Consider the following 60,948-nt stretch of genomic DNA (forward strand, 5'->3'; position numbering starts at 1 on the left):
GCGGAGCAGCTGGGCCCGTGAGCCATGGCTGCTGAGCCTGCGCGTCCGGAGCCTGTGCTCCGCAACGGGAGAGGCCACAACAGTGAGAGGCCCGCATACCTCAAAAAAAGAAAAAAAAAAGAAGAAGAAGAAGATGGTCTCCCTGACTTTCTGTTTGGCCAAGAATTCCTCCTAATGAGGTGTTATCAGACTGCAGTCATTAAGCTGTAAGTTAACTCAGGATTCTAACCATCACATCAGGTTTTGAAGCTTGACCTCGTGGGGGTAGAGGGTTGTCACAAGGAAACATGGAAGGTAAATGATTTAGTACTTCTTTCCTTTCCTTGTTTTATTGGACAACTATAGGAAACGAAAATTGTGGATGGGAGAGGGAAGGACTGGGAGTCTGGGATGGGCAGATGTAAACTATTATCTATAGGACGGATAAACAACAAGGTCCTACTGTAGAGCACCGGGAACTATATTCAATATTTTGGATAAACCATAATGGAAAAGAATATGAAAAAGAATATATATATGTATAGCTGAATCACTTTGCTGTACAGCAGAGATTAACACAACATTGTAAATCAACTATACTTCAATTAAAAATAATAAAATTAGGGTCTTCCCTGGCTGTCCAGTGGTTAAGATTCTGTGGTCCCAATGCAGGGGGCACATGTTTGATCCCTGGTCAGAGAACTAAGATCCCACATGCCGTGCGATGTGGCCAAAATAATAATAATAATAATAGTAAATACATAAATAAATAAATAAAAAGTAAAAAAAAAATAAAATTTTTAAAATAAATAAATAAACATAAAACTTTAAAAGAAATAAATAAAACTGTGGGCTAATTTTTATGAGAAATAGTCTAAGATTTTTGAGGGAAAAGTCAGATTATCCATTGCCAAGAATCTGAATTTTACATGTTCTGTAAAGCTAGAGAATGTTCAATAGGCTCCCATCTCCACCTAGTGGCCAACAGTGCGATTTAGCCTTGGAACAAGAAATCATGGGATTTGTGAACAATTTGTTGGAATACTCCAACATTTTTTAAAATATATATACAGTTTTAAATTTTTTATTTATTTGACTGCGATGGGTCTTCGTTGCTGCGCGCAGGCTTTCTCTAGTTGCGGTGAGCAGGGGCTACTCTTCGTTGTGGTGGCTTCTCTTGTTGCAGAGCACCGGCTCTAGGCGCGCGGCTTCAGTAGTTGTGGCTTGCAGGCTCTAGAGCGCAGGCTCCGCAGTTGTGGCGCACGGGGTTAGTTGCTCCGCGGTATGTGGGATCTTCCCAGACCAGGGCTCGAACCGCGTCCGCTGCATTGGCAGGCGGATTCTTAACCACTGCGCCACCAGGGAAGTCCCACTCCAACATTCTTTACAAAAAAGTTAGAGAAAAGGTTACACATATAAAAGTCAGGGTAGAGACTTCCCTGGTGGCGCAGTGGTTAAGAATCCGCCTGCCAATGCAGCGGACGCGGTTCGAGCCCTGGTCTGGGAAGATCCCACATACCGCGGAGCAACTAACCCCGTGCGCCACAACTACTGAAGCCCACCTGCCCTAGAGCCCGTGCTCTGCAACAAGAGAAGCCACCTCAATGAGAAGCCCGCGCACCGCAACAAAGAGTAGACCCTGCTCGCCGCAACAAAGACCCAACACAGCCAAAAGTTAAAAAAAAAAAAAAAAAAAGTCGGGATAAATATGGCCAAATGTAGAGGCTTTGGCAGCACCAGCACTTCTGCAATTTGGCTGTACCTCAGACAGCAGCCATGAAAATATACTAATCATTGCTCTGTTGCAATATTTATATTTTTGTTAAATAACTGAATATAAAGAAGTATACCAACAGAAGACAACTCTTCAAAATTAACTTTAGAAAGGAGAAGGTCTACAGAGGTAGAGAGTCATAGTATCTATAAAGTGAGTGTGCTCATCAGAGAACATCTAGAGCAGCCCTGCCCATTAGAACTTTCTGCTTTGATGGAAATGTTTATATCTGAGCTGCCCAATAGAGCAGCCACTAGCCACATGTACTCTTGAGCACTGAAAATGCCACTGGCTGGTGCAACCAATGGGCTGAAATTTTCATTTAATTCTAAACTAGTTAAATTTAAATTATAGCCATATGTGACTAGTGGCTACCATATTGGACAGGCAAAGTAGAGTTTACAATCTTTCTCTTAAAAAAAATGTAGGCCCTCTCTTAGTAGCCTTTACTGGAGGCTGTAGGATAAGCTGCTAGAAAACTGAAAAATGAAAAAGAATTTGAGGTACTTCCCTGGTGGTCCAGTGGCTAAGACTCCACACTCCCAATGTAGCGGGTCCCGGTTTGATCCCTGGTCAGGGAACTAGACCCCACATGCATGCCGCAACTAAAAGTTTGCATGCTGCAACTAAAGATTCCGCATGCTGCAACTAAAGATCCCACATGTGTCAACGAAGATCCCGCGTGACGCAGCTAAGACCTGGTGCAGCCAAAATAAATAATAAGTAAATAAATATTTTTTAAAAAATAGAATTTGAGAAGCCAGGGAAGGTAGAGATAAAGAGTCTTCTCTGGTCATGGATCATTAGATTTGGGGATAGCAAAATCTCAAAAACATAAGAGGCCCACTAGCAACTTAATACATTTACAAAAGAGATTAAAGAAGCATCAAAACCCGTCCAATTCTAGCAGATACAGAAGCTACAGCCATAGAAAGAATCTTGGCAAACCCTCAACTCATGCAGTTGAAAAGTGCTGGGAACGAAGCCAAAGGGAATCTCCAAGACAAAGAGCTTACAAATTTTAAGAACATGTTTGCTCAGAACATACAGGAAAGGAAGCACTTCAACACACCTCCTCTGATTCACCCTCTGAGTTTAAAAAGCTTTTCCCTGAAGATCAAGCCAGATCCTCTCCTAGGACAGCACAAATAACTTCAATTTCCTTCCCTCCAGATCTGTTACAGTAGTAGATCTGTCTGGAAACACTACACTCTATTAAAACTTTGGACAAAGGACAACATTGCAGAATTCTAGGAACTTTGGGATACAGGATCAACAGGAACTTTTAATTAGGAAACCTAATCTAATAAGAGGGCTATTTTGACTGTTGGGGCATGTGGAGGAGAAAGTATCTAAAGGAATAAGTTGTGATAACATTAAATGAGGTTACAGAGAAACAAAAGAGTTCCTAGGGTGATTTCACCTGCCCTTGGGTATGTTGAATTTACTACTGTAATTCCGGGAAATAGAAAAGCTCCCACTTTGAACCTCTGGAATTTCACATCTCCACCAAAAAATGTAAATATGAAACAGTGCCAAGTCTCTAACAGAGTATGTAAAAAAACAATTATGATAAAATAGCTGGAGAAACTTGAGATAATCCATCCCACCAACAGAACTCTTTAACATCTCATTTTGGTCAGTCCAAAGGTAGGTGAATCTCAGAAGTTAATTGTGAATTATAGCAATATTAAGAATAATAGTTAGGGACTTCCCTGGTGGCACAGTGGTTAAGGATCCACCTGCCAATGCAGGGGACATGGGTTTGATCCCTGGTCCGGGAAGATCCCACATGCCGCGGAGCAACTAAGCTGGTGCGCCACAACTACTGAGCATGCGCTCTAGAGCCCGTGAACTGCAACTACTGAAGCCACGCGCCTAGAGCCCGTGACCCACAACAAGAGAAGCCACCGCAATGAGAAGCCTGCGCACCACAATGAAGAGTAGCCCCCGCTCGCCACAACTAGGGAAAGCCCGTGCAGCAACAAAGACAATGCAGCCAAATAAATAAATAAATAAAAATTTAAAATACCGTATAAAAATAACAGCTAATTCTTTTTTTAAATTTTTATTGAAGTATAGCTGATTTACAATGTTGTGTTAGTTTCAGGTGTACAGCAAAGTGAATCAGTTATGCATATACATATATCCACTCTTTTTTTTTTAGATTCTTTTCCCATATAGGCCATTACAGAGTACTGAGTAGAGTTCCCTGTGCTGTTCAGCAGGTTCTTATTAGTTATCTATTTTATTTAGAGTAGTGTGTATATGTCAATCCCAATCTCCCAATTTATCCCTTGCCCCAAATAGCTAATTCTAAATATTACTCAGTGATTAAAAAAAAGAATGAAATATTGGACAGTAAGGTCCTACTTTATAGCACAGTGAAATATATTCAATGTCCTGGGACAAACCATAATGGAAAATAATATTAAGAAAATAATGTGTAGGGCTTCCTTGGTGGCACAGTTGTTAAGAATCCGTTTGCCAATTCAGGGGAAATGGGTTCAAGCCCTGGTCCGGGAAGATCCCACATGCCGCAGAGCAACTAAGCCCGTGCGTCACACCTACTGAGCCCGCGTGCCACAACTACTGAAGCCCGCACGCCTAGAGCCCGTGCCCTGAAACAAGAGAAGCCACCGCAAAGAGAAGCCCGCACGACGCAACGAAGAGTAGCCCCGCTCGCCGCAACTAGAGAAAGCCTGCACACAGCAACAAGGACCCACAGAGCCAAAAATAAAAAATAAAATAAAAAGTAAAGTGACTGTTAAAAATAATAATAATAATGTGTATATATATATATATATATGTATAACTGAGTCACTTTGCTGTACAGCAGAAATTAACACAACACTAAATCAACTATACTTCAATTTTTTTAAAGTTTAAAAAGTAAAACAGGGCCTCCCTGGTGGCGCAGTGGTTGAGAGTCCGCCTGCCGATGCAGGGGATACGGGTTCGTGCCCCGGTCTGGGAGGATCCCATATGCCGCGGAGCGGCTGGGCCCGTGAGCCATGGCTGCTGAGCCTGCGCATCCGGAGCCTGTGCTCCGCAACGGGAGAGGCCACAACAGTGAGAGGCCCGCATACCACAAAAAAAAAAAAAAAAAAAAAAAAAAAAAAAAGTAAAACAAAAAAATTTTTAATTAAAAAATAAAAAGGAATGCCATTTGCAGCAACCTGGATGGACCTAAAGAATATTATACCTAGTGAAGTCAGAGAAAGACAAATATTATATGATATCACTTATATACGGAATCTAAAAACTAATACAAATGAATCTGTATGCAAAACACACTCACAGACATAGAAAACAAATTTATGGTTACCAAAGGGAAGAGGGAGGGAGAGAAAAATTAGGGGTAGGGAATTAACAGATACAAACTACTATACCTAAAATAGATAAGCAACAAGGATTTACTGTATAGTACATGGAATTATACTCAATATCTTATAATAACCTAGAGTGGAATTTAATCTGAAAAAAATACACAACTCAATCACTTTTCTGTACACCTGAAACAAACACAATGTTGTAAATCAACTATCAATAAAGTTTCTTAAAAGAATAATAGCTAATTCTTTTTTTTTAATAGCTAATTCTTAAATCGTGCTTACTAGATGCCAGGGATTGTTCTAAGTACTCTATATATTTCACTCATCTAATTTTTTTAAAATAGGGCTTCCTTGGTGGTGCAGTGGTTAAGAATCCGCCTGCCAATGCAGGCGACACGGGTTCGAGCCCTGGTCCGCGAAGATCCCACATGCCACGGAGCAACTAAGCCCGTGCGCCACAACTACTGAGCCTGCGCTCTAGAGCCCGCGAGCCAAAACTGCTGAGCCCGCGTGCCACAACTACTGAAGCCCGCGCGCCTAGAGCCCGTGATCCGCAACAAGAGAAGCCCCCGCAGTAAGAAGCCCGCGCACTGCAACGAAGAGTAGCCCCGGCTCACCGCAACTAGAGAAAGCCCACGCACAGCAACGAAGACCCAATGCAGCCAAAAATAAAATAAAATAAATTTTTTTTAAAGTTAAAAAGAGTAAATAAATAAAAATAAACAAAATGTGTTTAGCACTGTACCTGATATTATTTCCTTACTAAAAGATCTTTCTAAGTCAATCCTTGATTAGCGTGTATGCATTCATCTAGCTGATATATTCTTCTCAATATCAATAAACTATGTCCATCACCAGTTTGCTTTCCCTTGGCTGCCCCAACAAGTCTCATTTATTATATGACCTCAGTAGATTTTTTCACCTTGAGGCACAATCCAATAAAGCAGAAGTTAAAGAGATGACCTAAACCCAATGAGAGTATTAAAATTTGTTCGTTACACTTATGACACATTAACCAGGAGTGAACTGAAAACAATTATGCCTGTGAGGAACGTTATGGGAGTGGTAGAAATAGCCTTTATCTTGATAGTGGTGGGGATTACACAATGAATATGCTTGTTAAAACTCATAGGACAGTACAGCTAAGGAGGATGAATTTCATTTTATGTAAAATATATCTCAGTAAACCTGATTTTTTAAAAAGCAACTGCACCCCAAAACTATGTCTTCCCTTATTGATTTTATGATTAAAAGGAATGAACCATAAAATTTTCAGTAAATTGGGGGAGAAAAATTTTGCCTAGGATCACGGAAAAGCCCTCGCCCTTGAAACACCCTACCCCAAAAAAAGAAGACCAGAAATTAATTGGCATGTGTGAATTCTGAAATCTGCATCTCCCACGTCTGTATTAAACTTGGATCTCTTCATCATATTACTAAAAATGGATCCAAATCATATGGATCTTTAAACAGCAAGATACCTTAGGGTTGTGCTCTCTGGTATGGTAGCCACTAGCTACATGTGGCTATTTAGATTAATTAAAATTTAATAAAATTAAAAATACAATTCTTGTGGGACTTCCCTGGCGGTCCAGTGGTTAAAACTCTGCTCTCCCAATGCAGGGGACACGGGTTCCGTCTCTGGTTGGGGAGCTAAGATCCTGCATGCCGTGTGGCCAAAAAACAAACAAAAAAATAAAATTCTTTAGGTGCACTAACCACTTTTCAAGTGCTTGATAGCCACATGCGGCTAATGGCTGCCACATTGGATTGCACAGATGCAGAATATTTCCTTCATCACAGAAAGTTCTAGTGGACAGCACTGTTCTAGAGGGCAAATAGATATATAGACCACTGGAGTTTAAGGATTGGAGTATTGAATACATATCTGTATGTCATGGGTCTCTGAAAATTCAACTGGCTGACATTTCTAATTAAAATCATCTTGAGATGATACACATAGTATATAGTATATACACATAGTATGTAGAATAGTATAACTATTCTACTTATACTCCAACAAGGCCAATTACCGTCTCACTCAGAGGCAAGCACACCAATAGAGATGGTGAAGTCAGGGAGGAAAATGTGACAACAAGAACAAGCTCTAGGTGCCTGTAACAGCCTGCAGAAACTTCAAGAAATCCCTAGAGGGAATTTTGCCAGCAAAACAGAATACATAGCCTATTTGTTTTTAAATTTCTGCTTAATACTTTGCCTAGTGCTCGGGGGTAGATAATATTGGAACCCCCTCCCCTCAGGGCAAATATGTTCTTAAACAGTTAATTTTTATGGAAACTGTGGGACTGCTTTATTGGTAAAAGCAGCCACTGGAGAATCCCCCCTTTCTGGATCTAAAGAAATGATTTAGAGACGTGGCAGGCAGAGAATTGTTCCCCGATATCCATAATTCCACAGTTCCTAATAGAACTTTCTGTTTCATTTGGGTACATGGACTTCCAGAATAAGTCCTAGTTCCCCATCCCTCCTTCCAGTTATGTGTGGCCACACGTAAGTTTTGTCCAATGCTCTGTAAGGAGAACTGCTGTGTGCAACTTCTAGAAGGTGGCCTTATAAAGAGGGTGATGGGTCCTTCTTTCCCCTTCCTCTTTCCTGCTGATTTGAATGCAAACCTGAAAGCTGGAACTCAAGCAGTCATATTGGACATGAGAAGGAAGAGCCATGTTGAGGCTGGTGGAACAAGAAGATGGAAAAAAGTCCGAATCTCTGACACTGTTAAACACCATACCAGCCCTGGAGCTCAATGTGAGAGAGAAATAAAAGTCTATCTTGGTTAAACCACGATTGTTCTCAGGGTATCTGTGTCTCACAGCTCAACCTAATCTGAACCAATACATACAGCATCTCTTGTTCGCAGCCAAGCTATAATAAGAGTAGATTCATGGAAATGTAAAATGGAGCTCTCAATGTACATATCACCCTCAAGCATCAGATACAGTAAAATGATGGAATGGTTTCCTTCAGTCCCGGTGCAGGACTGTCACTAACAGCTCTCTCACAGCTGCTTATCTTCTTGGTAATCACACCTTACATTGTGCCTTGTCCAACATGGCACCCTCCATGGTGCTTGTCAGTAAAGAGCCCCGAAACTGTGACTGACAGGATGGAGAAGGAATCCCAGACGCTGTTGTGTGGGCCCGTGGGCACCTGTTGAGTTTGGTGCCATATCAAAGGATTTCAGAAAGAAGCTGGTATAGATTTACTTGTGGTAATAAATCAATAAGACAATACAGTGGCTGATAGACTTTCCAATATCCATGTTGCATCCCGAGCTGCCAGGTAGGAGACTTAGTATCTTCAAAGCTTTTGCAATAGCCATAAAATCACTCTTTAAAGACACAGCAAAGTGGAACTGGGCTTTTCTACCGCTAAGTGGTGTCGGGTATGTCTGATGAATGAATGTCGGTGAATGTCATGTGTGATAGTGACATAAACAGAACCACAACAGCTATAACCAAAACATGTGCATGTACTTTAGGCAAAGAAAATGTGTAAGAATTCACACAGTGGTGCCAGATTTCACTGACTTGATGACCAAGGGAAGACAGAGATATGTAGGCCATGGCCCTCTGGGATATGCAGTGCTCCCAAGTACGGTTACCTAAGTTGTCCAAATTTTACAAGTTGTTTTTTGACCATAAGTCACAGACGCCACAAATATCAGCTCAAGGCTAAGAAGCAGCTCCAAGATGTGACAGGCTAGAGGACCCAACCCCCGAGCCTTCGCGCTATGACCTCATTGTCCTCCCCACTCCTAGTCCCTCCCCTCCTAAGCCTCCCAACCTGTTGTTGGCTGTGTATGTGTCTAGGACCTTCACACCCTCCTCCAGCCTGGGGGGGCCCAAAGTCACTCCCCCAAGTCTCTATTTCTCTCTCCTTTATCTCCTTTATCTCCTCCCCATCCCATCTAGAAGCCTCCACTGTCCACAAGCCACTGGAGCCCCTGCCAGCCCCCACATGTCCAGATTCCAGGACTCTTGCCCTACCCACGCCCAGTCACACCCCAAAACTTCCACCTCTGGGTGCTTCCCCTCATCTTTCCTTAGAGCGAGGCCCCAGCTTGCTGGACGATGGGGCAGGAGATGCCCCACTGCAAGGAGAGGGCTGTGGTCCTGGCGTCCTCGGCTGCAGCTTGGCACAGAATTGCTCATAAAACCGTTATACGGGGTTGCTTGGCATACTAGTTAAATAGGCTTTTGTGGATGGGCCTGGGGACCTAACCGCCGTGTATAAATGTTAGTTGAGTAAATGCATGGCTTTGTTTCCACGGAGAAAATCTCTCTGAGCTCAGAGCATCTGACCAAAAGTGACCTTTGGGAACACACCCCTCTGGTGCTCCAAGGGCGACCTCTGTGGGTTTGGCTCCAACTGCAAAGAGAGCTCCGGAGAAACCTCAGCTCTGGCCCGGCTTGTCTGGGTGGGTGCGGGCGAGCAGTGTGAGGAGCATCTATTTAGGGCTGATCTTCTCGTCAGCTGAGGCCTGGGATTTGGGGGAGAAGGGTGCCTGAAGCCATTGAGATGGAGGGCGTGGCTGATCCCAGAAACCACGTCCATCGCCTGATTCCATATAGACGAGGGCCAGGGGCTTCTGCTCCATTCGGCCTCCTCCTGGGTTGGGGGCGTGGGAATGAGGGTTCAGTTGGTGAAGCAGGAGGGGCGGCGGTTTAGGGATGACTTAGGGCGCGGAATCACTGCGCTTGCGCATTAGCCGGGCGAGGTCTCCGCGCCGCCACCAGGGGGCTGCAGAGGCAGAGAGATGCGCGGAGCCCGAAGAGGAGGCGCGCGGAAGGGGGTTTTCACCTGCGCTCGGTTTTCCTGCCCACCCGCCGACGATGCGAGGCCGGACTTCTAGATGCCCGTAGGGGAGCTCCCTGGGATCGATACTGACTTAGCTCCAACACTTCAGGGTTTCAAAGATCGGAGCTTTGTCCTTGCCGTCGGGAATCCGCCGGGAGGAAGAAGTACGGGGACGAGGGGCGGGGGCGCTGCCTACTGGGACTCCGGGTCTGGGGTGCAAAGCAGCCCCTCCCCGACCCGCACCGGGGGTTTGCAGAAGAGAAGCAGGGACACACATACGTGCACACGCTCGTACACCGTCCCCCTCCCGCACCAGCAGCCCGAGGAAAGGGGCGTCGTAATCAGGAGGCCCTGAAAGAAGTCTTCATCTCCTGCCAGGACGGGCGGGAGGCAGGATGTGCTGTGTGAGGATGGGAAGCCCAGGAGCTGCCAAGAATGCCCGGCTGTGCAGCCAGCCCTGAACAGAGGAGACACCTGACCCAGAGGGCTCGGAGCTGCTGAATAAACCCCGAGAGGGGCCGCCGGCGGGCGGCACGCAGTCGGAGGAGACACTGGGCGAGGATTATGCATCTTGACACGGCACAAAGCCTGGAGTAATGTAGACGCTAATACACACAAGCATGAGGGGCCCCAGCCGCAGCCCTGGCTTTTTATGGCAGGACATGCAAGCCTGTACCAAAGGGACTGGGGCGGTAAACGCTGTCGTGAAAGTGAGCCTCGGTCTCATTTGCAAACAGTTCAGACTAGACATCTAAGGCTCCTTCCAGCCCTGAGGTCCCTAAAGCTGGGGGGCAATGGGGTGTTTGAGGTGAAACCAGGGAGGGCAGGCACACCCTCACACAGAACCAATCCAGCGCCAGCGTCAGGCAGAACCCTGGACCCCCACCTGCTGTCACTGGGGGATCTGTTTGAGATTCTGAACTCGTGTGCCAGGCTTTATGAACTCTCTCTGCACCCTAACACCCCAGCTGGACAGGCCCTCCAGGAAATAGGGACTAAGCCATTCATTTCTGGTAACAGCTCAGTCAGAAGGGGGGCCTTTGGATGAGAGTGGGGTTGGGGATTGAAATAACAACACAAGCACCACACACATGCACCCCAGCAGGAGACAATCCCATTTTTTAACCAACAGTCAGAATGGGCGCAGGTCATAGTGCTAGACAAGGCCCTGGGAGTCCCATCCAGATGCCACACATTAACCCTTTAATTGCAGGATCAGAGAAGGTGAGGGGGCACCCAGGGGAGGGATGGGGGTGGCCAGGATGGCAATGGTGTACTGGGGCGGGGGGGGCTCAGGGCCACGGCGATTTCCCAGCTAACGCGGAAGGATTTCAATAGTTCAACAGTCTGCTGACCGCAGGCCCTGCACACACCCCTCACCATTCCATTTCTCCCCTGAGGGACTGGCCTGGTCCCCAAGTAGCAGGCATTCCTGCGAGCCCCAGACCAAGTGAAAGACAGCAGGCATGCGGGCCACGGAGCCAAACACCCGGTAGGTAGAGATGAGCAAGCCCCGCACTGGGCAGAGAGAGGCAGAGCCCTGAGACAAAGGAGACCATGTATTACAGCGTTCACAGTGGGTGCTGCAGGGGGGGTGTGAGGGAGGCGGGGTTCAGCCCCCAACCCCCCGCAGTCTCTGAGGAGAGCCCTGAGGCAAAGATGAGGGTGCCAGGCTCACCCCTGGAGAGCCCTGTCTCCAAAGTCCGCTGATTTTTGTTGGCATTTCTCTTTATCTTTTTTGTCATTTTGTTTTCCACTCTTTAAATAATTAATATAATTACTTTTAAATACAAAATACACAGTGTCCTTTCTCTTCCACATGTTTGGGGTGATTGGGAGGTAAATTTTAAATAAGGGTCTCAGCTGTCAAACAGGGCACAGGCTCCAAGTGGGAGGGCTGCGAGCCCCAGGTGCACCCCTCCCCTGCACTGCCCCTGACTGGGGGCACTCGGTGCCCTGGCCCAAGGCCCCCTAGATGGCGAGGAGCCCTTCTGCGAGGTGGCACAGAGCCGATGCTGTGGGATTCCAGGTGGGCCTGGTGTCGACGGACAGGGTCAGACAGAGGAGAAGGTCTTAGCCCATGAAGCAGACAGGCCCCAGCAGCACCCCTCCCCGCCTCGGGGGGGCCCCCAGGTCTGAGAAGGAGGCGTCCAGCACTGGCAGCTGCTCCAGTACAGGTGTTCGAACCTCCAGCACCGTCCGGCCTTGCTGGGTCTTGAGGGGGAGACAACAGAGTGAGAGGAGTGAGCATGGGAGAGGTACACAGGGCCCGCGGACACCCCAACCTCAGGCCCAGGCTCTCCGCGCCTTCAAGTGCCCTGAGTTGCTGTTCCTCTCATCCGTGTCCCATGTTCAGACTTTGCTAAATTTTCTTCCTAAAGTTTCTTCCAGAGAGTCAGGATTGGGAAAGCTGGGAAGGTTGTGCATGTGTGTGTGCATGCACAAGCATGCAGTCTTGGGCCAGTCTGAGCAGCTTTGGGTTTGCCTTTGAGATTATCTGTCTGTAGTGGTTGTGTGAGCCTGTGTGACTCCACGGGGACGTGTGTACATGTGTTTGTGGGTGTAAGTGTGTGATGACAGCCAACACGATTCCACGTGTGTGTACCTGTGTGACCCTCTCCAGGCGACTCTGGGGATGTATATACGGATTGGGGGTGTCCATGTGCCCCTCCATGGGGAGGGGGCATTGTTTATACCCCGTGTGTGCAGAGGGAAACCTGTGTAAATGTGCTTACAAGCCTGCATGACTCACTCTGGGTGACACTGCCATGTGCACACAGGTGACAACCACCTTCCATCCTTCCTGCCCTTCCTGACACCAGGAAGCTGGCCTCCTCATGCTCTCCCCAAGCACCCCTGGCCAAAGGGTCTTCCCACCACCTCCTCCAGCCTGAGTCTGGGACCCGCCCCCACCCAGCTCTCCCTGGTTCCCACCTGACAGCCGTCTCTGAATTCCTTGACATAGGGGCTGGTCTCCGGGCTCAGCTCATCCTCATTGGCCCCTCGGAGCTTCAGAGGGCCATCCCGGGCCTCCCCAGAGCAGGGGTACGAGATGTTCTGGTAGGCTGCGACGCTGAGCAACCGCAGGAAGGTGAGCTGGACCACACCAACCGGGGAGCCTTCGGAGTCCACGTAAGAGAACTGGCAGGAGAGAGGGCTGTAGTCAAGGATGGACACGGGCCTGCAGAGCTGCTACAGAAGCAGGGTGGCTGAGCCAGGGTCATGGGTGGGGAATGGGTGGGAGGAAAGGGCTGGGGGAGAAATAAGGGGCCGGTGTGGGAACCAGGGGATAAATAAAAGGCAGACTTTTGTCTTAGGTTTTCAAGGGAAGGAGATGAAGTGAGCATCAGAAGACTGGTGAGAAGGAACGGAATAAGAGTCAGCAGGCTCTGCAGGGTCAAGGGTCAGGGAACTTGTCAAACAAACCCAGAAACCACTAGGCCCAGAGGGGGGCTCCACTGTGGTGCAAGGGACAGGGCAGTCAGAGGCCAGATCTCACCTGCGTGACATCATCCCTGGGCGTCACACAGGTTTCCCCTCCTGCCGTAAAGTTGCAGAAAACCCGGAAGGCATCCCGAGCACAGCCCTGGTTGGGGTCGACCCAGTACTCTCCTGTCGAGTGCAGGGGAGGGTCAGGGCCCCCGAGGTCTTGGACCCAAGATGCTCTTTGCCCCACTTCCCTCCCACTGCTCCAACCAGCCGCCCCCACGTGCCCTCAGACACCCAGTCCTCCATTCCCCCGCCAGACCCCCAGAACACAGCTCTGGTTTTCCTCATCACCTTATGCCCCTGTCTGTCTCTGCCACCCCTGCCCCCAGCAGCACCCCCAGGCTCGCAAACGGAGGGGGTAGGAGCACTGACACCCTCACACTGGTCCAACGTGTGGCTGTAGGCTTGCACACGTGTCTGTGTGTGTACATGCCAGCATGTGTGTCCACGAGTCTATGTTTATCTATTCCTGTAGACCCCGAGCAGATAATGAGCTGATGAGCCTGGTAGGACCATATCAGTTGCTAAATACTGAAATACCTCTGACCCAGTTGGTAAAGAGCTGCTGCCCCAAGCCCCTCCACCCTCGGCCCCACCCCACAGCTTCCCCAAGCCCCCCCACCGACATCCATCCTGCTTGTTCGTGTCCACGCAGTTGTTCACATGTCGTGTCCCTGGCACTGACCGTCAGGCAGCTCTGGGTGGCAGAGCTTCAGGTCCTGGCAAGTGCGAGCGGGGCTGTCCTGGGTCCCCGTCGGCCGCCTCATCTGCTCAATCTCCTCCCGCAGGGAGTCCAGGGAGCCAAAGATCTCCTCCAGCCCGCCAGGACTGCCCGGGGCCCCCCCGGTTGGCACGGCCTCATCTTCCTGCATCAGCTGGCTCCCATCCACTGAGCGCCGAGTCTTCTTGGGCATCTGGATGGGCAGGGGCTGGATCACCTCGCCGGGGGGGCCCTGGTGGAGGGAAGGGCGGAGAGGGCAAGAGACAGGTCAGGGTGAGGGCGATGCGGAGAAACACCCAGACAGCGGGGGACCGTCAGAAGAGCAGGACCTGACACTGACTCACCGGGTGTCCCGGAGGGCCCTGGATGCCTTTCTCTCCCTTAGGTCCGGCTGGGCCCTGCCAAGGGAGTCAGTGAAGTCATGGAGGGGTCAAGAGGTCAAGAATGCAATCAAGGTCACAGAAGGGTCAAATCAGTCTCTGGGCTGGGAATGAGGGGCTCCACTGGCAGGGAGTGTGTTTGTCTTGAAGAGACAGTCCACCTATGGAGGGCTGGGGGGAGGGAAGGTCAGAGCTGGCTCGGGGTCACTCACTGTGGCTCCTTTGGCTCCTTTGGGGCCAGCAGGTCCCTGTGAAATGAGGAACAAGAAAGAGATGGTCACCACAGGGGAAGATCAGAACAAGGAGAATTGGAGAGGCAAGGTCATGAGTTCACAGGACCCTGGAGCCATCACAAGAGGGGCAGGCATGGGGGACATGGGGACATTCGGGAGGCCCTGGAAGGACAGGAGTGGAAACACTGAAGGTGTAGGAACATATGGGGGACGGGGGAGCCTATGAGTGTTAGGCTGGCGTTGTCATGGAAGCCAGTGGGGGATTGTGGAGGGGGGCAGGGGGGTTTAGAGGACTGAGTTGAGGAACAGATGGGGTACTCACAGGGAGGCCAGGGGGCCCTCCAGGACCAATAGGGCCAGATGCTCCTGGGATGCCCTAGGAAAGGAAGGGGCCTGGTTCAACTGGGTCCTCCTCCCCTCCCCTTCCCTCCCCCCACAGCTGAGTCTCCACCCCCCACGCTCCCACACTCCCATGGATCCCCGCCCTCACCCCACCCTCAGGCCTCCCAGGACCACGCCCTCTACTCACGGTCTCCCCCTTTGGCCCTGTGGATCCCTGAGGACCAGGAAGCCCTCGATCACCCTTCTCTCCCTGCTCCCCCGGGGGGCCAATCAGTCCAATGAGACCTGGGTGACCCTGGAAAAGGGGCCAGGTGGTCAGGGGGATGCAGAGAGGAGACACGTGGATGGGGAGAAGGAGAACCACAGGGGTCAGAGCCCAGAAGACAAGAGAGGGACTTGGGCCAGGTCTGAGGAAAGAGCGGGGGCTGCCACGGCGCTGACTGAGGAAGGGCTCCCCAAGAGCACGAGGCCCCCCGGAGGTTTCAGGGGTGAGGCTGAGACACCTGGCAATGTGCGGTCACTCACCTTCTCTCCCTTGGCCCCAGCATCGCCCCGGAGGCCAGGAAGCCCTGGGGGTCCCTGTGGGGAGACAGGAAGTCACTCTCTCCTGGGGGAGGTGGGACCACACTCTCCCCCCACCACTTCCCACTTCCTCCAAGGCTGGATGCCCACTGCCCCAGGGCCCTCCCACCCACCCACCCTATCCACAGTCACTCACCACAGGGCCTGGAGGCCCAGCCTGGCCTGTGGCCCCGGGACGGCCTTGCTGACCCTGCAGATTTGAGGGGACCACGGGGATGAGGAAGAGTGTCCCCACACCGTGCACCTCCCCCTCCCCAGCCAAGCCTCTCTGCTCCGTGACTCACCACTGAGCCCGGGAGCCCCCGCAGACCATCAGGACCAGGTTTTCCTGCTGGGCCTGCAGGACCCACAGGACCTGTCTTTCCCGGGGCGCCCACAGCACCAGCATCCCCCTGAAACACACCCAAAAAAGTGTCCTGAAGGGCAGAGGAGGGGGTGTGGCTGGGGGCAGGGGGTCCAATGTGGACAGGGGTGAGGCAGGGAGGAGGGGTCAAACCCCAGGGACCCCTGGGGCAGGGACAAGTATAGGGAACCCTGTCCCCACAGGGGGCTCGGTGTGGAGATGGTGGATGTTGGGGAGGCGTTTGGAGGCTGCAGTGTGGGGACCGAAGGGGTGGGAAGATGGAAGGGATGTTCCAGCATCCAGGGCGGCCTCTCCCTCACCTTGGCTCCCTTCTCTCCTTGTCGTCCCTCAGGACCAGGTGCACCAGCAGGTCCCTGCAGGTGGAGGCGGCAGTGAATAGCCAGGCTCACCTCCCTCCCCCTCGCTGTCCTCCTGGTGCACACACACATGTGTACACACACACGTGTACACACACACACACACCTGCGCATGCACAGGCACAATCGCAGAGGCCGACTCATGGATGGGAGAGCCGGTACAGCTGTATCAGCTGTTAAAATACTGAGTAGTTCTGTGCATTTGGTGAAGAGCCTCTTGCCCACACACCACCAGCAAAAAGAGGGTTAATCCCTGACCCAGCAGGGACCTCCCCAGGAAAGCCAGCCCCTTCCCTCCGTGTCCATTCTGATTGGTTGGTACACAACACCACCCCTGGCAAGAACAGACAGAATATACAGGAACAAATATACATAGCACGCTTACAAACACACATGGTCACACACATACACACCTCACCCAAGGACAACCAGCACACCAGGCATCTCCCTCCACATCCCACCTGCCATTGCCCCAACTGCCATCCAGCCTGCCCCGCAAGGTCGCAGGTGACGACCTCACTTACCCGCTTTCCAAGTGGTCCAGGAGGTCCATTCTCCCCAGTGGGACCAGGGGATCCCTATGGAGGGAAGAAGAGTGGTGGGTGAGGGACCCCTCAGGCATAGGGCATAGTAGACGGGAAACAGGGCTGAGGGCCTGGGCTCAGTGGTGGGGTAGGGGTCACCGGGCACTCACAGGCTGTCCTGCCTCTCCATCTTCTCCGCGGTCACCCTTAGCACCATCCTGGCCCTGCAGGGATGAAGCAAGATCAGAGGGGGGGCCCCTGACCTGGTTGGCATCACCCCCCAAACTGCCAATCCTCCCATCCCTCCACCTGCCCCTACCACAGCCCTGGTTCCCACGCCCATGCCCATCGGCCACACAGAGCCCCTCCAGAGCAGACCACCTCTTTGCCCCTCCCCTCCCCAGGTAAGACTCACCCGAGGGCCACCTTCTCCAGGAGGGCCAGGGTCACCAGGAAAGCCAACAGGACCCTGATCCAGAGGGAAACCAAGGGTCAGGGTCACAGCCCCCTAAGCCCACGCAGGGCCAACACAGACCCCCATGGCCACATGCCACACTCTCCCTCTCTACAGGCAGTGCCCACCTGCACCACTTAGGAAGGGGGTCTCCAGCACCCCCTTTTCCCCACCTCCTGCACTGCCTGCCCTCTAAGGCTTTCAGGTTATTAACTAGGGTTTCTCTCACTTTCTCTCTGGATCCCCGACCCCGTACATCCCTCCCAGGAGACCCCATTCGCAAAGCCTTCCTCCCAGGCATCCCCCACCCTCTTGGGCTCCCCAAACTCCAAGATCCTCACACCCATATCCCCGGATCTCCATTCACAGGGGCCTCCTCGCAGCCTCTACCCCCAAACTCACAGGGTTCCCTTTGGGGCCATCATCACCGGTGGGGCCCTTAGGCCCTGGTGGTCCCGCCTCTCCTGGCTGCCCCGACTCTCCTTTCTCCCCACGTTCCCCGCGTGGACCCTAGAGGATGAGCGGAGGTTACAGATGGTCCCAAAGGGGTCCCAGAGATCAAAGATCCAGGCCCTGCTTCTAAGAAACCTCCAGCCTCCCCCTCGTGCCTCGCTGACATCGGGGTGCACACAGAAAGTCAAGCCCAGGGTGGGAGTCCCTGGCCCCTCTTCCCTTGAAGGAAAGGGGGACAGAGCCCACCCGGATCCAGGAACCAGGCCTCACGGAGAATGACCGGGAGCACAGACTCATGGGCTGCGCAGGAGTTCCAGCTCCAGGAGGTCACAGAAAAGGTGGGGGTGGGATTGAGGGGGGGAAGGGGATTGCGGAGCAGGGCCTCAGAACGACCACTCACCTTGACCCCTGGCTCGCCCTGGAGTCCCGGAGATCCTGACTCTCCTGGCTCCCCCTGCAAGGAGAATGGGGTCAAAAACCTCCACCACCACCCCCCAAAAAATCCTGATATTCCCCCTCACTCTCTTTTGAGCCCCCCAAATTGGCAAAAGTCCAACCCTCATCCCCCCAGACCATCTATGTACCCCTTCCCAGTACCTTCTCTCCAGGGGGACCCAGGTTCCCAACACCTCCAGGGGGACCTTGTGGACCCTGGAAGAGGAATAGAAATAGGGGTCATTGCTTATGGGAGGGGGGGCCATGGGGGGGCGGAGCCTGGAGGAGGGCCTGAGGTCAGAGCAGTGAGACAGTGGGAGACCTTCCCAGGGTCCACCGGCTTCTCTTGGCATCTGAGATGAGACTAGAGTTTACAGTCTGGGGAAAGGGAGGCAGAGGACTGGCCACACTGATCTGGAGGGACAAGGGGCCAAGAGGACTCACATCAGCTCCATTGGGTCCAGCTGGGCCTCGAGGTCCTGGGGGTCCGGGGGGTCCCTGGAGGAAAGATACACATGATGGGAAGGGAAGTGAGAGAAAGCGAGCCGTGGATGCACGTGAGTGGTGGAGGGTGAGGGAGGCAGCCAGGCCAGGGAATGGCATGCAGGGAGCTGGGAGTCGGGGGCAGTGGGCTGCTGGGGTGGGGGCTGGATGAGCAGGGGTGTGCCTAGCGGGTGGGGCTGGAATCAGTCGGGATCACACCCTATCAATGGGGTCCCACTCACCATAGGGCCCACGTCTCCTGTTTCTCCCTTCTCCCCCGAGGGGCCTGGCAAACCCTGCGCAGGTGTACACAGCACAGACCCAGGTGACCAAACCACCTGGAGCACAGCCCTCGGCAGAGGGATCCCCCCACCCAGATTCCACACCCCCACCACCACCCAGTCCTCTGCCCCCACCTCCCCAGACCTCCTTTGTCATCAGGGGTCTGGGGGGTCTGGGGCAGACATCAGCTCCAGCATGACCCTGCCTCTCAGCCCCTGTCTCCACCCCCCAACTCACCTGTAGACCAATGGGTCCCGGGGGCCCATTGAACCCTCTTGTTCCTTCATCACCTTTGGCTCCAAAGTGTCCCTGGGGACCCCGAGCTCCAGGCTCCCCATCTGCCCCCTGAGGTGGGAGGAGGGCAGGACAAGGACACAAAGATGGTCGCGGGTCAGGTGTGTTCTAGCCACAAGCCCCACACAGAGCCAGGCACCAGGCCTGGAGCCCCCCACTCCCACCCCCAAGCCCAAGGGCAGAGGGAAACTGAGGGCAGAATCCAAGCTGCAGACAGGATATCGGTCACTCACCGCGGCTCCAGGCTGCCCCACGGGACCAATGGGTCCAGGGGGTCCAGGAGGGCCCTGGGGGAGAAAGAAGAGTCAGAGATGCCAAGACAAGGGGAGAGACCAGGTGGGAATGAGGTTAAAGGCCAGAGGTGAAAAGTCAAAGGAATGGACACTTACATGTTCCCCCTTGTTCCCTTTAGTGCCCTTCTGTCCGGGGTCTCCCACTTCACCCTGGGGGTAGAAAGCAGGTGGGACGTCAGAGGAAGGAGTGGGTGGGGCGGGGAGAATAAGCAGACAGGGACTGCGGGCCATGCCCAGACCGGCGATCTCATCGGGAAAGAGACTGGGTCCAGGGTCTGTGGGCTCCCTCACCTTGTCTCCATCCTCTCCTGCCACACCCGGGGGGCCAGCAGGGCCAGGAAGCCCCACGGGACCCTGCACCCCATCGCGGCCAGTCGGACCGATGGGGCCCTTCTCACCCTGTGAGAAATGAAGGAAGGAGTCATGACCCAGAGATGGCTGTGCCCCTCAGACACCCCTACAGGAAATCCCCCGTAACCCATCAGCTCACAGACCCCTCCCCAGCATCTCCCCAGGGACCCCACACTCACCGGAACACCTTTCTCTCCTGCTGCTCCAGGGGGACCTTGCGGCCCTGGGCGCCCTGGGGGGCCAATGGGTCCTCCAGATCCTGCTGCACCTCGCTCCCCAGGAGAGCCCTGAGACAGGAGATAGAGTCAGACACCCCCCAAGGAAGAGACCACAGCCCACCCACACCAGAGGGCCACTGACCATGGTTCCCAGGAGAAGAGCCCAACATCAGATGCCTTATGGCTGACCCTGCCCGGTCCCGCAGCCCCGCCAAAGTCCAGATGCCACACCGCATCCTTCCTTCCCTCTGCCCCCCAGGGACCCCAGACTTACCGCAGGGCCAGGGGGACCAGCTGGACCTTCATTTCCCTTCAAACCAAGTCCGCCCTATGAACCAGAGATCAGAGGCAACAGACATGAGACAGGAAGGGGGGACATGGGGTCCAGGAGACACGCAGGGAAGGATGGGTGTGGGGAGACGGGAGTAGGGTGACGCTGAGGGGTGCCGGGAAGCCTGGTGGCTTATTACAGGCAGCCAGGTTGGAATCACACTCACAGCAGTGCCAGGGAGGCCTCTCTCTCCCGGGAAGCCCCTCAGACCAGCAGGACCATCCTTCCCTGGGGCCCCAGGGGGCCCAGGGTCGCCCTAAAAGGAAACAGAGGTGATGAGCCATTTCCACGCTCCCAAATTGGGCAGAGAGATCTCTGTTCCCTCAAATCCCCATTTGCCTGTTCCCTTAGGCACCCCAACCCTAGACCCCCAAGTTCCCCCCTGCCGGACCCCTTACTGACCTTTGTCCCTTCTTTTCCAGCTGTTCCAGTGAGTCCCTGCTCTCCAGGGGGTCCCGGGGGGCCTGGGTGACCTCGCTCCCCCATGGGCCCGGTTTCTCCTGCAGCTCCCTGGGAAAGAGACAGAGAGACTCCAGTCTCAGAGCCTTCACTCTGTCCACCTTAAAGTTTCCCTTAGAACCCCTTCATGTCTGCCCCAAAGCTCCTGGGAAATTCCCGGAGCTCTCCTAGGCCCCCGCTCTGGTTTTCATTCCCCGGTGTGGAGTAACCATACCACCTGGTGTCCCTGAGGGGACCTTCCTCTTCTCCAAGATGCGAGAAGATGAGAACCGGTCCAGGAAACAGACTGAAATTTGGGATCCCTGCTCCAAATCCCAGTCCCAGGGGCCCAGCTCAGGCAAAGGAGGCGCAGGGGCCCGTGACCAGGAAAAGGGAGAAGAGAGGCAGATAGACTAACTCCAGGGTCTGGGGTCCTTTCTCTCCAGGGAGCAGGCATACCTGGGGTCCCACCACTCCTGGGGGGCCAGGGGGGCCGGTCTTCCCTTGGAAACCCTGAGAGAGGAAGAGAGGAGAGGGCAGTCAGAACACACAGTCAGGCGTGGACATTGTGGCACGGACCCCAGGCTCCCGGAGGGAGGGCAGGGTCACCACCAAGTCCTTGGCTGTGGTCTGAGCAGTGCCGAGATGCACTCCACTCAGCCAGGAGAACCTTCCCAGCGGGCCTTCGGGACAGGACAGCTCGGGAGTGAGGGTCTGAGGAGGCTGGGGCACCACTTACCACTTCTCCTCTCTGGCCTGGGTGTCCCGGCAGCCCATCCTTCCCAGGGGGGCCCTGGAAGAGGTTCAGATGTCAGGTGAGCTCTAGGCTGGGAAGGGGGATGGGGAAGGATTCACAGTACCAAGGCGGGTCAGAGGTCAGAGGTCAGCTTACTGGAGGTCCTTTGGGGCCAGGAAATCCGTTAGGGCCCTGAGGTCCAGGGAGACCCTAGAGACAAAGCTGGGTTGAGTCAGGAGAATGGGGAAGGGTGCTGGGCAAGGGGCCTCTCCCTGCGGTGAGAGGGAGCTGGCCCCACTCCGGCTCCCTGGGGAGCGCTGGGGAACAGGGGGCTCAAGCCACACTCACCCTCTCTCCGGGGGGCCCGTGGGGGCCATCACCACCCGATGTTCCCTGTGGGGGAAACAGTCAGAGAGTGAAAGGAGATGCTTTCTAGCCAACCCTGAGGCCAGAGGAGTTGAGGGCAGCTGGGCTACAGGGCAGAGGCGGGGGATGAGCCCTGCCAAGACCACCAACCTTAGCTCCAGACTTCCCAGTGGCGCCTCGGGGTCCCCGCTGACCCCGTGGACCCTAGAGAGAGGACAGGGGCGTCGTCAGAAAAGCCCCAAAGCACCTCTTTGGATCTTGAGCCGCATGTCTCTCCCCTGCACTCACCGTGGGGCCACGTTCTCCCCGAGGCCCTGATTTCCCCGACAGGCCCTGGTGGGAACGAAGCAGAGACAACACATCACCCGGGGCGTGAGGCCGCTGCTCCCAGAGCTGCCCCTCTCTCTGCCCCCCAACCCTTCCCCAGCTTACACGGGCTCCCTTCTCTCCACTGGCTCCAGGAAAACCAGGAAATCCCAGAGACCCCTGGTGAGGATGGAGAAGGGGAAAAATGGACACGTCACAAAAGGAGAGGACCAAGGAAGGGCCAAGGGAGGTCAGGAGAGGTGGAGGCAGCAGGGTGGGAGACGCGGGCTCTGCCAATAACTAGTGCTTCTGGCCTCTGTTCCCTCATCTGTAGAATGGGGGTGGGCTAAATTCTCTCTAGGGTCCCCCGCTGCTCTGTCAGTCTGTGCTTCCTGTAATTAGGGGTCAGGGAAGGGAAAAGGAGGAGGGGCACATGCGGGGCAACAAATCACCTTGGGACCCTGGCGTCCGGGGTAGCCAGGCAGACCAGGAACACCCAGCTTGCCCTGTGGATGGACAGGGAGCGATCAGGAGCGAGAGGAACCACGGATGCCGCTCCGTCCCTGGAGATCCCAACCCTCAGAGATGGGGGCAAGCCCCCACCCAGCAAAGCCCCAGCCCCTGGCCCCTCATTTCCCACCTCCCAGGATGCCTGGCTTTTGTAACCCCTCCTTGCCGAGAGTGGATTTTCCCCAAACTCTAGTGCTGGAATCTCACCTCCCCTGTGTCTTAAAATCTGCCGCTCAAGTCCCGCAGGCACTGTGATCCAGCCCCTGCCTACCTGTCAACCTCAGCTCCATCTTCCCAGCACACAGTCCTGCTCCACCAAGACCTTGCAGGCACCCACCCCCCGCCTCACTCCTTGGCCTCACTCTGCACCACCCCGGGTCCCCCCCGCACCATCCACCCCTGCCCCCTGAGGCTTCAGGACCTGTCTTGCCAAGGCAGCTATGGAGCGGAAGTGGGGAGCAGGGGCTCTGCAGCCTGACTTTTGGGGCTCAAACCCTGGCTCTGGCCCTCACTGGCTGTGTGATGAACAAGTTTCTAAACCTCCTGATGCTTCAGGACTGTAGTAGCGCCCACCCCACAGGACTGACAGGACAAGTTGTCACGGTGCTGGCACACGGTGAGGGCTTGGTGAGAGTTAGCTCTGAAGATGTCAGAGCTCACCTCCTCTCTGACTCTCTTCCTTCTCGGAATGCCTCCTGCTTGGAGTCTGGACACATTTTCACTCTGCCCGGTACCTTCAAGTATCCTATGACGGCCTCTCTGCCCTGTCCCCATCAATCTGTTGTAAAGTCTTCACAACAGAGACTTTTCCTTGACTCCTTATGTATCCCCCTCCCCCCCCCCCCCCGCTTCAACGCATCAGTGTCTAGGAGGCGCCATATACACAGAGAGGAGCATAATGCATGGTCATCTTTGATTGACTTGCAGACTTCAGCTGTTGGCACCCCACCCCAACCCTGATCCCACCGCCTCGGGCCTCATCCCCTCCATGCCCTAGAGAATGTAGACCAGACCCCTCACACCGTCCCCGTCACCTTCTCGCCCAGGAGCCCAGGGGGGCCAGGGTCTCCAGTGGGTCCAGTGCGTCCCTTCGGCCCCTCGGGACCATCCTCTCCCCTGGAACCAGGGACTCCAATCTCGCCCTAGGTGAGGGGGTTGGAGAAGTGAGTGATAGGGACTGGGGGAGGGGCTGAGCCCCGAGAGGAGAGGCAGGCCCCAGTGAGGCTGAGTGGGGTCGGTGGGGGTCCCCGAAGCTACTGCAGGACAGGGAGCCCCACAGGGGCAGGGAGAGTGCTGTGATTGGCGAGCTGGTGGGTCACAGAGCACGGAGTTGGGTTCCTGCTCAGATCAGGCTCTAGAGGGCGATCAGGTCCTCTAAAGGGAGCCTGGAGATGAGGAGTCTGGGGTATTGGGGGGGTGGGGGGAAGGCTGGTAACTGGAGGCTCCAAAGGGGAGGATCATCAGCACTTAGAGTTGGGGGGCCACTGTGGGGGTTTCTACTCACCCTGTCACCTTTCACACCCATGTCACCTTTGAACCCAGGAAAGCCATCCTCGCCCTGAGAAAGATTGGGGTGAAAGGACACCACAGATGATGGAGGGAGGGGGTGAGGCAGAGATGGACAGAAAGGCTGGTGTGGGGCAGGTGGAGGGGCTGGGAAGTTAGGGGCGCATTGCTCACCTTTTCACCCTTGTGACCCTTCAGACCCCGAATTCCATCCACACCCTGGAATTAGAGTGGGGGATAGAGACTGACAGATCAGGGGAGGAGGCTGGGCTGGCAGGACCAAGCTCCTGGGGCCCCAGCTGGCTCCCCTGACCCCAGCCTTTATCTCCCAGCCCGGTGGTTCGTTACCTTGACGCCTCGAGGTCCTGGGTATCCCAGAGGACCCTGAGGTCCAGATGGACCCTGGAAGAAGACAGAGAGGCATTAAAAAGGGGTCTCAGGGTGTCACCATGGGGACCCCCTAGGTGTAGGGGAAATGGAAGTTACAACATTGGAGTCTGGAGAGGGTTGACGGGCATAGGACAAAGGACTGTCAGAGCCGCGTGACGAGATGAGGAAATCCCAAGGACTTGGAGGCCCAGGGTCTGGGTGGAGACCCCTCCAGGGGACGGGAGGAGGCGTGGAAGATCTCACCTGGTTTCCTTTGGTTCCAGGGGGACCTTCTTTGCCCGGGTGACCCTGGGGGTAGGGGAAGGACAGCGTGACCACTGGCCCCTGTCACCTCCTGCACCCCTCCCTACACTTCTTCCACCCAAATGCCCCCCTGGGACCTAATGAAACTGACCGACCATTAGCAGCACCACCAGTGACCTCCCAGTGCAAGGGACACACAGTATGGACACTCACTGAAGGTGCTTGAAAGTCATTCCCGGGGGTGGAAGGTCAAGGGGGATTAAGAGGTGGGGTATTAAGAGGTGGGGGCCACTCACCGGGGGTCCATCTGAGCCAGGCATGCCAGGAAGCCCTGGTTTCCCTCGAGGACCCTGCAGGGAGATGAGGAGGCTCAGCCCCAGCCAGATATTTGGGGTCCACCCTACACCCCGCCTTGGCCCATCCACTATTCCCCCGATCACTTACCTTCTCCCCATGAGGGCCGATGGCACCCTGGGGCCCAGGGAGACCCTAGACACAGGAGAGAGAAGTCACTGGGGGCCCCCCAGGGGTGGGCCACTCTCTGGCAGCAGCCCCCATTCAGAGCATGAGCAGCGAAGGCTTGAGACCCTTCATTTCCTGTCCCCACCCGGGATCTGGCCCACTGTGGAAGCCCAGGGGAAATCGCTAAAGTTGGGGAGGGGATGGATAGGACCACTCACCTGGGTCCCAGGAGTGCCCTGTTGTCCAGGAGGTCCTGGCTCTCCCTGGGGTCCCTAGAAACAGGCAACCAGGCAGGGGTCAGAAGGAGATGGTGACAGAACAAACAGGGCAGAGAGCCGAGTCCCAGCAGGGACAACCGAGACGGCAGGCAGGGGGTCGAAATGGTGGCAAAGGGAACAGGACTTTGGCAGAGACCCCAGGGGCTAAGGGTCAGGTGGGGTCTCCATGCCCATCACTCACCAAGCTTCCTTTGGGACCATGGGGACCATCCATGCCTCGGACTCCCTGAAACACGAGAGGGGCATGAGCAGGCTGGAAGGCGGCCCTGGGCCCTGGAGGGACCTGTGGTTTCTGAGGCCAGGCCATCCCAGAGGGTGGGACGGGTCAGGCATACAGCAGTTCATCCCAAACCTAAGCAAACACAGCCGGTCCTGATCCACAGGGCGTGAGGCTCTGGGGCTCTGGGGCTGTGGGTTTGTGGGGGTTTGTTTTGCTTTTCTTGAGGATTTTTTTTTTTTTTTTTGGCTATGATGAGAGCCTTTGGTGCACTACAAGACATGGTCCTGCAAGGGCACCATGAGGTGGAGGCTGAAGCAGGGCTAGGTGGGGGCCAGGGAGGAGGAGCTGGAGGGGAGGGAGGAGAGAGGCAGTCAGGGAAGGTGGAGAGAGGGAGAGGGCAGGGTCAGAAGTCAGGGACAGTCACTTACTGGGGGCCCAGGAATCCCAGGTGGACCTTTGGGGCCAAGGAGACCTCGAGATCCCTGCATTCAGGTGAAGGGAAGATAGGACCCGCATGGGTAAGAGAAAACGTGCCCCTTTCATGCCCACATCCCTCCTCTGGCATCCCCAGAGCCACCCCCATCCCCAAACCCCTTGACACTCACCGACTCTCCAGGCAGCCCCCGAGGCCCAATCTCCCCGTCGTCTCCCTGGAGGAGGAGGACATGGTGAAGCAGGCTCAGCATCCAGACCTCTCCTGTACCCAGCCACCCCCCCTGCCCCCGCCGTCCACAACACTTACCCGATCTCCATCCTCGCCGGGGGGCCCAGGAAGGCCCTGGGCACCAGTATCACCCTAAAAAATGGATGAACAGGTAAGAGGGGGTGCACAGGCAGACACTGACTGTCTTCAATTAACCAACCAATCTTCTTCACTGAGCTCTTGCTGGGACCCTCAGCCTCCTACCTCGCCTCCCCTCCACAGAAGATCTACCCCCTCATCACAACACACCATGCCCCTATACTCACCCTGTGTCCTTTCTCCCCAGGTAGCCCTGGGAGGCCATCAAATCCTCGGTCACCCTGGGGAGAAGAGGGGCAGCGCAGGTGAGGTCCCAGTCCCGTTCCCACCCCACCCTCCCTACTGTGTCCTGAGTGGGGAGCGGTTATCCCTAAAAACAAATGAGCTCAGGTGGGGCTGGGAGTTATGGGTGTCAGAGAGGGGCCCAAGCCTGTTACCTTCACTCCAGGTTCCCCAGGCATCCCTCGGGCTCCATCAGCACCCGCTCGGCCCTGGGGGTGCAGGGGAGGTGTCAGAGCAAGCGGGGGCACAGTCCTCCACACCCCGTGCCCTGTCTCCCATCCCCCACCCTCACCCATCCTACCCCCAGGTCACTCACCCTTCGCCCAGCCTTGCCAGGGGGGCCCATGAGGCCCTGAGGTCCTCTGGGGCCCTGGGAGGGAGAGGCAGGGGCAGGGTTAGTGGGTATAGACAGTGGGGGGACACTGGTTTGGGGATCAGGTGGGTGGGGGCTGTCACCTGAGGTCCTAGGTCTCCAGATTCTCCTTTCAGTCCAGGGCTCCCAGGTTGTCCCTGTGAGAGAGAAGACAGGGTGGCTGTGCTGAAGGACACACCCATCGGTGGCCTCAGAGCCCTCCCCCAAAGAAGCAAAACACTTGCAACTTGGTCCTTTTCCAGAACTATCCATACCCCCACACACAAAGAATCTCCTATCCCAACACCCCACTCACTCACCAAGGGTCCAGGGCGGCCTGTGTATCCCATGGGACCCGGGGGTCCTCGGAGCGCCAGCTGGGGGAGCAGGGGAGACGGAAGAGCTAAGCAAGAGGCAGCTGGAGAATTCCGGACCCCAGGTCACTTCCCAAAGTCACCCCTGTACCCCGGATCTTCATTCCACTGCCCTATATCTTCCCCAACCTCCCTCTCAACCCCAAGCCAACCCAGATCTCCGCCTGCCCTACATTCACTCCAACCTACCCTTCCAACTCTTCCTAGAGTCTTCCCCTTCCCACCACACCCCTCCCCACACCAAGATCCCCCAGCCTTCCTCACCCGTGCCTGCTGAAGAATTGCCTGGGCCTGGGCCTCCTGGGCCGCCACCACGGGGCCCTTGTCACCCCCACCACTGCCAAACCGGAACTGCGGGCCAAGGAGAGAAGGTCTGGGGCCTTCCAGGAAATCCACATGACCCTCCCAGCCAGAGGCATCATCCAGCATGTCTGCCCCATCCCCCAGGTTCCAGGACACCACTTCCCGCCATGCCCCCCTCCAGTGTCTCCCATGGGTTCCAGGTAGTCACTTAAGAGGTTTTCAGAAACTCAGCTCCTGTCCTCCTCCTCCACTCTTGAGCCTCTTCCTCCCCAAAGACTCTCCTTTGGCTCTAGACCCCCGGAAATTTAGGATTTTCTGCCCAATTCTAGATGCTCCATGTTTGGCTCCAGGTCATCTAATGAGGCCCTAAACCCTCCTCCCCTAAGATCAATCTCTTTGGGTGGATGGTCTTTAGAGACTCCTCCTTGGCGTTCCTGCTCCTCTGGTTCTTGGTGACACAACACAATTCTCCCGCCCTCCCGCCTCAGCTCGTTCCAAAGCCCAGAAGACAACTCACTGGGAGCATGAGGGATGTGCCGGGAGGGCCAGGGGCCCCATCTGATCCAGGGAGCCCTGCTCGGCCAGGGGGGCCCTAGAGTGGGGAAAGAATGAGAAGGATATGGCCACAGGGGGTTGTTAGGGTCCTGGCATCATTTTGAAACCCTCCTCAACAGAATAAATATAGACCTCCCTACATCTTTCCCAGGCTCTCCCCACACCCCGTGGAGAAAAATGATGGTGAGACACCAGACTACTCGCCTCCCCAACCAGAGTCTACCTTCTTTTCTCATGATAAATTACTGAGCATGGTACCCCTACTGGGTACCAGTGGCTCCTCTGCAGCCCTCCCCCCACCCCCAGAGGATGTCTTCATACCCTCTCGCCTGGGTCTCCAACTGGGCCTGGATTGCCTTGGATGCCAGGGGGACCAGGAAATCCCTGAAGAACACAAGAAGAGGGTGTCAGGTGTGGGCGTTCAGATAGAAGAGGGGTATGTGGCTGAGGGGTGGTCTCTACAGAAGAGATCTGGGGATCTGGGAAGCTTTGATTGGAAGGATGCTCTGAGTTCTAAGAAGGAGGCCTGGGCCTATGTGGGGAAGGCACAGGTGAGCATGTAGGAGGCATCTCTGTGAAAAGAATGGAGGCTAGTGGGTCTCAGCTAGAACTCACCGCAGGGCCTTCTGGACCAGGGGGCCCCTCCACTAGCATACCCTGTGGAGTCAAAGGTTAAAAGTCAGAGCCTATAGGGCTAGCACCCCCACCTCCTTCCCTTCATCCCACTGCCCTCAGCTCGGTGACCACAGTGACTTACAGGTTCCAGCACCGCAGGCTCCCCCTTCTCTCCTTTCAGCCCCCGGGGACCACGGGCAGCCTGAGAGAGACACATATGTAACCCCCAGGGGGGCCCGTAAGCAGCCAAGACACCAGGACTGCCCCCATCCCAGTGGCAGTCTCAGGTCCTCTGGAGACCTCCTGACCCTACCCCCAAGTCCCCTCCTCCTCCTCTAAGACTCCCTCTTCACAGACCTCCCAGGTCTGCCAAGGGAGACCTCAGGGCTCCCCTCCCCACAATTCCCAGCTCCACCTCAGCAAACACAGTCTCCTCATCTCCCTGAGAACCTCTCTCAGGAAGGTCCCCAGACACTTCCTGGGATTCCAAACCCCCAACCTTCCCAAACCCTCTTCTAGAGGACTGCACCTTATTCCCCAAACTCCCTGAGAACCTTAAGAAACCATCAACTTCCTCACCTTTACCCCACCTCACCAAATAAGAATCTCTCTAAGGGCTTCCCTGGTGGCGCAGAGGTTGAGAGTCCGCCTGCCGATGCAGGGGACGCGGGTTCGTGCCCCGGTCTGGGAGGATCCCACGTGCCGCGGAGCGGCTGGGCCCGTGAGCTATGGCCGCTGAGCCTGCGCGTCCGGAGCCTGTGCTCCGCGGCGGGAGGGGCCACAACAGTGAGAGGCCCGCGTGCCACAAAAAAAAAAAAAAAAAAAAAAGAATCTCTCTAAGATTGTGGATAGATTTTTACTTGGGTTTAGGGGAAGATCATGCATCCATATGAGGATCTGATGTAATCTATGGAGTCTTTCTCCAGAAAAGAAAAAGTGTATGCCCTTATGCACAGAATTTTACTTAGAGTTTCAAGGGGTTCACAGGTTTAAAACTCCCTGGAGATTAGACATTCATACTGTAAGTAGATCTGGAGAGCAGTCCCCACCGATATCTCAAACTTAGACCTCATAACTGGATTTTGGAAAAATACAGCTCCTGGGCTCAGTTGCTCAAGCCCTGAGCCAAGCCCCTCAAGTCTTCCCAGTTCCTCTCCCAGCAAGGATGCTACACCCGTCCTCTGACCCTCATTTATACTTCAAGCCCACCCATCGCCTCTCTTCCACACTTCCACTCAGATGCCCACTCCCAACTCTGGGGCCAGAACCAAGATAAGGACAAGGAGAATGGAGGATATTCACCACCACCACCCAACTCTCCCAACAAAGATCTTCAAAATGCCCCCCTCTACTTCCATCCTGATCAAACAATAGTGATCAATTTCCAAACTCTCCCATATCCCAGATCAACCCTAAATTTCCAGAAAGCAGCATAAGGGAAAGGCAGCAGAGGGTCAAGGGTGGAATTATTAGAGCAGGGAGGGTGGGATGAGGCAGTGGGGTAGAGGCAAAAGATGAAGTGAGTAGACAAGAAATACCCCACTGACAGGGAGTGGTTGAAAACATGGGACACAATTAAGGGAGACAGAAAAAAGGGACAGGGCTTCCCTGGTGGCACAGTGGTTGAGAGTCCGCCTGCCGATGCAGGGGACACGGGTTCGTGCCCCGGTCTGGGAAGATCCCACATGCCGCGGAGCAGCTGGGCCCGTGAGCCATGGCCGCTGAGCCTGCGCGTCCGGAGCCTGTGCTCCGCAACGGGAGAGGCCACAACAGTGAGAGGCCCGCGTACCGCAAAAAAAAAAAAAAAAAAAAGAAAAGAAAAGAAAAAAGGGACAAACACTTGGAAGCAAGAATGATACCAGGGCCAAGAAAAATTAAACATGGCCAAGACGGCTAGAAAATGAACCAGATAAACAGGAAGTGGTGGGACAGACAGGAAGCAGCCAAGGAAAGAGGATCCAGGAAGTGGACCTTCAATAACAACATGGCTACCACAACCAAGAGAGAAAAGAAATTCACAAAACAGACAGAAAGTAACTCCGGGAAATGGATTATGACAATGAAAGGCAATTCTTCCAGCAAACACAAGCTAGTACACACAAGAAGTGGCTGTGATAAATATCTAGGCCCACAATGGAAACTTTATGATTTGGATGACCTGAGACACATAGGAAGCGGCTTATTATCAAAGGATAAGAGAGCATGAAAAACTAGAGCCAAAACACAAAAAATAAGTCTCTTCCAGTTCAATCTGACACAGTCACCAGAATGGATGCCATGACTGGAGAAGACAGGAGGGGAGCCATTGTAGAGAAGGGGAGAAGACAGGGGGGGACAGACAGGAAGTGGCCTGTAGGTTAGAAAATGTGATAGAGGAAGTTAGATCATTTGGCAGCAACACGGACAAGAAATTGTTTCGACCAAGAAGAAATGATCGAGACAGACTGAAAATGGACACAAGGTAGGGGCTTATTGACCAAAAGCTTTATAAAATCCAGCTTGATGGAGACAGGAAGTGACCAAGAAAGACAGAAAGTGGCCATAGGATTGAAAAAAAAAAAAAAAAGAAAGAAAGAAAACAACAACAACCAATTGCCCTGGACAGAAAGATCCATAGACTAAGACTTTTGGCAAGGGAAGGCAGGAAGTAATGTTTTCAAGCAACAGATACATCTTATGTGAACAGAAAATGGAAGACCACTCGTGGGAAGTAGCTCACAGACAAGAGACAACAATCAAGAACAACAGGAAGCGATTCTTGTAGCTCCCACTGGAAGTCAAGGATGGAAGAGGAGCTCCTTTCACTTACGGCTCCCAAGTGGGCTGTCTCCGCAGAGAGTGCAGGGCCAAGCTCCGTCTCCTCACGATAATCGTCCCCATAGCCATAGGTGTAATCGTAGGGCCCTGCTGTGGGGTCTGTGCCACCCTCCCCATATTCCTCTGTCAGGAACCTGTCGGCTGTGGAGGGGACCTGGAGATCTGTCTGCTCCTTCCCGGGGATGGGGAGGGAGAGGGGTAGACGGGGGCATTAGGGCCGAGAGGAGGTTTTCCCTGGACCCCAGGGTGTGACAACTTCCAGCCCAAAGGATTCTGAAGGGTAACAGGGACTGGAGTTTTCCTCCCAAGAAGAGCAAGGGGAGCCGTTGTAGAGAAGGGGGATGGCCATCAAAGGCCCCCAATGTGGAGGGAGGTCCAGAAAATGGGCCCGGTTGGAAAAAATGATGGGTAACAAGAAGGGTGGCCAGAGGGCTGGACACAGAGTGGACAGTCCATGGACATACTAATCGATGAAAGGATCCAAGGAATGACCAAAGAAATGGATGGAAAGAGGGGGAGAAGAGGAAAAGGGACAGCATTGGACAGAAAATGGCTCCTGGGAACAGAAATATGACAGAAAGTAAAACCATTTGACACCAACAGGGAGAGGAAGTTACTCCAGAATCAAAGAATAATGGCAGGAGACATGGACACTGGAGAAGAATGACTGTTCTGAGAGAGGAAAGCAGACCGATAGGTCCGGAGTGACCAGGAGACAGAAGGACACGAATGGAGATGACAAAGAGCCCTCCGGCCAGAGGAGGGGCTGGTTCATCAAGACGACGTGGGGCAGGGGGAGTGGGTCACAGACGCCCACCGACCCAGCTGGGGCGAGGGTGGGGGATGGAGTTACCTCCTCAGGGGGTGGCAAGGGGCGTGACTCCAGGCTTCCTTCCTCTTCACCTGGGGTGGGGTCCTAACCCCAGGGGGAAGGTGTGGGGAGAGGAGCACGGGGCGGGAGGAAAGGAGAGAGGTTAGCAGAAAGGGAGGCCAAGCAGCAGTTCATCCCCAGGGGGCAGTGTCTGTCTGTGCTGGGGGGTGGGGGCAATCTCAGATCTTGCAGCCCCTTAGGAGGGGGGACGCTTTGGGGAGAGTGAATCTCCGAAGTCACAGAGGTTTGGGGGCAGAGATCTGGATGCCCCGGCTCTACCTGCCGGTAACCGCTGCCTCTGGTCCTGGGGGGGCCCCGGGCAGTGAGGGGAGCTGCCATCCGAGCTGGGCGCTGGGAGAGGGGAGGCTGGCCCCGAGCTGGGCCAGAACCTCCACTTCGAGAGGGGGACGCCTGCCGGGCCGCTGATCTCTTGGCAGGTGGGGTAGGCTTTCGGGGAGGGGTCCGACGCCCCCTGGGGGCAGGGGGAGCCCTGTGGTTGGGGCTTGGAGGCCACTGCAGCAGAGAGACACGGGAGGGGGCAGTGAGGAAACGCCCACAGTCTAAATACAAGGTGGCTCTCCCCGCATGTGGGGAGGAGAGGAAGGTGTCATAGATGTTTGCAAGGGGTGGTGGGGGGAACGGGAGAAGTCCCTCAAGGTTACCTGATAATCAGGGGTGGTCACCGTAGTCATCACGTCGTAATAGGGGGGCTCGTAATCATAGTAGAGAGCCTCAGTGGACTGGGGTTAGGGAAGGGGCGGTGGGAATAGGTGGGAAGGGGGGCAGGCAGGTGAGGAGGTGGCGTGGGAGTTGGGGATGAAAGGAGGGGTGGGAGTCAGGAGAGAGAAGGGGTGGTGGGAAAGGGGGGTGGGTCCCACACGTGGGACAGAGGCAGACGTGATTAAGAGATTGACCCTCCAATCTTCAGACCGCTGACCCCTGTCACTGTCAAGACTCCACCCAGTTCGTACCCTCCCTTCCCTTCCCCCCCCCAGTCCCTTATCCTGCACCTCCCTGTGCAGGGGGCCAGAGAGAGGGCCCCCATATCCCCACTTGCACAGACCTACTCTACCTCCTACTCCTTCCCCTCTTCCCCTCCCGGTCTTACCATTTCAACTTTCTCCCTGTTTCTGTCTCTCCCCTCCTCTGCTCTCCCATCCTCTGTCCCCAGCTCTCACCCCCACCCTCCATGGTCTCGCAATCTCTTAATTCGAGGAAGGGATGGAAAGCCCAAGGGCATGGTCCCAGGAAGACTAGCAGAGGAGGAGACACAAGGAGGGGACACGGCTCCCAGCCACGAATTCTTCATGATGACTTTTTATTTTTAAATGAAAGTAAAAAGGTTGATGAATGAGGACTGGGGGTGGGGGAGTATGATGGGAATAGAGGGTACAGCTGGGGAGGGGCACAAGGGAGGGGAGAACAGGAGCCCAAAATAGGATGGGGAGCTCTGGGACATGGGGGGAATTCCCCTGGGGAGATGTGAAGGTGTCTCCCTCCCTGGGGTGTGCTGCAGTTTGGGGTTCACCCAGCTCCCTCACCTGTCGCTGGGGTTCCTGGTTTTGTGACCTATGAAGTCTTGGTGGTTGCTGCTTCGGAGATCTCTGGGCTCTGTGAGACTGTTGTCTCTGAGGTCTCTCCCTCCAACCCCCCTCGCACTCCAGCTCCTTCTGTTCACAGGATTCATAGGCAGCTTGCACCCCCGGGACGATGGCAAGCTCCTGAACATCACCCTACAAAGACAAGAGGAAGGGACACCAGTGGAGGGAGGCAGAGTGGGCTTCCAAGAGACACAGGGTAGAGTCTGGGACACGGGGTCGGAGGCCAATCCGAGATAAGACTGTATACTGGAGAAGATCATTACCAGCCCTCCCATGTGCACAGTTCTTTTCAGTTTTCAAAAGACCTTCTCATTCCTAATGCCATTGAACCTTCACAACAACTGGGCATTTGGACAAGGATTGAAGTCAGTAGGACAAGGATCTTTATGCCTATTTTCCAAGCACATTCCATGTGTAAAAGTTCAAAGAGACAATGACTGGCCCAAGGTCACTCGAAGTGGTAGAATCAGGACTAGAATTCAAACCTTCCAACTGTAAGTTCAACTCTTGGCCTACACCCCGCCCATGTGGCCATGCATGAGCCTGTTCACAAGGGCTTCTGGAGACAGTGGCCCAACCTTAGTTGCTTTGACCTTCCAATGACAGTGACGATGAGAATTCTCAGGATCTCTGGAAATGGGGGGAAGACATTTCTGATTTCCAGTGGCATTTATTTGTGCCTACATGTGGTGATAAGCACACTCTGCATTGTATTCTCGTTTGGGGATACTGTCTCATCTCCACAGTGGAACTGGTAGTTCCTTGGGATGATAGAGATCTGATATTCTTCTTCTGTATTCCCCCTTAGTGTTGGGCCAGCAGGTATTCAGAAAATGTTGACTGGCTGGGTGGGTGAATGGACAGATGGATGGGTGGATGGATAGATGGGTGGGTGGGTGGGTGGGTGGGGGAATGGGGGCTCGAACACTTGACTGAATGGGAGTGTTGATGGATGGTGAATGTATGTGTGGGTGGACTGGTGGGTAAATAAATCGGGGGTGCAGAGTAGATACAAACGGTATGTAGGTAGATGGATGGAAGTGAAGAAATGGTAGGTTGGAGAGTGCGGTGGGTAAATGAGTTGCTAGAGGCATGCATGTATCCTATGCATGGGTAGACGGGGTGGGTGAGTGGATGGATGAGTGAATAGATGGATGGATGGGTTAAAGAGGATGGATGGATGGAAGGATAGCTGAATAGATGGGTGGTTTAAAGGAGGGAGTGACTGAGCAGGGGAAGTATGGGCAGGTGGGAGAATACAAGACTGAATGCTTGAGTAGGTGGGTGAGTGTGTGAATGGATGCATGGGTGAATAGATGGGCAGATGAATCAGTTGAAGGGATGGATGGATGGGTGGACTAATGAAAACCGAGTGACAGAATAAGTGACTGGGGACAATCCTGCCACATAAGTGGGCACCTAATTCTCCTACAGAAAAAAAAAAAATTAGCCCTGAAGATAGGAAATGGAAATATAAATTTATGAAAGGAAAAGTGAAGGGTAGGACATAGGAAGACAGGGTACTGAGGTCAGAAGGGGAGTGGATACAAGGCATAGGACCAGAAGTCACTCCTCTCTCTGACTGCTCTGGTTACCTCAAAGACTTCTTCATCCAGGATCTGAGCACCAAAGATGATCACGCCTCGGGTGTCCAATACTGGATGAGCACTTCGGGGGAGGGGCCGGGTGACTCGCTTCTTGCAATCAATTATGAGGGTGACCGACTGGCCCTTCACAGCCACAGCCACACGGTGCCATCTGGTCATAGGGACAGGGAGGCGGGAGGTTCAAGCAACTGACTGAAGGGGGGAAAGTCAAGAGGGCTGAGCAGCCCTTGATGGAAGAGTTGACAAACCAATGATAACAATAGTAGTAATCACAGTTAACTACCATGTACCGAGGGTTTACAATACACCAGGCACCATCCCATCACTTTCTCATTTGATTCTCACAATTCTATTATCCCTCTTTTTCAGACATAGAAACCGAGGCTCAAAAAAGTCAAGGAACTTGCCCAAGGTACAAGCTAGTCCTACTTGCAAGGATTTAAACTCTAAAGCCCAAACTCTGGGCTAGAAGTGACTAGGCAGAAGTTTGGGCAGCGGGTAAGTGAGTGGTGGCCCACAGGGTCAGCAGGGTTTCCTAGATTAGGGCGTGGGGGCCCTGCGGGCAGGGGCCAGAGGGGAGCTCCTGAAAGGGTAGGCCAGACAGGCCAGAGGAGCAAACTGACGTACTTGCCATCTGCTAGGCTGAGGCCTCGGAAGACGGGCTGAGCAGGGGGTTGAGGCCGTCCAGTCTGGTCCTCGTACAGGAAGCGGACAGGTTGGCCAAGCTCCAGGCCCAGTTGTCGGACGCCCTGGGCACTATAGACAGTCAGGAGGGGAGCCTGGAGGCCAGGGCGGGTCCGGACAGCAGTCAGTAGAGAGAAGTCTTTGGGAAAGCCTCCTGGTACCCGAGAGAGACACACACAGGTGGAGTGAGAGGCAAAGCGAGACATTAACCCCTTCCCCTCTCGTGTCTGATCCCAGACCCTGCCCCGTGACCTGGGCCAACTTTCCCTCCTCCAGCGTGTCACCCATACCTGGGAAGAGCTGGCGGGTGGGTGCACTGAGCTGGGCGGGTCGGGACACTCGGTAAGCCACATCAGCTGGACAGATGCCTCTCGTCCTCCGGACACCGTCAGGGAGGGAGGGGAACCTCAGGGCCCGCAGCACGTCCACAGGGGCTGCACCTGGGAGAGTCCACGAGGGTCAGGGGAAGGGACACACTCTCAGGAGGGCCCACACAGGGGACATTTGGGGTCTAGAGCTCAACTTCCTGGGGCTCAAACTCCTTGGAAGATAAAAGTCACCTCTCCCTTACTTGCTCCTGAACGGGGCCTGAATGGATGGAAAACGAAAGTCACCTGGAAAAGGGCAGCACTGAGCCGGTATTCAGCTCCGTGCCCACCACTGTCCCCGCCTCCCAGCCTCTGTCTCTGTCACTCTCTCCCTGTCTCCGTCTTTCAGCCTATGAATCTCTCTCTATTCTCTCTTAACCTCTCTGTCCCAACTCTGCCTTCCCTTTACTCTAGCTCTGTCACGTTTACTCTCTCTGTCTCTGTATCTGTGGGTTTTTCTCTCTCCCTGGCTCTTCTGTCTTCCTCCGTTTCCCTCACACTCTACCGAACGTTTCCTTTCTCCCTCTCGTCCTCCCTTTTTGTGTCTCTTGGTCTCTGGGTCTCTGGCCTCAGTCCCACGTCTCCAGCATAAACAACATCTGGGCAAACGATCATCCTGGGCACGGGAGGTGCAGGGGGGCCACGAGGGAGGGAACAGAGAGGCAGCTCTGTGGGGAGGGGACTGCAAGCTGCTGGGATTCCCGTGTTTGGGGAGGTGGGGACACCTCTGACCATGCAGAGGAAGGAGATACAAGAAAGGGCCACCCCAGGAGCTGGTGCCCCTGGCTTGGGAGATGGGCTGGGGTGCAGGGGTGGGTGGGGAGCCTGAAGCTGCCACGCGGAGCCGGAGCAGGTCCAGGGCCCGGAGCCACACATCTGTGGATCCCATCAGAGTCCTTTGCCCAAAACCCGGGCAAGCTCCCCACACCTGGAACTTTGACCGTGCCTGCCCCCCCCATCCCGCCACGGTCCAAAGATTCAAGACCCGGGTCACCAGCCCTGTCCCCCTAGAACTCAGCTTCTGAGGGTTCAAACTCCTGAGAAGACACAGGTCGCCTCTTCCTCACTTGCTCCCCAATACACATACTTCTCACTCCATCAGCTCGATTGGAAAAATCCCAAAGAAAGTTCCAGCAAAACCCTCATAGAAGTGTGGGGCAGGGCAGGGGCCAGAGTGATCAGGAGAGCAGAGGTGGGTGGGGTGGGTGAGGTGGGGCGGGCAGGCAGAGAAAAGGCCCTTTGAGTCCAGAAGCCGGGAAACCACGGCCTTGCCCCCTCCCACCCCCCTGCCCTAGCCTGGCCCCCACGTGTGGCAGCTCCGCAAACACCAACACACAAGGGCCGCTTTGAGAGACGAAGGGTAAGTGAGACAGAGACACAGAGACTCACAGAGACCCCAGGCCAAGGAGACCTCAGAGGGCCCCACCCTCCACCAAACCCCAGGAGAGTACAGTTCCATCCTATAGACAACCTACCAACAGGTCTGCCCACCTATCTTCCCACTTCAAGCTACATACGTGCCCCACTGTCTCTGGCCTCAATCTGTCCCAGTCTCCCCACTGGCGGCCCCATCACCCCCACCACTCTACCTCTGGCCCCCAAAACGCCCCTTTCTTTACTCTGATGAATTCCACACTAACCTATTTCCCACTAGAGTCCCACCTCTACCCACTCAGCCCCCAAATAAGAGACAGTCATCTCAGCCATCCCCCTGCCTCCATGTTAAAGTTTCCCTTTTCTCCCTAAAAAAGACTCCTAGAGTCTACAGACATCCCACACTTCAATTTTCTGTCCCTGAGCCTCATGCTCCTCCTATCTTGAAAGTTCTTCCTTCTGTAATCCAATCTAATCCTTTATGCTGCTTTTCTGACCATCTTCTCTCCAAAGCAGAGAAGAAATGAATAGTCAAGTTATATGCAAACCAGCCTCCAGTGTTTCCACGGGGGGAGGGGGCTTGCTCCAGCCTGCCTAGTACCCAGGTACTCCCAGCCTCCTCCCCTCCAACATCAAACCCCCTTTCTTAGGAACCAGGACTTCTGGATCCTGGGAAAAAGAAGGAAAAGATTGGGATTGTGGATGCCAGGGTCCCAGGGGAGCCCGGCTGGCCAGAGGGGGAGGGGCGGGGCAGGAATGCAAAGAGTTGGCTCCTGCCTCAGACACCTGATCCTGGCCTGTCCAGCGGCCGTCCTGTTGGCAGCCAGCCCCAATGCTCCCCAGAGCCAGCCGCGTGGCAGCATCGAGGGCACGGGGAGGGGGAAGGGGATCCTGTCGGGGAAGCTGATGGGACAAATAGTCCAGGTATCCCTTCATTCTCTACTTTCGAGGCTCTGCTCTGACCCAAGGATGCTCCCCCGCTCACCCCAGAGATACAGACAGAAAGACAGAAGACAGACATGCGCCTCTCACCCATCAACATTGGCATCTACCCCTGACTCCAGCACCAGCTGGACCACAGTGGCCGTGCTGGAGGACCCCACCATGCAGCCCCACTCACTGCCCTCAGGTGATGCTCCGCCATTCAGCCTAACCTGCCCTCCACCAGTCACTTCAAGGAAGCAAAGAGATCCCCACCCTGGCTCCAAGGAACCTAGGTGTCCTGCCCTCCAGTCTGGACCCCTGACCCCCCCAAATCCCATTCTTGGACCCAGAAGCTCCCCCCTGCTCCCCAGGCATCAGCTGTCCCCTGTCCCGAGGTGTGCGGAGATTCCGATGAACCAGGCGCTGGGACTCCCCTTACCTGCCCAGGCGGGGGCCGCGCTCAGGCCCAGCAACAGCGGTACCAGCAGGAGGAGGCGATGGCAGCGGCTGCACCGCTCCATAGCTGGCGCCCGGAACGCCAGGTCCCAGGGACCGCCGGAGGCGCCGGACACCCCGAGGCTGGCAGGAGAGAGAGAGCAGGCTCGCACGCAGGGGTCCCGGGGAAGTCGGAGGCTGCCGGTGGCGACAGCTCTCAGTGACCCAGCTCCATGCAGCGAGGCGCCGTCGGGGCTCCGGCGCTGCTCCCTCCTCGGTGGCCGCCGCTCCTGTGTGTCCCCGGCCACCCCGGCAGCCCAGAGCCCCCACCCCGCTCCCGCCCCCGGCCCAGCCCCTGCCTCCAGCCGCCCGCCCACAGCCACCGAGGGAAACCCCACCCCCGATCTCCACCTGGTGTGGGGGTGCGAGTGGGAACCCTCCCTCCCTGACCCTCGGACTGCTCTCCTCTACTTCTCGCAGGGACTCAGTGGCCTGTACCTTAGGATTCTCTTTTCGGGAACCCCAATATCTCTTCCCCAGTCTCTTTCTTTGGGGGGGGGGGCAGACGTCCAGTCACAACACCCCTCCCCGTTACTCCCCCTTGGGGGCCCAGAGCCCCCTTTCAGCAGAGTCCGGGGCGGGATTTACAGCACGGTGGGAGGGGAGAGGCGGGTCTGGGGGTCGCTACCTCCCCTCACCCCGTCGGGTCTCCATAATTATTTCCCCTCGGCCCGGCCCGCCCGCTGTAATTACAGAGCCTGGCCCGGGGCACGGTATTTATAGACACGGCTATAGATAGCGACTGGGGACCTGCAACCGACGGCCACGGGGAGCGGGGGTGGGGGGCGAGGCGGGAGGGCGGTTAGAGGGGAGGCCAGAGACTGGACAGACCCACACACAGGCTAATCGGGTCCCAAGGGATGGAAGTAGGGGGACGACGTAAGGGCGCCCGGGAGCCCAGGTGGAAAGGCACCCAGTGGAACGGCGGGGGCGCGGGGGGCCGCCGACACTGGTTGGCAGAGTACGGGAAACGGGGTCACTCGGGGACGAGGCCGCCTCCAGGCGGGCAACACCGGAGTAAGCCGCGGCGCTCGGCGCCCAGTGCGCCCCCACGAGCGGGCACGGCGCCGGGTCTGCCCGGAGCCCGCGGCGCGGCCGGAGGGAAGCCCGGAGCGAGCCGAGGCGCCGCCGCCCGCTGGCGCTGGGGGGGCGCCCGCGAACAAGGCGCCTTTGAGAGTCAGCCGCCCCCGCCACTCCGGCCGGCCCCGCCCCCAGGCTGGCACACCCTCTCCCCCCACCTCCGCGACAAAGCGCGCCTTGTGTCCCCCACCCTGCGCCCGCCTCCGAGGCCCCAGGGAACTTAGGCGGCGGCGGCGGCGGCGTCCAGGGAGCCGGTCCGGAGCTCCCGACCGGATACCCTCCCACACGCGGCCCGGTGCGGCGCTGCCTCCACCCCCCATACAGTCACCTCAGTCCAGAAAACAGCGATTTTAATTTGAAAGCGATTTTATGTGAGTGAGAGGGTAAGGGAACCCCGGAGAGAAGAGCCGCAGGGCAAAAATCATGCAGCCCCAGCACCCCATCTCTGCAGGCGGGCCATCTCCTCTCAATTCTGAGGCCAGGAGCCTGTGTCCCCAGCCTACAAGGTGTGTGCCCCGGGCTGGGAGGAGAGCTGGGAGGGGAAGGGTCTGAGGACTACTCACCAAACCGCTTCCCCCCACCCCGCCCTCACAGCCCAGGCCCCTTCCCCAAGACAGACGGGAAGAGTGGGGGAGGGGGCTGGGAAGAGCCAGCCCTGCAGACCATCTCAGGGCCCTGCCTTTCCCAAACACCACCTCCACCACTGGCATTTCTTAGTCAACCTGGGAAAGTACAGTACTTCTTTGAGTCTAACTGCAAGTCTCTATCCTCAGAGAAAATTAAAAATAGCAGATGGGTTCCTACATCTCCACCCGCCCCTTAACCACCACCACCTTTTTCTTTTTCAGTCTGACTGCAGAAGGAGGTGAAGCGTGAGAGGGGGCTCTGGACAGGGGACAGCGACAAGGCCCCTCCTTATTCCAGAGAAGCCCCCATCTGCGAGGCTTGGTTGGAGGAAGGCCTGTCAGAGCCTTACTCCCATGTCCATCCGTTTGGGGGGCCTGCCCCCCAATATCCATCTCTGCGGGAGTTCCCATTTCCATTCTTCAGATGGGGGGCTAAGTGAAGCAAGATGAGAAGGAAGCCAGGTCCTGGGAGCAAGGCCAGTGCTCTGTGCTGGGGGAAGGAGAGGCCGTTCCAGGCCAGGGGTAAGAAAGCACCCCCAGATCATGGCAGAGCCAGACAAATTCAGAGACTCAAGGCCACTGAAGGGAGAGGTCCAGCCCTCAAAGTGGTCTGGGGTCCCCTCTGACTTGGGATGCCAAGCAAACCCTGGCAGGGTTTAGGGACCCCCCCTTGGAGGTCTCGGTTCTGTCCTATGCTCCTCACCCCACCAAGATTCTAGGAACACGGTCCCTCCCCACCCTGCCCCAAGGCTCAGAGTCCCTTGCCCATGTGCTCTCCTCAAGCGTGAGGAACACCACGTCTGGGTGTGGGCTCAGGCCAGCTGGTGGGGAGCCTCAAGCATCTCCATGAGGAAGGTGTCGATGGGGGTGTCGCCAATGAGCTTGAAGAAAAACAGATGCTCTAGACACTTAAGGCCTATGGACCTGAGAGCAGGAAGACGCAAGAGCAGCTTGGCAAACCTGAGGAGGGAATGGGAGACATGGAGTGAGAGCCAGAGCCACATGGCACTACCCCCACCCCAGCAGGAGCCTCGGTTCCCGCAGCCCCTCAGCCCCACAGCGCCTTCTCACCGGCCCTGCTGCTCAGGGTACTTCTGTTTGCAATAGGTCTCCAGGGACGCGTACACTTTCTCCCGCAGGACCTCTACCTCACTGGGGTTGGAGAGGCCCTTGGCATCTGGGATGGCAGGGAAGAGAGGAGGAAGAGGAAGGAGGGCAAATCAAATCAGGACAAATGTGGAGGTGTGGCCCACACGATGTCCCTTTTGGGCCCCACCTACACGCCCTTCACCAGATGCCTGGCAAGGGAAGCAGGGCACAATGGGTTTGAGGGATGGGGCTGCAAAGGGAATGTTATCAGCAGATGTGGGTTCTTCTTTGTCAGCTGTGAGATTTCTAGGTTGAGGGGGAGAGCTGGGTAACTTAGGAGTCTCCGAAGAAGAGGAGGCTCCAAGGCTGCCTTGGTCTTGAGAGACGGGGGTAATCCTCCTCTTACCTGGATTGAACAGAATGATTGCCCTCAGGCAGCCAAGTTCTGTCTTGTCCATCCTCATGTCACGCATTTTGGACACTAGCTCTGTCAGCACCCTGGAGAGGGACCTGCAGGTCACTCAAAGGTCACAGCTCAGCCAGCCTTGGACACGGACCAGCCTATAGCCCCACCCCCTCGACCGACAGGCCAGCCCAGCCGAGGGCCACTGACCGATCAAAGATGGCTCCCACGCCTGCGGAATGGGCTGAGTTGCGGTGCACGTGAAGACCTGTGGCGAGGAGGATGCCGTCTCGGACATCGATGGATCGGTGAGAGAAGGAGGCAATGAGGAGCTCGTTCCAGCCTGGGGGTGGGGGGTGGCAAGGGTGACGAGCCAGGGATCAGGCCATGGGATCAAAAGCACATCAGGGGAAGAGAAGAAGGGGGTGGCGAGGTCAATGAGACTGGCTCTCTGAGTATGCAAGGTAAGGCCGCTGGGGTCCCTGAAGGTCAGGAGGTCCAAGAGGGGTCAAATGACAAGAGATTCAAGGAGTCCAAGGTCACTGACCTGCCCGTAGCAGTATGACCTGGTCATCCAGAGGCAAGGAGGAAAAGTGTGGGATCCTCTTTGCCCACTCAACAAGTGTGAAGAGCTGTTTGTCAGCTGCCTGGCAGATGTTAGTCACAGGGTCATTCGGCTGCAGGGGAGGAGGGGTGAGAGTTATAGAAGGTTTGGAAGTACACTGGGAGCCCCCCCAACCCCATAAGAGGCTTTTGACACCCCCTCCTTATTTGTAGTCTCTCTTCAAGCCCCATCTGAACCAATTCCTCCTCTTCTAGCATTCAGGAAAACAGTTATTAATTTGGGACTCGCCTGTGGTTCTGTGAGTGGGTTGTCTGGGGAGTGGGGACGGAGGATGCTATCACGCCTACCTCAGGTGTCTAAGAGACCTTGTTTGGCGGCACTTCCAGTCCCCGGCAGTGTTAGATGGGTTGTGAGGGGAAGGGAGGGGAGGGGGAGAGAGAACAGACCTAGCTTCCCGCCTCCCCACCCCCATCAGGAAGAAGAGTAGATTGACCCCAACACTCACGCTGCTGCCGCTACCCGCGGTTCCCCCAGGACCCTCAACGCCCTGGTCACTCTTCTGCTCCACAGCAAGCTCTGCCTCCAGGATCCTGTCCACGGGCATCTCCTCGGGGGCTCCCCCAGCCCCCTCCCCATCCCCATCCTTGTCCTTCCCCCGCTGACGCTCCTCCTGAACCGCTGCAGGAGAAGGAGGAAGGAGAAAAAAGTAGAAAGTGAGCAGCCAGCCATGAGGAGATTCCAAAATGTCCTTAGGGTCTTATCAGGGTCTCATGGCCCTTAGAAGGTATTTATAGAAATTGGGGAAGTCACTTGAAACCATGGCAGATCTGTGGCAGTCTAGAAGCAGGACTTATAAAAGAACAGATAAATAAACCCAGAAGAAGTAAAAAGGTAGGTAAAGGAATTACGGAGGAAGCTAGCATTTAAACTGAGAGCCTACTATATACTAGGAAACATGCCAAGCACACTTTCACGTTCACTCAAGTATTATAACGACCCTGTGAGCTCTTGACCCCATTTTTAAAAATAACGATTTGGGGGCAGTTCATTCAACAGCTTGCCCAAGTTCACACAATACATGGCAAGCCGTATGTCCAAATCTAAGCGTGCCTGATGGCAAATCTGGTGCTCTTCTGACTCAACCAAAAAGCAGGAAAAGGAGCACTGGCCTGGGTCTGCAGAGGTGTGGGTTCTGATCCAAGACCTGCCACTCGTTTGTTGCATGACCTTGGGAAAGCCAGGCTTCAGGCTCATCTTCTCTAAAATGAGGGATGTGACCAACATATACTCCCTAAAGTATCTCTCTCAGAATTCCAGAATCAAGCTTAAGAAGAAAAGATAGAGATTAAAAAAAAAAAAAAAAAGAGGAAAAGAAGCCCTGAGGTCTTCAGTAAAGGCTGCAGCTTAAGAGTAGAGTCCCAGAGTCTGGAGGAGAGAACACAGATAACAGGGAGATGGAGACCAGAGTGGAAGCACTTGGTCAAAATGAGGAAGAATTACTCAGGTTAGAGAAGGGGAGCTAGAGAAACCCATCATGGGGAAGGAAAACTTATCCTACCCTAGCACCAGACCAGGGAGGGATCAGAGGGGCAGGCCACAGAAGCAGAACCATTAAGAAGGAAACTCAAGGCACCAGGTCAAGGTACCAGAAAGGAGGGCTGATGCGCAGGGGAGAGGGAATCAAATATCGCCCTCTGGAGGAGAGAGAGGAGTCCAGCCTTCCTAAGAGGTATAGTCCCTGCAGTCTTCCCTCCCCCTCCTCCCTCTCCCCCCACAGGGTAGACCGGGAGGCCTGGGTAGGGCAGGTCCTTACCCTCCCTCTTCATGCCGGTGGCCAGGCACTTCTGATAGCGGCAGTACTGACAGCGGTTCCGCTGGCGCTTGTCCACCGTGCAGTCCTTGTTGTCCCGGCACGAGTAGGTCAGGTCCTTACGGATGGTGCGCTTGAAGAAGCCTTTGCAGCCCTCACAGCTGTAAACCCCGTAGTGTTTGCCTGCGAGAGGACAGGAAGAGCAGTAAGACTGCACGTAGACCCTGTGCCACTAGGACTCTTGCCCCCCCCCCCAGCAAATTTAGTTGAAGTCTGCTCTGTGTTTGCCAAAGAGAGAGATGGGGAATCAGGACATGAGGCATGATCCAGTCCCACTCTTCTCACGGTTCGAAAACCCTATGCCAGACCCCTCTTCCCTCTGACCACCCCCACACACCAAATCTGAGCCGCAGGGTCCTTAACTCTCATCAGGCCTCCCCCAGCTCACTTGTTCTAACCAAACCTCAAGAGCCCCTGGGAATCCCACAGGTAATGGTAAATGGTACACACTCTCTTCCTCTCTGCTGGTCCTCTGAGCCCCATACCTGAGCTTCGGTCCCCGCAGATTGCACATAGCCGTTTGCCAGCCCCAGGGCCACCTGGAGGGGGTGGACAGTGCAGGCCCCGGACCCCTAAGACTGGTGGCTTCACATCTTCAGGGGGGCCAGACCCACCCCCAGGGAGCGACACTGTTGAGTTAATCTGGGTTGGGGGAAATAGGGAAGTCACAGGGAGACTCATTGGGAAGGATAATCTCTCAGAGGGGAGGGACATCATTCCCTACCACCTAGGCAGGGCCCTGCATTGCACGTTACAAAGTACATTATTTACACTGCAGTGCCCGGGAAGGGCCACCCCTGGAGTACAACCCCGAAGAGATGAGACATAAAGGTGCCCCTAAAATTGTGCAACACAGTGGCCCTGAAGGGCTTGCATCTAAGAAGGGTAGATGGAACCAAAAGGGCAAAAAAATCACTGATATATGAAAGGGACATCAAGAATAGCTGGGTTCTTTTAGAGGGTTGGGGAGGAGGTGTGCACTGAAAGCTCAGTCACCTCAAGAAAGGCCAGGAGTCACACAAGGACCACAGGCCTGGAAGGTCAGTGGGCCATGGGGAAATTCACACAAGGATCTAGGTCACCAGGAAAACAAGGAAATGAAAGTGGAGAGGCAGTAAGTGGGTCACGACCTCTCACCTGGGGACTGCTGACAGGCCCGGAGAATCCTGGGGGAGCTGGAGGGGGCAGACCAGGGGACCCCATGGAAGAGCTGATGACCGGGAAGGGGGAGCCCAGTGGCGGGGGTGGCATCGGGGGTGGGGGTGGAGCCCCAGAGCCTCCAAGGGATGCAGCTGCTGAAGGGGGTAAGGGTGGCCCCGGAGGAGAAGGGGGAGCGGCCCCCTGGGGAAGGGGATTTGGAGAGGAACTGTCTGGGCTTCGGGAGTCTGGGGAGGGGTACACACAGGCACAGACACACACAGACAGAAGAGACAAAAAGAGAAAATGAGTCTTCGATCATCCAACCGGAGCCTTTAATTCTCTCTCTGATCCCCCCACCGCGCCCCCACCTCACCCCACCCCACCCCTTCCCAAGTCCAGAGGCACCCTGCTGTCAAACAACGGCTTAACTCCTAATCGTGGTGAGAGAAGGGGACTGACAGAGGAGGATCGTTCAGGTGAGGCAAATTCCAAACAATGCATTTGGTCACCCCAAGCCAGACGCATCTCGTGTGGGTGGGGCAGCACGTGGGGTGGACCAGTCAGCCCCTCCATTCCCAGCTCGTAGCCAGAACGTGCAGGGAAAAGAGACAGGCAGAAGAGACCCCTCCTAGGACATACAATTTGCCTTCAAACGTCCAGAGTCCTCAATCTCGAGGACTAGTGTCCCACGCCTGGGACCTCCGTAGTGCAGGGCCTCAAGCGGCCACCGCTAGGAGGGCGGAAGCTCCCCCTCCCCGCCCCGCCCCGGGGGGAGGGCACTAAGGCCCTCGGGAGGGAGGGGACGCGTGTTTACAAACAAGGGGGCGGGAGCGCTTGGGAAAGAACACCAGAGGACGGGGGGAAGGGGTTGCTGATAACGCGGTCACTGGCTTGCCGGTCCGTCCGCTAGGTCACTCACCCCGCCCGCTGTCGCCCATCCCGTCCCGTCCAGCCTCCCCCGGCTCCGGCTCCGGGGTTTGTTGTTCTCCGGCTGCCACCGCCGCCGCCGCTGCTGCTGCGGGATCCAGCCAGGGCCGTCGCCGCCGCCACCGGGACGCGACCCCACAATGCATTTCTTTTCGCACCCCCACCGGCCCACACTGCCCTGCGGCATGCCGCTGGGGGAGGAAGGGCGGGCGAGCAGCCCAAGACATGATTCCTGGCTGAGTGTAGGGATACCGAAGAGGTACCAGGGATTCCCAAGGATTGATCGTTGGACTAGCTGAGCACGAGGAAGCCCCAGACAAAAAGCCTCTGGCCTTAACCGGGTCGAATTAAGCGCTTCGCTCTGCGCTGTAGCAAAATGACAGCGCCGATGTGGTAGCCATCTTGGTATAGACGGGAAGTCTCCGCGCTAGTTCCCGCCTCCTCGTCTGGTTGGAAACGGAGAAGGCGGTCTCCTCCCGCCTGTTAGCCCGCCTAGCCCAGCGTCCCCTCAAATAACCTCCACACCCGCGCATGCGCGCCAGGGCTAGAGGGCTTCACCACTACCGGAGTGCCGCCATATTGGTAAAGGTACTGGGATCGAGGTAGAACGGAACTCCCTGTTCTCGCGGGAGCTAGAGGCGGGACTGCCACGTCCGCGCAAACCGGGAAAGGAGAGGATCCCGGAGCTGGTGAGAATTCCCTGTTTTTCCCTACCGTCCTTTCCAGGCCTTTTTCATTTAGTGGGTCATAGAGACGAGGGCGCAGAGAGTCCATATAGCGGAGGATCAGAGCCTAGAGCGGTGTCCCGGGGGCCCTGCATCTGGGATGGGGTTCCGGATAAAGAAAACGAGTCTTGGAAACAATGTGGGTGGGGACAGGATGGAATGGGGAAGCAGCCCATAGAAGTGGACGGAGGGCGCGAACGGAGTAGAGCGGACCCCGCATAGGTATAGAGTTGAGGGTCAAGTGGAGTCACTATCTCTGTCCCTCTGGTCAGCGTGATGGCCAGAGGCCTGGGGGCCCCCCACTGGGTGGCCGTGGGACTGCTGACCTGGGCGGCCTTGGGGCTGCTAGTGGCCGGACACGGGGGTCATGGCGACCTGTACGAAGACCTGCACGAGGACTTCCAGGGCCACAGCCACTCACATGAGGATTTCCACCATGGACACAGCCATGCCCCTGGCCACACTCATGAGAGCATCTGGCATGGGCATACCCACGGTCACGACCATGGACATTCGCATGAGGATTTGCACCATGGCCATAGTCATGGCCACTCTCATGAGAGCGTCTACCACCGAGGACATGGACATGATCATGAGCACAGCCATGCAATCTATGAGGAGTCTGGGGCTCCAGGCATCAAACAGGACCTGGACACTGTCACTCTCTGGGCCTATGTGAGTCCCCCGGGGATGAGGCAGAGGGGGGCTGGTTCGGGATTGTTGGGAAACCCCACACCACCTGACCCCTGACTCTCCCTCACCAGGCACTGGGGGCCACAGTGCTGATCTCTGCAGCTCCATTTTTCGTCCTCTTCCTTATCCCCGTGGAGTCAAACTCCCCTCGGCACCGCTCTCTGCTCCAGATCTTGCTGAGTTTTGCTTCGGGTGGGCTCTTGGGAGATGCCTTCCTGCACCTCATCCCTCATGCTCTGGGTAAGTGATCTCTAGCTTCTACCTCAAATCTTAATGTATTTCATGCTTTGGACAAGAGGGTTCTTTCCCCTTTGTGATCCCTGACCTTCCAATATTCTCCCAAATACACACCCCTTGGTTGGGGTATTTCCTCATCTGGCTTTGTCTCCCCCTTCCTCCAGAACCTCATTCTCACCACCCTCTGGAGCAGCCTGGACATGGACATTCCCACAGTGGTGAGGAAGGGGCAGGTGAAGACGTGGGGTTGGGGTGCTGGGGAAGGTCTATCCCTCCCTGTTCTTCTCTTGTGCTTGGGGAGGAAGAGTCTGAAATCCAAATCTCCCTTAATGTCTCAATGTATCCATTCCTAGGCCAGGGCCCCATTCTGTCTGTGGGACTGTGGGTCCTCAGTGGAATTGTCGCCTTTCTCGTGGTGGAAAAATTTGTGAGACATGTGAAAGGAGGACATGGACACGGACATGGACACGCTCACGGTCACACACATGGAAGACAGGGTGAGCCCAGGAACAACTTTCCCGAAAGCCACCTTGCCATCTCTGAATCTCCTCATTTTATGGTTCTTAGGTGGGAGAAGACTACCCTTATGAGGACATATTGGCAAATCTCTGTTCTCCACTCTTACCAACTCCTTTCTTCCCTCAGGGCGTCCTTCAAAGGAGAAACAGAGCTCAGAGGAAGAAGAAAAGGAAGCAGGGGGCTCGAGGAAAAGCAGAGGAGGGAGCACAAGGCCCAAAGACAGGCCAGTGAAACCTCAGAACTCTGAAGAGGAAAAAGCAGGTTCAGGTGAGGACCAGGGTTGCATACGCTTGGGCAAGGGGCATCATCATGAATCACATGGAACAGCACTGTGGGTGCTGACAGGGGTCTGGAAAATACTGAGGCCGGATGTGAAGTGGTCTCTGGGGTGCTGATCAGGGCTGAGACTAGGGGTGATGAATACCTCTAATTGTTTCATCTTCCTTTTCTCCTGTAAAAGACCTACGTGTATCAGGGTACCTGAATCTGGCTGCTGACCTGGCACACAACTTCACAGATGGTCTGGCCATTGGTGCTTCATTTCGAGGGGGTCGGGGACTGGGGATCCTGACCACAATGACTGTTCTGCTACATGAAGTGCCCCACGAAGTCGGGGACTTTGCCATCTTGGTCCAGTCTGGCTGCAGCAAAAAGCAGGTTGGTGATGGTGTGCACCAAACATGGTTGCCTCAAGCCCTTTATCCCCCACTAACCCTCCCCAAACCCAGACTGCCACCCATTAGTTCCGAACAAGTTGTACTACAGGCATACCTCGTTTTATTGCACTCCTTTATTACACTTAGCAGATACTGCGTTTTTTACAAATCTGTAGCAACCCTGCTTGAGCAAGTCTATGGATACCATTTTTCCAACATTTGTTTACTTCATGTCTCTGTGTCACAGATTGGTAATTCTTGAAACATTTCAAACTTCGTTATTATCATATTTGTTACGTTGATCTGTGATCAGTGACCTTTGATGTTATTATAGCAAAAAGATTCCAACTTGTTGAAGGCTTACGTGATGGTTAGCATTTTTTATCGGTAGAGTTTTTTTGGGTTTTTTTCAGTACGCGGGCCTCTCACTGTTGTGGCCTCTCCCGTTGCGGAGCACAGGCTCTGGACGCACAGGCCCAGCAGCCATGGCTCACGGGCCTAGCCGCTCCGCAGCATGTGGGATCCTCCTGGACCGGGGCACGAACCCGTGTCCCCTGCATCGGCAGGCGGACTCTCAACCACTACGCCACCAGGGAAGCCCTGGTAGAGTATTTTTTAACTAAGCTACGTACGTTGTAGGCATAATGCTACTGCACACTTACAGGATAGTGTAAATATATGCATTGGGAAACCAAAAAATTCATGTGACTTGCTTTATTGTGATGGCCTGGGACTGAACTCACAATATCTCCGAGGTATGCCTGTATTGTTGACAACGGATCCTCTAGAAACGAGGGGGAAGAAGTTCTGTTTCTTTGTCTTGTAGCTCAGTAGTTCTTGAGCTGTGGTCCATAAGCCATCTGAATGTTTTATGGGGGTCTTTCACACCATGCCCCTGACCCTGACCTATTGAGTCAGGAGGTCTGTGGAAAGGAGCTCTTTGATCTGAGATTTTTCAGAAAGTGTCTATTCTAGATCCCCCTCTTCTTGCCTTATTATTTAGTTTCTAAAGACATGCATCCTATCCATGTACACTTATACCCCTCCAGCCACGTCTAAACCACTGATAACCTTTAGATGTTGATGAGTGCCTCTCTCTCTCTTTTCTGCCCACCAGGCGATGCGTCTACAACTACTGACGGCAATAGGGGCGCTGGCAGGCACAGCCTGTGCCCTCCTAACTGAAGGAGGGGCAGTGGGCAGTGAAGTTGCAGGTGGCACAGGTCCTGGCTGGGTTCTGCCATTCACTGCAGGTGGCTTTATCTACGTAGCAACGGTGTCAGTGTTGCCTGAGCTGTTGAGGGAGGCATCACCATTGCAATCACTTCTGGAGGTGCTGGGGCTGCTAGGGGGTGTTGTCATGATGGTGCTGATTGCCCACCTTGAGTGAGAGGTGGGGTAAACCAGCCCCACCCCAGCCCCAAACCTCTAGCCTCTAAACCCTCCAGGTCAGGGGTCTGTGGAAGTTGGGGGCCCTGGCCTGGGACATCTGCCAAAGGAGGGAGTTGTATCCCAGGGAGGTGGCGACTTTGTCTTGAAAGCTATCAAGATTTGGCAGTCTTACAGGAGCTGCAGAGGTGAGAATGACAGCCCAGAGGGACCATAGTGTTGGGCATGTGCTGACCATGTTGTTGGGTTTAGGGGCTAAGTGGGGCCATGAAGAAGGCTGGAAGAGAGAGGAGTCATGGCAGCCTACCCCATATCCCCCACCGTACCTATTCACAGAGGACCAAGCTGCCACACACTGGCTTCTCCAGGGTCCACCTCCCTCTCTCCCACCGGTTGGTGGAAACTCCAGGGAAGACCAGATCCCTGAAGTGGGTAGCAGAAGTCGGAGATAAACGTCAATCGTGTGTCCTGATTTGGGAGTGATTGGGGGGGAGGGGGGCTAGTTGCTACTCTCATGGCCTGATTTTTTTTTTGTATTCTTTTATATCACTGTTTGAATGGAGGAGGGGGGGTGGTGACCGGAAATAAAATCCTTGAATCTCCCGCTCCACGCGCAGTCTTTGTCTTTTTTGGGGGGAATGGGGGCCCCTCTTCTCCCGGCCCCACTGACCCCCAAGCTTTGGTGTCTGGCCACGCCCCCGCGGTTGGAGGTCCGCCTGCGCGGGTGGCCGCCAGGGGCCTAACGCTGGCGGGTCTTCGATTGGTCCGGCTTTGCTCTCGCCGCGCCCCCTCTGCGCTCGGATTGGCTCAGTGCTGGGGAGCCCGCCCACTCACCACCCGCCATGGCGTCTCAGCTCCGGCTTCGCTTCGCGCTGGCCCTGGTCACAGGTTGGGGGCGGGGGTGTCCTCTCCCAGGGTGGGTTGGTGTGCTGGAGTGACGTCGGGGCGCTCCCTCGGACCCTACAACCGCTGCGGCCTGTGGTCTGAATTTTACTAACTTTGCGCCCTGTTGACCTCTGACCCCTGCCCACTTCTCCTTCCCCCCCTCCCGCGTGTTCTCTCCCATCTCAGGTGCTGGTAGCGGCATCGGCCGAGCAGTAGCTGTGCGCCTGGCCGCTGAGGGGGCCACTGTGGCCGCTTGCGACCTGGACGGGCCAGCGGCACGGGAGACGGTGCGGCTGCTGGGAGGGCCGGGGAGCGAAGAGGGGCCACCCCGCGGGGCCCACGCAGCCTTCCAGGCTGACGTGTCCGAGGCCGGGGCCGTCAGGCACCTGCTGGATCAAGTGCAGGTGAAAAGGCGAGACGACGTCGCCCCCTTTAAAGCCCTAACGTTGCCTCCAGTGCCCTCGGCTCTACAAGGTTTTTTGGTGTGTAACCTACCCCTTACATAGGCCTGCTTTTCTCGCCCGCCATCTGTCGTTGTGTCCTGTGCGGGCATCACCAGGGATGAGTTTCTGCTCCACATGTCTGAGGATGACTGGGACAAAGTCATAGCTGTCAACCTCAAGGTGGTGATCTCTGAACCCATGACTTCTGGGCCCTCTAGCCTGGGGAGGGAGTTGGAGGAGAGTCACCCCTGCTGATCCTTTCTGCCTTGTTACTTTCTCTCCCCACCCCCAGGGCATCTTTCTAGTCACTCAGGCTGCAGCCCAAGCCCTGGTGTCCAGTGGCTGTCCTGGCTCCATCATCAACATCAGTAGCATCGTAGGGAAGGTCAGGTTGAGTTGGGACGAGGTCAGCCAGCCAAGTAGGCACAGAGAGGAGAGCCCCTCCTTGGGACTCCCAGCTTAACCCCAATCTCTGGCTCACCCAAAGGTGGGGAACGTGGGACAGACAAACTACGCAGCATCCAAGGCTGGAGTGGTTGGACTGACCCAGACTACAGCCCGGGAGCTTGGACGGTTGGTCAGACACCTGGGGCCACGTGGAAGGTCTGAGGGAGGGTCAGTGTTCAGTCCTCTCTGGAGTCAGCAGCCACTCTCCTTTCCACAGACATGGGATCCGCTGTAACTCTGTCCTCCCAGGGTTCATTAAAACACCCATGACACAGAAAGTGCCACAGAAAGTACTGGACAAGGTAGGAGACTGTGGGTGGAGGGCAGAATCATTCAGAGAGCCAACCTCTCTGGGCTTCAGAGAGAGGATGCTGGGCCCAGTGAGGGGCATATTCAGCAAGTGTACAAGGAATGAAGACCAAAAAAAGTCACAGACTCGGTCTACAAAAAAAAAACCCATGAAAAAAACTTTCACTCACACGAGTGTTTCCTTACAGGTGACTGGAAGGATCCCGATGGGACATATGGGGGACCCTGAGGGTGAGCACTGAGTGCAGAGGGGGCCTGAATGAAGAGATCCCAAAGTTTGTGGTATCTGAGAGGGTCTCACCAGGATTGGTGGTTGGGGGAGGGATGATTCTGGTAGGAGGCTACTTTGGGTCTGTGTGAGTGAGTAGGATTCTGCCATCTCCCCACCATTCCCGTAGATGTGGCAGATGTGGTCGCGTTCTTGGCATCTGAAGACAGTGGATACATCACAGGGGCGTCAGTGGAAGTCACTGGTATGAGGCCATCAGGGGGAGGAAGAGGGCAGAGAAGTGGAACCCAGAAAGCAAATGAGGGGAGTCTGGAGCCACTGAGGGAAGGGCAGAAGTTCCCATAGGCCAAGGACAGAAGTGGATGCCTCCCCCCCAGCCCATTTGTCTCCACCTATACATCTGTCCAAATGTTTCTGCCCCTCCCAGGAGGTCTTTTCATGTAACTGCCTCAAGGACCCGGGACTCTGCTCACTATCCCACCACTCTGCCGGGCCTCCTGCTGATGAGGACTCTGAGTTCCCAGGCTACAAAAGGGGTGGCAGTGTATGGCTCAGGAATGCTGAATATGGGAGGCAGGGGTGCTTGTGACCCTAATAAATTCCAAATCCTCTTCCCTGCCACCTCCGGTTCTTCTTGTGTCCAAGTCCTCAGACCCTTCACCACCTCCCCCTCCTTTCCCTTTCGCGAAGGATTGTTCCCTTTCACTGCCTGGTCTCCCAGGGCAACCCCCGCCGCCGGGTATGAGAGGAGAGAGTGTGTGTCACTGTGTGTGCGTGACACTCTGGGTCTTTTGGAGGGAGGGGGTCTCTGCCCCACCCCCTTCCACTGATCCTGCAGCCCCAGTCCCCTCCCCCAATTCCCTGGGTCCTTATGGTCCCCAAGGGTGATTTGTTCATGGCCCCATCCGAGTATCCAGTCTAGCCTTGGGAGGGGGTCTTGGAACAGGTGGCCCTCCCCCACCCCTCTCCTTTCTCTGAGTCCCCCCCTCCCCTTTCTCTCCACCTTACAATAGCTGCAGCCGGCCGGGGGTCGGATGGGGGGGATTAGGGGAGGGGGCCAGGATTAGGGGAATGGGCCAGCCGATGAAAGGGGCTGGAGGAGAGCAGAAGGGAGGGAGGGGGCTGGGAGGAGGAGGAGGAAGGGGAGGGGGTCCGCGCTAATCGACTCTGGAGCCCACATAAGGACTGGCCACGGACTGAAGGAGAGGACAGGGAAGTAGGGGGGAACTGGGGGAGGGGGCGAAGGGACCCACTGCTGCCTTGTCCCAGAAAGAGGCCACCCCCTGGCAGTTGCAGCCCAAGTCCGGGAGCCCCAGTTCAAGCTGGAGGAGACAGGACGCCCATCACGGTCTCTTTTCCCCCCCGTATCCCTCTCATCCCCTGCCCTCAATGGGGGTCGCTCTGCCCCTTCCTCTTCTCTTCCCTCCCGGTCCCCTTCCTTTACTGGGAAGTCCTGGAGGAGACTTCTACCCGCTTCCCACTCCAGACATTCGGCCCCTTGTGCCCCCCACCTACACGCGCACAACCCCTCCCCGATAGGGGCCCCATCCTGTGTGTGTGTGTGTGTGTGTGTGTGTGTGTGTGTGTGTCCCTGCTTCCGCGTGGTGTCTCCATTCCCCGATACCTCCCGTGTGCCTCCCTCCCCCGCCCCGGGCCGCGGCTCTTGATTGTCCAAACGCAATTCTCGAGTCTCTAGCTCTGGCCGAGAGTTGAGTCTGGACGTCCCGAGCCGTCGCCCCCAAACCTCGAAGGGAGAGCGGGTCGGAGGGTCTAGGGAGAGCCAAAGCGGAGGGTGGAGCAGGTTACCAGGGTGGTAAGGGAATCCCGGGCACGTCGGGACTTAGTTGCGTTCACAGGACTGAAGGACTGTAGCGGCAGAGGCTCCTCTGCAGCTCTTTTTTCCCCGGAATCCGGGGCTGGGGTTATGGAGAAGTTGTGTGTGGGGAGGAGGGGCGCCCTTCCCCAGAGCCGCCAGGGGACGCGGAATGGGGGAGGTGGCCCCTTTTCCAATTCCCTCTGTCCCCTCCCGGGGTCCGAGCGATCCCAGGCCCCGCCCCCCGGAGCGGAGGCCCCGAGTGGGGGCCTTGGAAGGGGACAGTGGCTGAGGTCGGCCGCGCGACGGTGCTGGCCGGGGAACGGAGACCGCGGTCCCCACGTGGCGTGGGACTCCGGGGACGCCGGCTCCTCGCGGGGGCCGGGGGGAACCCGGGCGTCCACGTCGCGTCCCACCCGCGCCGCGACTGGCGGGTGACGTCTCCGCCGGCAGGGGGTGGAGTAGAGTGGAGGGGCAGGCGGAAGTGACGTAGGGCCCCAGCGCCCGGGCCATGGCGGCGGCGGCGTCGGTAACGGGAGCTGCTGTCTGAGCAGCGGCTGCGGACCGAGCGAACTCGGCCGGGGAGCCCGGGCCCCGGGAGAGGCGCTGCGGCGGCGGGAGCGCGGACAGCTGGAAGCTGGTGAGGGGCCGCGCCGGCGCGGAGTGGGGGGCGGAGGAGGGAGCCTAGGGAGGGCGGGGTCTGCGCGAGGGGCGGCCCCCCTAACACCCTTCCTCCCCTTCCCCCTTCCCCCACTCCCCAGCCTACATCTCCTTCTCCCCGGCGGTGGAGCCTTCGTGGGGGTCTGTGCCCGATCACCATGACGACGCCGGCGAATGCCCAGAATGCCAGCAAAACGTGGGAACTGAGTCTCTATGAGCTCCACCGGACCCCTCAGGTGACAGGGATTCTCCCTTTACAACTTACTCCCTTTCCCCAGACCCCTCCATCCCCAGACCCCCATCTCACAGCCTCTTTTCCATTTTTTGCCCCATTCTGCGCGATTTCACACTCCCTGGCCCTACCTTTGAATCACCTTAATCTTTCAAAGCGCTTTCACATTTATCTCATTTAATCCTCAAAACAGACGTGCCAGAGAGGTAGAGCAAGTATTACTATCTTCATTTGAAAGATAGTAAACAGGCTGAAATTACCTTCCCCGTTTCTCAGTTCCACATCATAGGTCAGTGCATTTAAGACTCACCTTGGGAGTTTATTAAAAATGGAATTCCCGGGCTTCCTTGGTGGCGCAGTGGTTGGGAGTCCGCCTGCCGATGCAGGGGACACGGGTTCGTGCCCCGGTCCAGGAGGATCCCACATGCCGCGGAGCGGCTGGGCCCGTGAGCCACGGCTGCTGAGCCTGCGCGTCCAGAGCCTGTGCTCCGCAACGGGAGAGGCCACAACAGTAAGAGGCCCGTGTACCGCAAAAAAAAAAAAAAAAAAAAAAAAATGGAATTCCCGCTGGCCCCTACCTGTAACATTGTGATACAGTAAAGGGATGGGACCCCAGAATCTGCATTTTTAACCTGCATCCTAGGGGATTCTGATACAGGTAGAACTGCACTGTAAGAAATTCTGTTGACCAAGTAAGTCTTCCACAGATGGAAAATCTGTGCCACGCCCATCCCCAGGCCTATCACCAAACCTCAGATCTTCCTATTCCAAAGCTCCTACTCTTAGAATTCCCAATTTCCTCAAGTGGCCAACGTGAGGTACCCAGATTCTGACATCTCACTGTATTTCTCAAGACTCCAATTTCATGGACCACTTGTTTCTAAAACCCCTTTCCCCCCAACCCATTCACCACCTTTCCACCCATCGACGCCTCCAGGAAGCCATCATGGATGGCACAGAGATTGCAGTTTCCCCTCGGTCACTGCATTCAGAGCTCATGTGCCCCATCTGCCTGGACATGCTGAAGAATACGATGACAACCAAGGAGTGCCTCCACCGATTCTGCTCTGATTGCATTGTCACGGCCCTGCGCAGCGGGTAACAGGAGGGACAGGTTTGAGATGGGGGGAGGGGGACAAGAGTTGGACCCTCCATGCCCCGGTGACTGACTCCTCAGGGCCTCCTTTCTCCCACACCAGGAACAAGGAGTGCCCTACCTGCCGAAAGAAGCTGGTATCCAAGCGGTCTCTGCGGCCAGACCCCAACTTCGATGCTCTGATCTCTAAGATCTACCCCAGCCGGGAGGAATATGAGGCCCACCAAGACAGGGTGCTCATCCGCCTCAGCCGCCTGCACAACCAGCAGGCACTGAGCTCCAGCATTGAGGAGGGGCTGCGCATGCAGGCCATGCACAGGTTCGGGGGCCACGAAGAAGGTGGCAGTGGTGCTGATGGGACAGATCCGTGGGTCAGACTCCTGGGGCTGTCTTTGCTTCTAAGCCTCAGCATCCTGAGTGCTGACCACAGTCTAACTGTCACGCCTGGAGGTCATGGATGTAAACTGTAGCTTCTTAGCAACTTGTACTACTGTTCTTAAGGAAATAGGTCACCTTCTAACTTTCTAGAAGTTAGAAGAGTTGAGTGCTTTTTGAGCATAAGCTCTGAGTTCACACTGCTGGGAATTAAATCACCTCCTAGGCCAGCATCACTCAGTCTTTAATGTGTATCCAAATTACATGAGAGTCTTGTTAAAAATGCAGATTCTGACTCAGTAGGTCACAGGTTGGACCTGAGATTCTGCGTCTCTACAAGACTGTGCTACTGGTTCTTGGACCACGCTTTGAGAGGCAAAGAGTCTATGGTCTCAAACTAGTTATTTAACCTCTCTAAGCCTCAGTTTCCTCAGCCATAAAATAGAGATGATATAATTACCTGTGTCCATAGGATTTGAGGCAATCAGTGCAAAATACTTAGCAATGTGCTTAGCACGTAGTCAGTATGTAATAAATATTAGGTGTCATCATTAAGATTTCCCTGATCTCTTAATTCTCTGAAGTTTAAAACCTAAACCCCTTATCTTTGGTGGTTTCTAACCTCGACCACTTGTTTCCACAGGGCCCAGCGTGTGAGGCGGCCGATGCCTGGGTCAGATCAGACCACAACGATGAGTGGGGGGGAAGGAGAGCCTGGGGAGGGAGAGGGGGATGGAGAGGATGTGAGCTCAGACTCCGCCCCTGACTCCGCTCCAGGCCCTGCTCCCAAGCGACCCCGTGGAGGGGGCGCAGGGGGGAGCAGTGTAGGGACAGGGGGAGGTGGCACTGGTGGGGTGGGTGGGGGTGCCGGTTCTGAAGACTCTGGTGACCGGGGAGGGACCCTGGGAGGGGGAACCCTCGGCCCCCCAAGCCCTCCCGGGGCTCCCAGTCCCCCAGAGCCAGGTGGAGAAATTGAGCTCGTGTTCCGGCCCCACCCCCTGCTCGTGGAGAAGGGAGAATACTGCCAGACTAGGTGAGAGCCTCGTCCTTCCCCAGACCACTGAGAAACCAAAGGTCTCATGATCTTCCATCAGAAGTGGGCTTTGCCCAAACCCAGAAAGAATCCCTAACCCAGAGGCCCTTTGGGAAATCCCCAACTTCCCTTCTCCATTTGAGGCTTCCTGTGCCCTCAACCTGCCCTCTCTCCCACTCCAGGTATGTGAAGACAACTGGGAATGCCACAGTGGACCATCTCTCCAAGTACTTGGCCCTGCGCATTGCCCTCGAACGGAGGCAGCAGCAAGAGGCAGGGGAGCCAGGAGGGCCTGGAGGGGGCGCCTCTGACGCCGGAGGACCTGATGGGGGAGGCGGGGAGGGTGGGGGTGCCGGAGGAGGCGACGGCCCTGAGGAGCCTGCCTTGCCCAGTCTGGAGGGTGTCAGCGAAAAGCAGTATACCATCTACATCGCCCCCGGGGGCGGAGCTTTCACGGTGAGAGCCTCTGAGGGCAGCGATGTGAGAGAGGAGAGGAGGGAGGGTGGCCTGGGGACGCAGAACCGAGATCCTGACCTCCTAACTGACCAGGCCTCTTCTCCCTCTGCATCTCCCATCTCCCTTCTCTGTCCGTCCTTCTTCCCCATCATCCGTGTCCCTGCTTTGCCCCGTTTATTATTCCTTCTCCTTTTTCTTTTCTCCTCTCATTCATTTCCTTTACCATCTTCCCCAACTTTTTTTTCTCTTCCCCCTCCTCCCCCTTCCACCCCCTCTGTAGACACTGAATGGCTCGCTAACCCTGGAGCTGGTGAATGAGAAGTTCTGGAAAGTGTCCCGACCACTGGAGCTCTGCTATGCCCCCACCAAGGATCCAAAGTGACCCCTCAAGGGGACAGCCAGGGGATGGGGACCATGGGGTGTTCCTGAGTCCTGGCCCACCACCCAGCTTCTTTGTCCCCCAGAGCCCCCCAGCCCGGCCAGCCAGCAAGAGGACACAAATGAGGACAAGTGGCTTTTATACAAAGTATCTATATCAGATTCTTCTATATTGTACAGAGTGGGGCCTGTGCCCCCATCTACTGCCTTTTCTATTGCCCCCAACCTCCCACCCATGCAAGATGTTGGGAAGGGTGAAGAGCCCTTCCCTTCATGCCCTTCTACCAACAACAACAAATTTGCTTTTTTTCCTCTTTGAAACCTGTGGTTCTGTGTCTCTTTATCGGGGTGGGTGGGTACTAGAAGGAGAGGAAAACAAAGATCGGGGAGGAAACCCTAGAAATCATGTAGAATCAGCCTTGGAAATGGGGAGGAAATGTCAAAGGGTATTCACGGTGTGCAGATCCCATTTTCCTGAACCTTCAAATCAGCAAATGTGAAGGAAAATTAAAAGGACCTGTGAAGCTGTAAGAGGGTGGAGAGCGGAGAGGTGCGAAGTCAGATCCCAAGCTTTCCCCCATGACCTGAATGCCCAGGCTGAGATCTCGGGTTTCAATACCACAGGGAAAGAAGGAAAGTGGCTCAAGAGGGTGACAGGGCAGGCCCGAGATGTTTGGAAGGCGAACAATTCCTCGTCCCTGCGAGAAGCTGGTTTCTAAAGCTGGAGAGAAAAGGCGCGGGTGGGAGGAGGGCTGCGAGAACC

General features: G+C 55.6%; 5 protein-coding genes across 6 annotated transcripts; 3 read left to right on the top strand and 2 right to left on the bottom strand.

Moving 5' to 3' along the window:
- Positions 1–11,979: 11,979 nt before the first annotated feature.
- On the bottom strand, positions 11,980–39,936 carry COL11A2 (collagen type XI alpha 2 chain; the record flags this gene model as incomplete). The annotated part of the gene is made up of 66 exons (XM_079712111.1): positions 11,980–12,120; positions 12,841–13,047; positions 13,406–13,518; positions 14,081–14,348; positions 14,461–14,514; positions 14,709–14,744; positions 15,052–15,105; positions 15,259–15,366; positions 15,597–15,650; positions 15,790–15,843; positions 15,938–16,045; positions 16,317–16,370; positions 16,898–16,951; positions 17,068–17,121; positions 17,313–17,366; positions 17,754–17,861; positions 18,205–18,258; positions 18,402–18,455; positions 18,684–18,737; positions 18,965–19,018; positions 19,242–19,349; positions 19,532–19,585; positions 19,688–19,741; positions 19,883–19,990; positions 20,122–20,229; positions 20,435–20,488; positions 20,658–20,747; positions 20,894–21,001; positions 21,389–21,442; positions 21,669–21,722; positions 21,822–21,875; positions 22,014–22,058; positions 22,182–22,235; positions 22,320–22,364; positions 22,464–22,517; positions 22,790–22,843; positions 23,882–23,989; positions 24,352–24,405; positions 24,528–24,572; positions 24,702–24,755; positions 24,987–25,031; positions 25,283–25,336; positions 25,431–25,475; positions 25,667–25,720; positions 25,908–25,952; positions 26,375–26,428; positions 26,552–26,596; positions 26,689–26,742; positions 26,916–26,969; positions 27,126–27,179; positions 27,287–27,340; positions 27,427–27,480; positions 27,643–27,699; positions 27,961–28,047; positions 28,517–28,591; positions 28,876–28,938; positions 29,170–29,211; positions 29,312–29,371; positions 31,979–32,158; positions 32,840–32,902; positions 33,520–33,597; positions 34,399–34,590; positions 36,054–36,216; positions 36,693–36,903; positions 37,040–37,189; positions 39,855–39,936. The coding sequence occupies 66 exons, from the start codon at positions 39,934–39,936 to the stop codon at positions 11,980–11,982; spliced, it is 5,211 nt and encodes a 1,736-aa protein (XP_079568237.1).
- Positions 39,937–42,428: 2,492 nt separating this feature from the next.
- Positions 42,429–47,837, bottom strand: RXRB (retinoid X receptor beta; the record flags this gene model as incomplete). Of its 2 annotated transcripts, none has more annotated exons than XM_079712403.1 (10): positions 42,429–42,576; positions 42,688–42,793; positions 43,112–43,203; positions 43,319–43,451; positions 43,656–43,785; positions 44,179–44,351; positions 45,487–45,666; positions 46,029–46,185; positions 46,681–46,928; positions 47,603–47,837. In XM_079712403.1, 10 exons carry the CDS (start codon positions 47,835–47,837, stop codon positions 42,429–42,431), a joined length of 1,602 nt encoding a protein of 533 aa, XP_079568529.1. The 2 variants fall into 2 exon arrangements, with proteins under 2 accessions (XP_079568529.1, XP_079568528.1); XM_079712402.1 differs by having other exon boundaries at positions 43,112–43,215.
- Positions 47,838–48,607: 770 nt separating this feature from the next.
- SLC39A7 (solute carrier family 39 member 7) lies at positions 48,608–52,394 on the top strand. The gene is made up of 7 exons (XM_079713069.1): positions 48,608–49,010; positions 49,100–49,268; positions 49,430–49,483; positions 49,619–49,762; positions 49,911–50,051; positions 50,245–50,441; positions 51,558–52,394. Exons 1-7 carry the CDS (start codon positions 48,612–48,614, stop codon positions 51,828–51,830), a joined length of 1,377 nt encoding a protein of 458 aa, XP_079569195.1. The 5' UTR covers positions 48,608–48,611; the 3' UTR covers positions 51,831–52,394.
- A 277-nt stretch (positions 52,395–52,671) lies between these two features.
- HSD17B8 (hydroxysteroid 17-beta dehydrogenase 8) lies at positions 52,672–54,755 on the top strand (the record flags this gene model as incomplete). The annotated part of the gene is made up of 9 exons (XM_079712629.1): positions 52,672–52,717; positions 52,844–53,118; positions 53,221–53,337; positions 53,450–53,542; positions 53,645–53,730; positions 53,822–53,906; positions 54,102–54,144; positions 54,312–54,386; positions 54,570–54,755. 9 exons carry the CDS (start codon positions 52,672–52,674, stop codon positions 54,584–54,586), a joined length of 837 nt encoding a protein of 278 aa, XP_079568755.1. The 3' UTR covers positions 54,587–54,755.
- A 1,715-nt stretch (positions 54,756–56,470) lies between these two features.
- On the top strand, positions 56,471–60,506 carry RING1 (ring finger protein 1). The gene is made up of 7 exons (XM_079713032.1): positions 56,471–56,595; positions 56,717–56,851; positions 57,785–57,945; positions 58,047–58,262; positions 58,962–59,351; positions 59,534–59,807; positions 60,088–60,506. The coding sequence occupies exons 2-7, from the start codon at positions 56,774–56,776 to the stop codon at positions 60,187–60,189; spliced, it is 1,221 nt and encodes a 406-aa protein (XP_079569158.1). The 5' UTR covers positions 56,471–56,595; positions 56,717–56,773; the 3' UTR covers positions 60,190–60,506.
- The last annotated feature ends 442 nt before the right edge of the window (positions 60,507–60,948 follow it).

This window comes from Hyperoodon ampullatus (assembly GCF_949752795.1).
Source record: "Hyperoodon ampullatus genome assembly, chromosome: 10".
In the NCBI taxonomy this organism is placed as follows: domain Eukaryota; kingdom Metazoa; phylum Chordata; class Mammalia; order Artiodactyla; family Ziphiidae; genus Hyperoodon; species Hyperoodon ampullatus.

Excerpts from the sequence above, each read along its gene's own strand:
- RING1 (XM_079713032.1), top strand. The coding sequence starts at position 56,774 with ATGACGACGCCGGCGAATGCCCAGAATGCCAGCAAAACGTGGGAACTG. Across the intron at positions 56,852-57,784 it reads AGCTCCACCGGACCCCTCAG|GAAGCCATCATGGATGGCAC; the intron begins GTGACAGGGATT and ends CGACGCCTCCAG. Across the intron at positions 59,352-59,533 it reads GGAGAATACTGCCAGACTAG|GTATGTGAAGACAACTGGGA; the intron begins GTGAGAGCCTCG and ends CTCCCACTCCAG.
- SLC39A7 (XM_079713069.1), top strand. The coding sequence starts at position 48,612 with ATGGCCAGAGGCCTGGGGGCCCCCCACTGGGTGGCCGTGGGACTGCTG. Across the intron at positions 49,484-49,618 it reads ACATGGACATTCCCACAGTG|GCCAGGGCCCCATTCTGTCT; the intron begins GTGAGGAAGGGG and ends ATCCATTCCTAG. Across the intron at positions 50,052-50,244 it reads AGAGGAAAAAGCAGGTTCAG|ACCTACGTGTATCAGGGTAC; the intron begins GTGAGGACCAGG and ends CTCCTGTAAAAG.